Source organism: Papaver somniferum, chromosome 10 (genome assembly GCF_003573695.1).
Source record: "Papaver somniferum cultivar HN1 chromosome 10, ASM357369v1, whole genome shotgun sequence".
NCBI classification, from domain to species: domain Eukaryota; kingdom Viridiplantae; phylum Streptophyta; class Magnoliopsida; order Ranunculales; family Papaveraceae; genus Papaver; species Papaver somniferum.
Window position 1 is genome coordinate 102714801 of NC_039367.1, and position 72089 is coordinate 102786889.

The following is a 72089-nucleotide window of genomic DNA, read 5'->3' on the forward strand; positions in this document are numbered from 1 at the left end:
AAGTGTGTAGACTTTTTTAGTTAACATATATAAAATTCAACATTTTTATGAACACTTTCTTTTTGTGTTGGCTTTGTCTTTCTATCTGATTCAAGATAGATGAAATTTGTTAGGATTTGGATTAGTTCTGCTTGATCTTTTGTCCCTTTTCTATAGTGAAATATGACTTCCTTCATATATTCTTGAATCAACGTACATAGAAAAGCAATTTTTACTAGATGTACTGCCTTAGAACATATTTATTGTGATTACAATACATTTTTCAAACTTTTTCTGTTAAAGATGAGTTTAACTAGTTTACAATATAGTCTCAGAAATCGACTTCCGACTTATAACGAAGAGTGTAGACTTTTTTGAGTTAACGTATAAAAAATTCAACATTTTTATGAACTCTTTATTTTTGTCTTGGCTTTGTCTTTCAATTTGATTCATATAGATGAAATTTGCTAGAATTTGGATTAGTTCTTGCTGGTCTTTCATCCTTCTTCTATTGTGAAATTTGGCTTCCTTCATATTTTTTTGAATTAACGTACATAGAAATGCAATTTTTACCAGACGTAATTCGTTAGAACATATAATTTGTGATTAAAATACATTTTTTCAAAATTTTTCTGTTAAAGATGAGTTTATCTAGTTTACAATTTAGTCTCAGAAATCAATTTACGACTTATACCGAAGTTTGTAGACTTTTTTGAGTTAACGTATATAAAATTCAACATTTTTATGAACTCTTTCTTTTTGTGTTAACTTTGTCTTTCTATTTGATTCAAGATAGATGAACTTTGTTAGGATTTGGATTAGTTCTGCTTGGTCTTTCATCCCTCTTCTATTGTGAAATTTGACTTCCTTCATATATTCTTGAATCAACGTACATAGAAATGCAATTTTTACTCGACGTACTGCCTTAGAACATATTTATTGTGATTACAATATATTTTTCAAACTATTTCTATTAAAGATGAGTTTAACTAGTTTACAATTTAGTCTCAAAAATCGACTTCCGACTTATAACGAAGAGTGTAGACTTTTCTGAGTTAACGTATATAAAATTCAACATTTTTCTGAACTCTTTCTTTTTGTGTTGGCATTGTCTTTCTATTTGATTCAAGATAGATGAAATTTGTTAGGATTTGGATTAGTTCTGCTTGGTCTTTCATCCTTCTTCTATTGTGAAATTTGACTTCCTTCATATGTTCTTGAATCAACGTTCATAGAAATGCAATTTTTACTAGACGTACTTCCTTAGAACATATTTATTGTGATTACAATACATTTTTCAAACTTTTCCGTTAAAGTTGAGTTTAAATAGTTTACAATTTAGTCTCGGAAATCGACTTCCGACTTATAACGAAGCGTGTAGACTTTTTTGAGTTAACGTATAAAAAATTCAACATTTTTATGAACTCTTTATTTTTATCTTGGCTTTGTCTTTCAATTTGATTCAAATAGATGAAATTTGTTAGAATTTGGATTAATTCTGGCTGGTCTTTCATCCTTCTTATATTGTGAAATTTGACTTCCTTAATATTTTCTTGAATCAACGTACACAGAAATGCTATTTTCACTAGACGTAATGGCTTAGAACATATTAATTGTGATTACAATACATTTTTCTGTTAAAGATCAGTTTATCTAGTTTACAATTTAGTCTCAGAAATCAATTTCAGATGTATAACGAAGTGTGTAGACTTTTTTGAGCTAACGTATATAAAACTCAACATTTTTATGAACTCTTTCTTTTTGTGTTGGCTTTGTCTTTCTATTTGATTCAAGATAGATGAAATTTGTTAGGATTTGGATTAAATCTGCTTGGTCTTTTGTCCTTTTTCTATAGTGAAATTTGACTTCCTTCATATATTCTTGAATCAACGTACATACAAATGCAATTTTTACTAGATGTATTGCCTTAAAACATATTAATTGTAATTACAATAGATTTTTCAAACTTTTTCTGTTAAAGATGAGTTTATCTAGTTTGCAATATAGTCTCAGAAATCAATTACCGACTTATAACGAAGTGTATAGACTTTTTGAGTTAACGTATACAAAATTCAACATTTTTATGAATACTTTTTTTGTTTTGGCTTTGTCTTTCTATTTGATTCAAGATAGATGAATTTTGTTATGATTTGGATTAGTTCTGCTTGGTCTTTCGTCCTTCTTCTATAGTGAAATTTGACTTCCTTCATATATTTTTGAATCAACGTACATAGAAATGCAATTTTTACTAGCCGTACTACCTTAGAACATATTTATTGTGATTACAATACATTTTTCAAACTTTTTATGTTAAAGATGAGTTTAACTAGTTTACAATTTAGTCTCGGAAATCGACTTCCGACTTATAACGAAGAGTGTAGACTTTTTTGAGTTAACGTATAAAAAATTCAACATTTTTATGAACTCTTAATTTTTGTCTTGGCTTTGTCTTTTAATTTTATTCAAATAGATGAAATTTGTTAGAATTTGGATTAGTTCTGGCTGGTCTTTCATCCTTCTTATATTGTGAAATTTGACTTCATATTTTCTTTAATCAACGTACACAGAAATGCAATTTTTACCAGACGTAATGGCTTAGAACATATTAATTGTGATTACAATACATTTTTCAAACTTTTTCTGTTAACGATTAGTTTATCTTGTTTACAATTTAGTCTCAGAAATCAACTTCCGACTTATAACAAAGAGTGTAGATTTTTTTGAGTTAACGTATAAAAATTTCAACATTTTTATGAACTCTTTATTTTTGTATTGGCTTTGTCTTTCAATTTGATTCAAATAGATGAATTTTCTTACAATTTTGATTAGTTCTGGCTGGTCTTTCATCCTTCTTCTATTGTGCAATTTGGTTTCCTTCATATTTTCTTGAATTAACGTACATAGAAATGCAATTTTTACTAGAAGTAATTCTTAAGAACATATAATTTGTGATTAAAATACGTTTTTCAATCTTTTTCTGTTAAAGATGATTTTATCTAGTTTACAATTTAGTCTCAGAAATTAATTTTCGACTTATACCCAAGTTTGTAGACTTTTTTGAGTTAACGTATATAAAATTCAACATTTTTATGAACTCTTTCTTTTTGTGTTGGCTTTGTCTTTCTATTTGATTCAAGATAGATGAAATTTGTTAGGATTGGATTAGTTCTTCTTGGTCTTTCATCCTTCTTCTATTGTGAAATTTGACTTCCTTCATATTTTCTTGAATCAACGTACATAGAAATGCAATTTTTACTAGACGTATTGCCTTAAAACATACTAATTGTAATTACAATACATTTTTCAAACTTTTTCTGTTAAAGATGAGTTTATCTAGTTTACAATATAGTCTCAGAAATCAATTTCCGACTTATAACGAATTGTATAGATTTTTTGAGTTAACGTATAAAAAATTCAACATTTTTATGAATACTTTTTTTTGTGTTGGCTTTGTCTTTCTATTTGATTCAAGATAGATGAATTTTGTTATGATTTGGATTAGTTCTGCTTGGTCTTTCGTCCTTCTTATATTGTGAAATTTGACTTCCTTCATATTTTCTTGAATTAACGTACATAGAAATGCAACTTTTACTAGACGTAATTCCTAAGAACATATAATTTGTGATTAAAATACGTTTTTCAAACTTTTTCTGTTCAAGATGAGTTTATCTACTTTACAATTTAGTCTCAGAAATTAATTTTCGACTTATACCCAAGTTTGTAGACTTTTTTGAGTTAACGTATATAAAATTCAACATTTTTATGAACTCTTTCTTTTTGTGTTGGCTTTGTCTTTCTATTTGATTCAAGATAGATGAAATTTGTTAGGATTTGGATTAGTTCTGCTTGGTATTTCATCCTTCTTCTATTGTGAAATTAGACTTCCTTCATATATTCTTGAATCAACGTATATAGAAATGCAATTTTTACTAGACGTACTGCCTTAGAACATATTTATTATGATTACAATACATTTTTCAAACTTTTTCTGTTAAAGATGAGTTTAACTAGTTTACAATTTAGTCTCGGAAATCGACTTCCGACTTATAACGAAGAGTGTAGACTTTTTTGAGTTAACGTATAAAAAATACAACATTTTTATGAACTCTTTATTTTTGTCTTGGCTTTGTCTTTCAATTTGATTCAAATAGATGAAATTTGACTTCCTTCATATTTTCTTGAATCAACGTACACAGAAATGCTACTTTTACTAGACGTAATGGCTTAGAACATATTAATTGTGATTACAATACATTTTTCATACTTTTTCTGTTAAAGATGAGTTTATCTAGTTTTCAATTTAGTCTCAGAAATCAATTTCAGATGTATAACGAAGTGTGTAGACTTTTTTGAGTTAACGTATATAAAACTCAACATTTTTATGAACTCTTTCTTTTTGTGTTGGCTTTGTCTTTTTATGAACTCTTTCTTCTTCTTTTTTTTTTTTTTTTTTTGTGTGTTGGCTTTGTCTTTCTATTTGATTCAAGATAGATGAATTTTGTAATGATTTGGATTAGTTCTGCTTGGTCTTCTGTCCTTCTCTATAGTGAAATTTGACTTCCTTCATATATTCTTGAATCAACGTACATAGAAATGCAATTTTTACTAGACGTACTGCCTTAGAACATATTTATCGTGATTACAATACATTTTTCAAACTTTTTCTGTTAAAGATGAGTTTAACTAGTTTACAATTTAGTCTCGGAAATCGACCTCCGACTTATAACGAAGAGTGTAGACTTTTTGAGTTAACGTATAAAAAATTCAACATTTTTATGAACTCTTAATTTTTGTCTTGGCTTTGTCTTTCATTTTGATTCAAACAGATGAAATTTGTTAGAATTTGGATTAGTTCTGGCTGGTCTTTCATCCTTTTATATTGTGAAATTTGACTTCCTTCATATTTTCTTTAATCAACGTACACAGAAATGCAATTTTACTAGACGTAATGGCTTAGAACATATTAATTGTGATTACAATACATTTTTCAAACTTTTTCTGTTAATGATGAGTTTATCTTGTTTACAATTTAGTCTCAGAAATCAACTTCCGACTTATAACAAAGAGTGTAGATTTTTTTGAGTTAACGTATAAAAAATTCAACATTTTTATGAACTCTTTATTTTTGTATTGGCTTTGTCTTTCAATTTGATTCAAATAGATGAATTTTGTTACAATTTTCATTAGTTCTGGCTGGTCTTTCATCCTTCTTCTATTGTGAAATTTGACTTCCTTCATATTTTCTTGAATCAACGTACATAGAAATGCAATTTTTACTAGACGTATTGCCTTAAAACATATTAATTGTAATTACAATACATTTTTCAAACTTTTTCTGTTAAAGATGTGTTTATCTAGTTTACAATATAGTCTCATAAATCAATTTCCGACTTATAACGAAGTGTGTAGACTTTTTGAGTTAACGTATAAAAAATTGAACATTTTTATGAATACTTTTTTTTGTGTTGGCTATGTCTTTCTATTTGATTCAAGATAGATGAATTTTGTTATGATTTGGATTAGTTCTGCTTGGTCTTTCATCCTTCTTCTATTGTGAAATTTGACTTCCTTCATATTTTCTTGAACCAACGTACATAGAAATGCAATTTTTACTAGACGTATTGCCTTAAAACATATTAATTGTAATTACAATACATTTTTCAAACTTTTTCTGTTAAAGATGTGTTTATCTAGTTTACAATATAGTCTCATAAATCAATTTCCGACTTATAACGAAGTGTGTAGACTTTTTGAGTTAACGTATAAAAAATTCAACATTTTTATGAATACTTTTTTTTGTGTTGGCTTTGTCTTTCTATTTGATTCAAGATAGATGAATTTTGTTATGATTTGGATTAGTTCTGCTTGGTCTTTCATCCTTCTTCTATTGTGAAATTTGACTTCCTTCATATATTCTTGAATCAACGTACATAGAAATGCAATTTTTACTAGACGTACTGCCTTAGAACATATTTATTGTGATTACAATACATTTTTCAAACTTTTTCTGTTAAAGATGAGTTTAACTAGTTTACAATTTAGTCTCGGAAATCGACTTCCGACTTATAACGAAGAGTGTAGACTTTTTTGAGTTAACGTATAAAAAATTCAACATTTTTATGAACTCTTTATTTTTGTCTTGGCTTTGTCTTTCAATTTGATTCAAATAGATGAAATTTGACTTCCTTCATATTTTCTTGAATCAACGTACACATAAATGCTACTTTTACTAGACGTAATGGCTTAGAACATATTAATTGTGATTACAATACATTTTTCATACTTTTTCTGTTAAAGATGAGTTTATCTAGTTTTCAATTTAGTCTCAGAAATCAATTTCAAATGTATAACGAAGTGTGTAGACTTTTTTGAGTTAACGTATATAAAACTCAACATTTTTATGAACTCTTTCTTTTTGTGTTGGCTTTGTCTTTTTATGAACTCTTTCTTTCTTTTTTTTTTTTTTGTGTGTTGGCTTTGTCTTTCTGAATTCTGGAGTTTTTTAGTGTTCGGCATAGAAAGGTAAAGTTTACTGATCCCAAGGAGTGTTTTTGGTTTCCTCCTAATGATAATGAATTGCTTTTGTGCACGGATGGCGCCTCAAGAGGTAATCCTGGGGTGGCGGGAGCTGGTGTTGTTGCAAGGAATGCAAATTGTGAAGTGGTAGGTGCAATGTGTATTGGTTTGGGAGTTACTTCTAATTATTTGGCTGAATTGTATGGTATTATTCTGGGTATGGAGTGGGCAGTTCAGTGGGGATATGCTTGCATTGTTATTAGATCAGATTCTACAAGTGTGTTGAAGGCTTTGGAAGAAGATAACGTTCCTTGGTTTGCTAGGCAAAGATGGATGGAAGTTAAAGGTTTATATGGTTCAATTCGTTTTGAACATTCTTTTAGAGAGGAAAATTTTGCAGCTGATGCAATGGCAAAGCGTGGTTCTTTATTAGAGGATGGGGTTGGTTTTCACTTTGAAGGTCGACCAGTTTTTTTAAGTTCTATTGAGTTTCCAAATGTAATTTGTTATCGTTTTAAATAGGTTTTAGGAGTTTTTTAGGGGTTTCTCTGATCCCTTTTCTCCTTCACCTATCTTGTAAATATCTTTTTTATCAATATATTTTATTGACTTAGCAAAAAAAAATTTTTTCTTTCTATTTGATTCAAGATAGATGAAATTTGTTAGGATTTGGATTAGTTCTTCTTGGTCTTTCATCCTTCTTCTATTGTGAAATTTGACTTCCTTCATATTTTCTTGAATCAACGTACATAGAAATGCAATTTTTACTAGACGTATTGCCTTAAAACATATTAATTGTAATTACAATACATTTTTCAAACTTTGTCTGTTAAAGATGATTTTATCTAGTTTACAATATAGTCTCAGAAATCAATTTCCGACTTATAACGAAGTGTGTAGACTTTTTGAGTTAACGTATAAAAAATTCAACATTTTTATTAATACTTTTTTTTGTGTTGGCTTTGTCTTTCTATTTGATTCAAGATAGATGAATTTTGTAATGATTTGGATTAGTTCTGCTTGGTCTTTCATCCTTCTTCTATAGTGAAATTTGACTTCCTTCATATATTCTTGAATCAACGTACATAGAAATGCAATTTTTCCTAGACGTACTGCCTTAGAACATAATTATTGTGATTACAATACATTTTTCAAACTTTTTCTGTTAAAGATGAGTTTAACTAGTTTACAATTTAGTCTCGGAAATCGACCTCCGACTTATAACGAAGAGTGTAGACTTTTTTGAGTTAACGTATAAAAAATTCAACATTTTTATGAACTCTTAATTTTTGTCTTGGCTTTGTCTTTCATTTTGATTCAAACAGATGAAATTTGTTAGAATTTGGATTAGTTCTGGCTGGTCTTTCATCCTTCTTATATTGTGAAATTTGACTTCCTTCATATTTTCTTTAATCAACGTACACAGAAATGCAATTTTTACTAGACGTAATGGCTTAGAACATATTAATTGTGATTACAATACATTTTTCAAACTTTTTCTGTTAACGATGAGTTTATCTTGTTTACAATTTAGTCTCAGAAATCAACTTCCGACTTATAACAAAGAGTGTAGATTTTTTTGAGTTAACGTATAAAAAATTCAACATTTTTATGAACTCTTTATTTTTGTATTGGCTTTGTCTTTCAATTTGATTCAAATAGATGAATTTTGTTACAATTTTCATTAGTTCTGGCTGGTCTTTCATCCTTCTTCTATTGTGAAATTTGACTTCCTTCATATTTTCTTGAACCAACGTACATAGAAATGCAATTTTTACTAGACGTATTGCCTTAAAACATATTAATTGTAATTACAATACATTTTTCAAACTTTTTCTGTTAAAGATGTGTTTATCTAGTTTACAATATAGTCTCATAAATCAATTTCCGACTTATAACGAAGTGTGTAGACTTTTTGAGTTAACGTATAAAAAATTCAACATTTTTATGAATACTTTTTTTTGTGTTGGCTTTGTCTTTCTATTTGATTCAAGATAGATGAATTTTGTTATGATTTGGATTAGTTCTGCTTGGTCTTTCATCCTTCTTCTATTGTGAAATTTGACTTCCTTCATATATTCTTGAATCAACGTACATAGAAATGCAATTTTTACTAGACGTACTGCCTTAGAACATTTATTGTGATTACAATACATTTTCAAACTTTTTCTGTTAAAGATGAGTTTAACTAGTTTACATTTAGTCTCGGAAATCGACTTCCGACTTATAACGAAGAGTGTAGACTTTTTTGAGTTAACGTATAAAAAATTCAACATTTTTATGAACTCTTTATTTTTGTCTTGGCTTTGTCTTTCAATTTGATTCAAATAGATGAAATTTGACTTCCTTCATATTTTCTTGAATCAACGTACACATAAATGCTACTTTTACTAGACGTAATGGCTTAGAACATATTAATTGTGATTACAATACATTTTTCATACTTTTTCTGTTAAAGATGAGTTTATCTAGTTTTCAATTTAGTCTCAGAAATCAATTTCAAATGTATAACGAAGTGTGTAGACTTTTTTGAGTTAACGTATAAAAAATTCAACATTTTTATTAATACTTTTTTTTGTGTTGGCTTTGTCTTTCTATTTGATTCAAGATAGATGAATTTTGTAATGATTTGGATTAGTTCTGCTTGGTCTTTCGTCCTTCTTCTATAGTGAAATTTGACTTCCTTCATATATTCTTGAATCAACGTACATAGAAATGCAATTTTTCCTAGACGTACTGCCTTAGAACATATTTATTGTGATTACAATACATTTTTCAAACTTTTTCTGTTAAAGATGAGTTTAACTAGTTTACAATTTAGTCTCGGAAATCGACCTCCGACTTATAACGAAGAGTTTAGACTTTTTTGAGTTAACGTATAAAAAATTCAACATTTTTATGAACTCTTAATTTTTGTCTTGGCTTTGTCTTTCATTTTGATTCAAACAGATGAAATTTGTTAGAATTTGGATTAGTTCTGGCTGGTCTTTCATCCTTCTTATTGTGAAATTTGACTTCCTTATTTTCTTTAATCAACGTACACAGAAATGCAATTTTTACTAGACGTAATGGCTTAGAACATATTAATTGTGATTACAATACATTTTCAAACTTTTCTGTTAACGATGAGTTTATCTTGTTTACAATTTAGTCTCAGAAATCAACTTCCGACTTATAACAAAGAGTGTAGATTTTTTTGAGTTAACGTATAAAAAATTCAACATTTTTATGAACTCTTTATTTTTGTATTGGCTTTGTCTTTCAATTTGATTCAAATAGATGAATTTTGTTACAATTTTCATTAGTTCTGGCTGGTCTTTCATCCTTCTTCTATTGTGAAATTTGACTTCCTTCATATTTTCTTGAACCAACGTACATAGAAATGCAATTTTACTAGACGTATTGCCTTAAAACATATTAATTGTAATTACAATACATTTTTCAAACTTTTTCTGTTAAAGATGTGTTTATCTAGTTTACAATATAGTCTCATAAATCAATTCGACTTATAACGAAGTGTGTAGACTTTTTGAGTTAACGTATAAAAAATTCAACATTTTATGAATACTTTTTTTTGTGTTGGCTTTGTCTTTCTATTTGATTCAAGATAGATGATTTTGTTATGATTTGGATTAGTTCTGCTTGGTCTTTCATCCTTCTTCTATTGTGAAATTTGACTTCCTTCATATATTCTTGAATCAACGTACATAGAAATGCAATTTTTACTAGACGTACTGCCTTAGAACATATTTATTGTGATTACAATACATTTTCAAACTTTTTCTGTTAAAGATGAGTTTAACTAGTTTACAATTTAGTCTCGGAAATCGACTTCCGACTTATAACGAAGAGTGTAGACTTTTTTGAGTTAACGTATAAAAAATTCAACATTTTTATGAACTCTTTATTTTTGTCTTGGCTTTGTCTTTCAATTTGATTCAAATAGATGAAATTTGACTTCCTTCATATTTTCTTGAATCAACGTACACATAAATGCTACTTTTACTAGACGTAATGGCTTAGAACATATTAATTGTGATTACAATACATTTTTCATACTTTTTCTGTTAAGATGAGTTTATCTAGTTTTCAATTTAGTCTCAGAAATCAATTTCAAATGTATAACGAAGTGTGTAGACTTTTTTGAGTTAACGTATATAAAACTCAACATTTTATGAACTCTTTCTTTTTGTGTTGGCTTTGTCTTTTTATGAACTCTTTTCTTTCTTTTTTTTTTTTTGTTGTTGGCTTTGTCTTTCTGAATTCTGGAGTTTTTAGTTCGGCATAGAAAGGTAAAGTTTACTGACCAAGGGAGTGTTTTTTTGGTTTCCTCCTAATGATAATGAATTGCTTTTGTGCACGGATGGCGCCTCAAGAGGGTAATCCTGGTGGCGGGAGCTGGTGTTGTTGCAAGGAATGCAAATTGTGAAGTGGTAGGTGCAATGTGTATTGGTTTGGGAGTTACTTCTAATTATTTGGCTGAATTGTATGGTATTATTCGGGTATGGGAGTGGGCAGTTCAGTGGGATATGCCTTGCATTGTTAGTAGATCAGATTCTACAAGTGTGTTTGAAGGCTTTGGAAGAAGATAACGTTCCTTGTTGCTAGGCAAAGATGGATGGAAGTTAAAGGTTTATATGGTTCACTTCGTTTTGAACATTCTTTAGAGAGAAATTTTGCAGCTGATGCAATGGCAAAGCGTGGTCTTTATTAGAGGATGGGGTTGGTTTTCACTTTGAAGGTCGACCAGTTTTTTTAACTTTCTATTGAGTTTCCAAATGTAATTTGTTATCGTTTTAAATAGGTTTTAGGAGTTTTTTAGGGGTTTCTTGATCCCTTTTCTCCTTCACCTATCTTGTAAATATCTTTTGTTATCAATATATTTTATTGACTTAGCAAAAAATTTTTTTTCTTTCTATTTGATTCAAGATAGATAAATTTGTTAGGATTGGTTAGTTCTTTTGGTCTTTCATCCTTCTTCTATTGTGAAATTTGACTTCCTTCATATTTTCTTGAATCAACGTACATCGAAATGCAATTTTACTAGACGTATTGCCTTAAAACATATTAATTGTAATTACAATACATTTTTCAAACTTTGTTGTAAAGATGATTTTATCTAGTTTACAATATAGTCTCAGAATCAATTTCCGACTTATAACGAAGTGTGTAGACTTTTTGAGTTAACGTATAAAAAATTCAACATTTTATTAATACTTTTTTTTGTGTTGGCTTTGTCTTTCTATTTGATTCAAGATAGATGAATTTTTGTAATGATTTGGATTAGTTCTGCTGGCTTCATCTTCTTCTATAGTGAAATTTGACTTCCTTCATATATTCTTGAATCAACGTACATAGAAAGCAATTTTTCCTAGACGTACTGCCTTAGAACATATTATTGTGATTACAATACATTTTCAAACTTTTCTGTTAAAGATGAGTTTAAACTAGTTTACATTTAGTCTCGGAAATCGACTCCGACTTATAACGAAGAGTGTAGACTTTTTGAGTTAACGTATAAAAATTCAACATTTTATGAACTCTTACTTTTGTCTTGGCTTGTCTTCATTTTGATTCAAAACAGATGAAATTTGTTAGAATTTGGAGTAGTTCTGGCTGGTCTTTCATCCTTCTTATATTGTGAAATTTGACTTCCTTCATATTTTCTTTATCAACGTACACAGAAATGCATTTTTACTAGACGTAATGGCTTAGAACATATTAATTGTGATTACAATACATTTTTCAAACTTTTTCTGTTAACGATGAGTTTATCTTGTTTACAATTAGTCTCAGAAATCAACTTCCGACTTATAACAAAGAGTGTAGATTTTTTTTGAGTTAACGTATAAAAATTCAACTTTTTATGAACTCTTTGTATTGGCTTTGTCTTTCAATTTGATTCAAATAGATGAATTTTGTTACAATTTTCATTAGTTCTGGCTGGTCTTTCATCCTTTCTATTGTGAAATTTGACTTCTTCATATTTCTTGAACCAACGTACATAGAAATGCAATTTTTACTAGACGTATTGCCTTAAAAACATATTAATTGTAATTACATACATTTTTCAACTTTTCTGTTAAAGATGTGTTTATCTAGTTTACAATATAGTCTCATAATCAATTTCCGACTTATAACGAAGTGTAGACTTTTTGAGTTAACGTAAAAAAATTCAACATTTTTATGAATACTTTTTTTTGTGTTGGCTTTGTCTTTCTATTTGATTCAAGATAGATGTTGTTATGTTGGATTAGTTCTGCTTGGTCTTTCATCCTTCTTCTATTGTGAAATTTGACTTCCTTCATATATTCTTGAATCAACGTACATAGAAATGCAATTTTTACTAGACGTACTGCCTTAGAACATATTTATTGTGATTACAATACATTTTTCAAACTTTTTCTGTTAAAGATGAGTTTAACTAGTTTACAATTAGTCTCGGAAATCGACTTCCGACTTATAACGAAGAGTGTAGACTTTTTGAGTTAACGTATAAAAAATTCAACATTTTTATGAACTCTTTTTTTGTCTTGGCTTTGTCTTTCAATTGATTCAAATAGATGAAATTTGACTTCCTTCATTTTCTTGAATCAACGTACACATAAATGCTACTTTTACTAGACGTAATGGCTTAGAACATATTAATTGTGATTACAATACATTTTTCATACTTTTTCTGTTAAGATGAGTTTATCTAGTTTTCAATTTAGTCTCAGAAATCAATTTCAGATGTATAACGGAAGTGTGTAGACTTTTTGAGTTAACGTATATAAAACTCAACATTTTTATGAACTCTTTCTTTTGTGTTGGTTTGTCTTTTATGAACTCTTTCTTCTTTTTTTTTTTTGTGTGTTGGCTTTGTCTTTCTGAATTCTGGAGTTTTTAGGGTTCGGCATAGGTAAAGTTTACTGATCCCAAGGAGTGTTTTTGGTTTCCTCCTAATGATAATGAATTGCTTTGTGCACGGATGGCGCTCAAGAGGTAATCCTGGGGTGGCGGGAGCTGGTTTGTTGCAAGGAATGCAAATTGTGAAGTGGTAGGTGCAATGTGTATTGGTTTGGGAGTTACTTCTAATTATTTGGCTGAATTGTATGGTATTATTCTGGGTATGGAGTGGGCAGTTCAGTGGGGATATGCTTGCATTGTTATTAGATCAGATTCTACAAGTGTGTTGAAGGCTTTGGAAGAAGATAACGTTCCTTGGTTTGCTAGGCAAAGATGGATGGAAGTTAAAGGTTTATATGGTTCAATTCGTTTTGAACATTCTTTTAGAGAGGAAAATTTTGCAGCTGATGCAATGGCAAAGCGTGGTTCTTTATTAGAGGATGGGGTTGGTTTTCACTTTGAAGGTCGACCAGTTTTTTTAAGTTCTATTGAGTTTCCAAATGTAATTTGTTATCGTTTTAAATAGGTTTTAGGAGTTTTTTAGGGGTTTCTCTGATCCCTTTTCTCCTTCACCTATCTTGTAAATATCTTTTTTATCAATATATTTTATTGACTTAGCAAAAAAATTTTTTTTCTTTCTATTTGATTCAAGATAGATGAAATTTGTTAGGATTTGGATTAGTTCTTCTTGGTCTTTCATCCTTCTTCTATTGTGAAATTTGACTTCCTTCATATTTTCTTGAATCAACGTACATAGAAATGCAATTTTTACTAGACGTATTGCCTTAAAACATATTAATTGTAATTACAATACATTTTTCAAACTTTGTCTGTTAAAGATGATTTTATCTAGTTTACAATATAGTCTCAGAAATCAATTTCCGACTTATAACGAAGTGTGTAGACTTTTGAGTTAACGTATAAAAAATTCAACATTTTTATTAATACTTTTTTTTGTGTTGGCTTTCTTTCTATTTGATTCAAGATAGATGAATTTTGTAATGATTTGGATTAGTTCTGCTTGGTCTTTCATCCCTTCTATAGTGAAATTTGACTTCCTTCATATATTCTTGAATCAACGTACATAGAAATGCAATTTTTCCTAGACGTACTGCCTTAGAACATAATTATTGTGATTACAATACATTTTTCAAACTTTTTCTGTTAAAGATGAGTTTAACTAGTTTACAATTTAGTCTCGGAAATCGACCTCCGACTTATAACGAAGAGTGTAGACTTTTTTGAGTTAACGTATAAAAAATTCAACATTTTTATGAACTCTTAATTTTTGTCTTGGCTTTGTCTTTCATTTTGATTCAAACAGATGAAATTTGTTAGAATTTGGATTAGTTCTGGCTGGTCTTTCATCCTTCTTATATTGTGAAATTTGACTTCCTTCATATTTTCTTTAATCAACGTACACAGAAATGCAATTTTTACTAGACGTAATGGCTTAGAACATATTAATTGTGATTACAATACATTTTTCAAACTTTTCTGTTAACGATGAGTTTATCTTGTTTACAATTTAGTCTCAGAAATCAACTTCCGACTTATAACAAAGAGTGTAGATTTTTTGAGTTAACGTATAAAAAATTCAACATTTTTATGAACTCTTTATTTTTGTATTGGCTTTGTCTTTCAATTTGATTCAAATAGATGAATTTTGTTACAATTTTCATTAGTTCTGGCTGGTCTTTCATCCTTCTTCTATTGTGAAATTTGACTTCCTTCATATTTCTTGAACCAACGTACATAGAAATGCAATTTTTACTAGACGTATTGCCTTAAAAATATTAATTGTAATTACAATACATTTTTCAAACTTTTTCTGTTAAAGATGTGTTTATCTAGTTTACAATATAGTCTCATAAATCAATTTCCGACTTATAACGAAGTGTGTAGACTTTTGAGTTAACGTATAAAAAATTCAACATTTTTATGAATACTTTTTTTTGTGTTGGCTTTGTCTTTCTATTTGATTCAAGATAGATGAATTTTGTTATGATTTGGATTAGTTCTGCTTGGTCTTTCATCCTTCTTCTATTGTGAAATTTGACTTCCTTCATATATTCTTGAATCAACGTACATAGAAATGCAATTTTACTAGACGTACTGCCTTAGAACATATTTGTGATTACAATACATTTTTCAAACTTTTTCTGTTAAAGATGAGTTTAACTAGTTTACAATTTAGTCTCGGAAATCGACTTCCGACTTATAACGAAGAGTGTAGACTTTTTTGAGTTAACGTATAAAAAATTCAACATTTTTATGAACTCTTTATTTTTGTCTTGGCTTTGTCTTTCAATTTGATTCAAATAGATGAAATTTGACTTCCTTCATATTTTCTTGAATCAACGTACACAGAAATGCTACTTTTACTAGACGTAATGGCTTAGAACATATTAATTGTGATTACAATACATTTTTCATACTTTTTCTGTTAAAGATGAGTTTATCTAGTTTTCAATTTAGTCTCAGAAATCAATTTCAGATGTATAACGAAGTGTGTAGACTTTTTTGAGTTAACGTATATAAAACTCAACATTTTTATGAACTCTTTCTTTTTGTGTTGGCTTTGTCTTTTTATGAACTCTTTTTTTTTTTTTTTTTTTTTTTTTTTTTTTGTGTTGGCTTTGTCTTTCTGAATTCTGGAGTTTTTTAGGGTTCGGCATAAAAAAGGTAAAGTTTACTGATCCCAAGGAGTGTTTTTGGTTTCCTCCTAATGATAATGAATTGCTTTTGTGCACGGATGGCGCCTCAAGAGGTAATCCTGGGGTGGCGGGAGCTGGTGTTGTTGCAAGGAATGCAAATTGTGAAGTGGTAGGTGCAATGTGTATTGGTTTGGGAGTTACTTCTAATTATTTGGCTGAATTGTATGGTATTATTCTGGGTATGGAGTGGGCAGTCAGTGGGGATATGCTTGCATTGTTATTAGATCAGATTCTACAAGTGTGTTGAAGGCTTTGGAAGAAGATAACGTTCCTTGGTTTGCTAGGCAAAGATGGATGGAAGTTAAAGGTTTATATGGTTCAATTCTTTTTGAACATTCTTTTAAAGAGGAAAATTTTGCAGCTGATGCAATGGCAAAGCGTGGTTCTTTATTAGAGGATGGGGTTGGTTTTCACTTTGAAGGTCGACCAGTTTTTTTAAGTTCTATTGAGTTTCCAAATGTAATTTGTTATCGTTTTAAATAGGTTTTAGGAGTTTTTTAGGGGTTTCTCTGATCCCTTTTCTCCTTCACCTATCTTGTAAATATCTTTTTTATCAATATATTTTATTGACTTAGCAAAAAAAAATTTTTCTTTCTATTTGATTCAAAATAGATGAAATTTGTTAGGATTTGGATTAGTTCTTCTTGGTCTTTCATCCTTCTTCTATTGTGAAATTTGACTTCCTTCATATTTTCTTGAATCAACGTACATAGAAATGCAATTTTTACTAGACGTATTGCCTTAAAACATATTAATTGTAATTACAATACATTTTTCAAACTTTTTCTGTTAAAGATGATTTTATCTAGTTTACAATATAGTCTCAGAAATCAATTTCCGACTTATAACGAAGTGTGTAGACTTTTTGAGTTAACGTATAAAAAATTCAACATTTTTATTAATACTTTTTTTTGTGTTGGCTTTGTCTTTCTATTTGATTCAAAATAGATGAATTTTGTAATGATTTGGATTAGTTCTGCTTGGTCTTTCGTCCTTCTTCTATAGTGAAATTTGACTTCCTTCATATATTCTTGAATCAACGTACATAGAAATGCAATTTTTCCTAGACGTACTGCCTTAGAACATATTTATTGTGATTACAATACATTTTTCAAACTTTTTCTGTTAAAGATGAGTTTAACTAATTTACAATTTAGTCTCGGAAATCGACCTCCGACTTATAACGAAGAGTGTAGACTTTTTTGAGTTAACGTATAAAAAATTCAACATTTTTATGAACTCTTAATTTTTGTCTTGGCTTTGTCTTTCATTTTGATTCAAACAGATGAAATTTGTTAGAATTTGGATTAGTTCTGGCTGGTCTTTCATCCTTCTTATATTGTGAAATTTGACTTCCTTCATATTTTCTTTAATCAACGTACACAGAAATGCAATTTTTACTAGACGTAATGGCTTAGAACATATTAATTGTGATTACAATACATTTTTCAAACTATTCTGTTAGCGATGAGTTTATCTTGTTTACAATTTAGTCTCAGAAATCAACTTCCGACTTATAACAAAGAGTGTAGATTTTTTTGAGTCAACGTATAAAAAATTCAACATTTTATGAACTCTTTATTTTTGTATTGGCTTTGTCTTTCAATTTGATTCAAATAGATGAATTTTGTTACAATTTTCATTAGTTCTGGCTGGTCTTTCATCCTTCTTCTATTGTGAAATTTGACTTCCTTCATATTTTCTTGAATCAACGTACATAGAAATGTAATTTTTACTAGACGTATTGCCTTAAAACATATTAATTGTAATTACAATACATTTTTCAAACTTTTTCTGTTAAAGATGTGTTTATCTAGTTTACAATATAGTCTCATAAATCAATTTCCGACTTATAACGAAGTGTGTAGACTTTTTGAGTTAACGTATAAAAAATTCAACATTTTTATGAATACTTTTTTTTGTGTTGGCTTTGTCTTTCTATTTGATTCAAGATAGATGAATTTTGTTATGATTTGGATTAGTTCTGCTTGGTCTTTCATCCTTCTTCTATTGTGAAATTTGACTTCCTTCATATATTCTTGAATCAACGTACATAGAAATGCAATTTTTACTAGACGTACTGCCTTAGAACATATTTATTGTGATTACAATACATTTTTCAAACTTTTTCTGTTAAAGATGAGTTTAACTAGTTTACAATTTAGTCTCGGAAATCGACTTCCGACTTATAATGAAGAGTGTAGACTTTTTTGAGTTAACGTATAAAAAATTCAACATTTTTATGAACTCTTTATTTTTGTCTTGGCTTTGTCTTTCAATTTGATTCAAACAGATGAAATTTTACTTCCTTCATATTTTCTTGAATCAACGTACACAGAAATGCTATTTTTACTAGACGTAATGGCTTAGAACATATTAATTGTGATTACAATACATTTTTCATACTTTTTCTTTTAAAGATGAGTTTATCTAGTTTACAATTTAGTCTCAGAAATCAATTTCTGATGTATAACGAAGTGTGTTGACTTTTTTGAGTTAACGTATATAAAACTCAACATTTTTATGAACTCTTTCTTTTTGTGTTGGCTTTGTCTTTCTATTTGATTCAAGATAGATGAAATTTGTTAGGATTTGGATTAGTTCTTCTTGGTATTTCATCCTTCTTCTATTGTGAAATTTGACTTCTTTCATATATTCTTGAATCAACGTACATAGAAATGCAATTTTTACTAGACGTACTGCCTTAGAACATATTTTTTGTGATTACAATACATTTTTCAAACTTTTTCTGTTAAAGATGAGTTTAACTAGTTTACAATTTAGTCTCGGAAATCGACTTTTGACTTATAACGAAGAGTGTAGACTTTTTTGAGTTAACGTATAAAAAATTCAACATTTTTATGAACTCTTTATTTTTGTCTTGGCTTTGTCTTTCAATTTGATTCAAATAGAATAAATTTGACTTCCTTCATATTTTGTTGAATCAACGTACACAAAAATGATATTTTTACCAGACGTAATGGCTTAGAACATATTAATAGTGATTACAATACATTTTTCATACTTTTTCTGTTAAAGATGAGTTTATCTAGTTTACAATTTAGTCTCAGAAATCAATTTCAGATGTATAACGAAGTGTGTAGACTTTTTTGAGTTAACGTATATAAAACTCAACATTTTTATGAGCTCTTTCTTTTTGTGTTGGCTTTGTCTTTCTATTTGATTCAAGATAGATGAAATTTGTTAGGATTTGGATTAGTTTTTCTTGGTCTTCCATCCTTCTTCTATTGTGAAATTTGACTTCCTTCATATTTTCTTGAATCAACGTACATAGAAATGCAATTTTTACTAGACGTATTGCCTTAAAACATATTCTGTGATAGTCCCACATCTGACAAGGTCATATTGCACCACGTCCCAACAATGCCTATAAAAACAATCAGAGAAACCATCCGGCCCTGGCGCACTATCCGCACCCAAATCAAAAACAGCATTCTTAATCTCCTCCATAGAAGGAATTTCATCCATTCTCTGACTATCCTCCACCGAGATGATGTTATGATCATAATTAAAAATCTCCTCATCAATAGGCAACTCATCACCATTAAACTTTGACTCAAAAAAAGAAACCGTATAGTCTCTAATTTGATCACAATCAGTAATAACAGCCCCATTATCATCCACCAACTCCGAAATCATATTACTACTCCTGCGCATTCTGATATTAGCATGAAAGAAAGAAGTATTACTAGCTCCCTCCAAAAGCCATTTATTACGTGATTTTTTCTTTAGCATAGTAACATGATGAGAATGAATTTCCTGAAGAATAACGGAAGCCTCCTTGGCCGAATTCAGCTTAGTTATATCCTCTGGATCCTCATCCGAAATACGAAGAGCCACTTCCATAGTCAATTCAGCTTGTTTTAGCTTAGCAAAAATATTGCCAAAAACATGTAAATTCCAATCCTTCATAACAGCTTTTAACCTCTTGAGCTTGAAAGGATAAATAAAAGCAGGAGATCCTGTAACCGGTGCATTCCAACAATCACTTACCATTCTCATGAAATCAGAATGAGCAAACCACATCTTCTGAACTCTAAAAGGAGCTCGTTTCGGTCTAGTATTAACAAAAGGAAATCCAATAAGAGTAGAATGGTCGGAAACTTCACGGGGAAGAGCTTTACACCTCCAATTCTCATACTTAATAAGCCATGCCTCATTAATCAAAGCTCTATCCAGCTTACAAAGGATTCTATGAACACCAGATTGCCTATTAGACCAAGTGAATTTAGAACCCAAAAAATCAGCTTCAAAAAGATTATTATCATCCATCCAATCACTAAAATCATTGATGACTGAAGTACGTGGTTGATTGCCTCCTTTTTTCTCCTCATTACGAAGAACACAATTAAAATCACCCATAACCAACCAAGGAGTATTAATATCAACTGAGGAAAGTTGTTGCCACAAACTTCTTCTCGTCACTTGAAAACAGCTAGCATGAACAAAGGAAACCAACACCCCCTCTGTTGCAATGGTAATAGCTTGTCTACTAGTATTCATAACTACAGGCGTAGCTATGTCAATGGACCAAAAAATCCATATGTTACCTTTAGACGAATCAACAGCATTATGAATAACTTCCTTCTTATAACCAGCTACATATAATTTGTGTAAGAAACGCAAGGTACAATGCACCTTAGGTTCAGCTAGACAGAAAATATTTGGCTTAAACTCAAGAATTAACTCTCTTAACTTATTTTTGGCTGCATCCCGTGCAATGCCATTAATGTTCCAATAGAGAACACGCATTAAAAACCAGATTTAGAGGCCTTACCAACTACCGAAGCAACGCCAGAGTTCACTCCTGGTGAACTTCCTTGTTCAACACCAACACGGACATTAGAGTCCTGAAGAGAAGCGGATTCAGAAATTTGTTCTAAAGAAGTATTCCTCCCAGCTGTAGTATTCACAATTTTATGCATGGATAGCATGCGTATTCTCTTTACTTCTTGTTCAGCCCTAAACTTTGCATCAGCTGTGCTTTCCTCCACATCTTGCATAGAATTAAGAGCACTATATTTATTGTTATTCAATATAAACTCCCCAGCCGTGAGCTGATCACAAAGAGGAGTTGGAGTTGAAGTCACAACCCTAACAGGTTTAGGAATCCTAGTTCCAACCAAACTTGTCATATTTGAAGGATTAGTTTCACCCACTTTTCCATTCAATAATACGGCTGATTTTGAAGCCTGTGCTTGTTTAGTTCTCGCCAATTCAACATAGACAGATTCAAAATCAGCTTTGGCTTGTGACATAACAGCCTCCAACTGCTTAGCTTTCACCAGCTTAGCAGCAAACTCCTCATCAACTACATCCCCAACAAAAACTTCTTCATCATCATGAATAACCTCCAAGCTGTTTGTATCCTTCTTTTTTCCTTTTTTCTTACGCCTAGCAACTTGCCATTCACCACCAACCTTGTTATTCATCACAAGTTGCGCTTCACCAGTTTCGTGAGATTGATTGGTAACCAAAGGTTGACGCTCAGAAGTTTCCTTGGATTGTTTTCTACACTCCTTATCAGTATGACCAATTAGCTTGCACTTGGAACAATATTTTGGAATTTTTTGGATCGCAACAGCTTGCCAAAAATCCAAACCCCCCACCGTGATATGTATAGCATCAGTAGCCGCTTCAGAAAAATCAATATCCACCAAAACTGAAGCAAAGTGACCATATTCATGTTCAAGAGTTCTTCTATCAACCACAATAGGAGTTCCTAACGATTTTGCAAGAGACAATAACGTTTTTTCTGTCCAAAACTCCAATGGTAACCCTGGAAAAGTAACCCACACCGAAGCATGAGATGTGCGTTGCTTCACAGCATCAAAACCAGGAAACCATTCAATTAGGTTTAACTTTTGGTTTCTAAAAAACCAAGCTTCAGCATTCAAAATCGTATCTTTGGCTGATTGCGTGCGTAACTTGATGGTAAAGAAACCTCTACTCATAGGAATTAATTGAACAACATCTTGGCTTAACTTCCATTGATTTAACAAATCGTTTTTCACCTCTTGAAAAGTGATCCCTTTAAGATCTAAACGGCCTATGAGACTGAATTTCCAAATATCACAACCTTCTAAATAAAATTCCTCAGGAAAAACAACAGCAGGCTTTCCTTCTTTTGACGTTGGTGTTGGCAAGGTTTTGAGATCAATAGAAGTTGTTGGAAGTTGTTGTTTTCCTTTCAACTGATCAGCATAAGAGCGAGACCTATTAGTAGATGATTGGGGTGGAGCCCCATCTCAAATCACCTAAAGATGATTGAGAGGAAGAATGAAAAAAGTTTGAAAGTTTGTAAAACCCTAAGGAAAAATCGCCTCAGAGCATAGGAGAGAGAAAAAAGTTTTTTTCTTGGCTTTTCTTTCAATTTGATTCAAATAGATGAAATTTGTTAGAATTATGATTAGTTCTGGATGGTCTTTCATGCTTCTTATATTGTGAAATTTGACTTCCTTCATATTTTCTTTAATCAACGTACTTTACTAGACATAATGACTTAGAACATATTTATTGTGATTACAATACATTTTTCAAACTTTTTCTGTTAAAGATGAGTTTATCTTGTTTACAATTTAGTCTCTGAAATCAACTTCCGACTTATAACAAAGAGTGTAGACTTTTTTGAGTTAACGTATAAAAAATTCAACATTTTTATGAATTCTTTATTTTTGTATTGGCTTTGTCTTTCAATTTGATTCAAATAGATGAATTTTGTTACAATCTAGATTAGTTCTTGCTGGTCTTTCATCCTTCTTCTATTGTGAAATTTGGATTCCATCATATTTTCTTGAATTAACGTACATACAAATGCAATTTTTACTAGACGTAATTCCTTAGAACATATAATTTGTGATTAAAATACGTTTTTAAAACATTTTCTGTTAAAGATGAGTTTATCTTGTTTACAATTTAGTCTCAGAAATCAACTTCCGACTTATAACAAAGAGTGTGGACTTTTTTAGTTAATGTATAAAAAATTCAAAATTTTTATGAACTCTTTATTTTTGTATTGGCTTTGTCTTTAAATTTGATTCAAATATATGAATTTTGTTACAATTTGGATTAGTTCTGGCTGGTCTTTCATCCTTCTTCTATTATGAAATTTGGCTTCTTTCATATTTTCTTGAATTAACGTACATGGAAATGCAATATTTACTAGACGTAATTCCTAAGAACATATAATTTGTGATTAAAATACATTTTTCAAACTTTTTCTGTTAAAGATGAGTTTATCTAGTTTACAATTTAGTCTTAGAAATCAATTTTCGACTTATACCGAAGTTTGTAGACTTTTTTGAGTTAACCTATATAAAATTCAACATTTTTATGAACTCTTTCTTTTTATGTTGGCTTTGTCTTTCTATTTGATTCAAGATAGATGAAATTTGTTAGGATTTGGTTTAGTTCTGCTTGGTCTTTCGTCCTTTTTCTATAGTGAAATTTGTCTTCCTTCATATATTTTTGAATCAACGTACATAGAAATGCAATTTTTACTAGACATACTGCCTTAGAACATATTTATTGTGATTACAATACATTTTTCAAACTTTTTCTGTTAAAGATGAGTTTAACTAGTTTACAATTTAGTCTCGGAAATTGACTTCCGACTTATAACGAAGAGTGTAGAATATGGATTAGTTCTGGCTGGTCTTTCATCCTTCTTATATTGTGAAATTTCATTACGTTGATTCTTATATTGGGCATTTGGTCTAGTGGTATGATTCTCGTTTTTTGGATTATCAGAATCAATACGTTGATTCATGATGATTCATTCTTCAGTTAATATTCCTAGTAGCTCAAATCAGAATCATGATAAACCAGTTTCTTTTGCTGAAAAAGTTAGGGAACGTAAAACCCTAAACCCAACTTCAGTTGATATTTCTTTGTTACCAAACCCTACTCTTGTTGAAGGTGAGCCAGCTCTTGTCATTCCTAATGATTATTATCAGGAAGGGTGCAAACCATTTCAATATAGCTTCATAGCTAGGCTGGATGCTACAGGTTTAAAGTTTGTTGAGGTTCAAAAAATCCTTGAAAATCAATGGAAACTTAAGAATAGGTGTAAGTTTATACCTATGAGCAAAGGATTCTTTGTTATTATGTTATCTTCAGAATTGGACAAGGAGAAGATTCGTGCTGAAAAGTGGTTTGTCAATCAACAAATTCTGAGGTTGATTGATTGGTACCCAGGTTTTAATCCTGATAAACAAAGAACGTCCCATGCAGCTGTTTGGGTACGTTTTCTTGGTCTCCCTATTGAGATATGGACTGAGAGATCATTACTCTCTATTGGGAAAATCCTTGGAACACCCATTGTGGTGGATCAAAGAACCCTAAATCTGGAATATGGTCACTTCGCAGCTGTTTTGGTAGATATAGACTTTGCAAAGCATATTCCTGAGCGCATCTCTATCACTGCTGGAGGTAAAAAAATTTGGCAATATGTTGATATACCAAATTCACCTAAATTCTGTTTATCTTGCAATATTATTGGGCATGTTGATGGTGAATGCAAAAGGAAGAACAACATGAAGACTGCTGGTAAGGAAAAACAGATTGTTCATAAACCTACAATCCAAGTTTGGCAAGCAAAATTAGCTAAACCTAATGCGGAGGAGGAGAAGTCTTTGAATCAGGTTAATATGGAGGATAATATGGTTGTTGTACGTTCACAATCTGCTCATGCAGAACATGCAAAAACGCAAGGGGCAACAAATACTCAATTTCAGTCCGACCAAAACTCTAAAGTTCAGTCCGTGTCTGAGTTGGAAACCCAGACAAGAGTCTTGAACAAACCAAACTCTGTGGCTGAATCTGGAATACAATCCGTGAGCAAACCAAATCCTATTGAAACTGTTGGGTCTCGTGAAACTGAAGATAATGCACGTACAGCTGCTCGTGAAACTGTTGGTGTCCAGTCCGTGTTAAAAAGCACCCCTACTGACGTTATTGATGAAGAAAATCAATTGGAAAAGGAGCTTGCTCAATCTTCTGTTGAGTTGCGTGAGGCTCAGATGAAGTTTATTCATTGTAAAAATAATATTGCAGCTAAGAAAGATAGAGCTTTACGTAAAAATCATGAAGACATGGATGCACAGAGTTTTTCTAAAGAAGAATGGACTGAAGTGAAAGGAAAGAAATCCCCTAACAAAGGTACTTTCTCTTTTACTCCTTTTGAGAATGATTATACTCCTTTTTCGGATGAGTTGATGCAAACTGAAGTTGTGGTTGAAAATAAATTTGGCGTTCTAGCATCTGAGTTAGGCCTTGATAAGGTTATTATTGAGGAGGAGGAGGAGGAACAAGTGGAATCTAGTGACTCAGATGTTAGTATGGGCTCTAAAAGTTGGGGTGAGGTTGATGCTGACATTTTAGCAAGGAAAAAAGCTAGGAAAGTTGCCAAACAGGCTGCTAAGATTATAGCAAAGCGTTCTTTACAACCTGATTCAAGTTTGGAATCTTCCCCTAGCAAGTCTATTGAGGAGTCTCTGAGCTCTAACACGGAAATTCAAGCGGGGTTGGTAGAAAAGAGGGAGCAAATGGAAAGAAAATCTCCTAGTAAGTTATCTCCTATTAAGCTTGTCCCTGGTAACTTTGCATCTGAGGATGAAGAAGGAGAGTTTTATGAGGATGAAGATGAGGATGTCTTGGGTAATTATGCTTTTGATACGGATATTATGGATGGAATTTTTTCTAAGAGCAAATCGTATAGAGTTGGTAGCAGCAGAAGTAAATTGAAAGGAGTTGGCTATAGATATAGGTAGCTTCTTTTAGTTTTTCTTTTTTTGTGGTTATGGCTTTTGTTATTTCTTAATCGTTATTTAGTCCCCTTTGGTTTATGGGGGTATGGAGAAGTGTGCTCCAAATTTGTAATTCTTGTAATTACGTTTTTTTGCTTAATAAACCTTTTTGACCTAGCAAAAAAAGTGAAATTTCATTTCCTTCATATTTTCTTGAATCAACGTACACTAAGGCTGCACAGGAACCGAACCAGAACCGGTGAACCGCACCAGAACCGGAAAAAAAGAACCGGTACCGGCCCAGAACCGGCAAAGGAGGAACAGGGAACGTTTCTAATTTTAAGAACCGGTGTCGATTGAGTACAGGGACCGGGTTCTACTAGATTCCCGGTGTGTACCTGACCGAAATTCCCGAATAATGTTGTCCTTTAGATTTCCGTGGATCCTAGACGTTTATGCTAGGTATATACAAATTAGTTCTTCTTCTTTCCTTGTTTTTCTTCTGTTCTTCTGAACCAAATTAGTTCTTCTTCTTCGTCGTCCTTAATCAGCCACCTGCAATTGATTCACACACAACACCAGACAGATTTCATTTGTCTTCTATATCTCCTGCAACAACCACCAACAACAGCTCTAAATCGTACACATCAACCACCACCAATTCCTGTAGCAGAAACCCTAATCCCCTTCTGAATCTCATCAATTTCCCCATCAAATTTCCACCAATATCGAATTCATCTCAAACCCTAACTTAATTTCATGGGTTTCATCATATTCTCGTGTTAGCTGCATCATCTTCATCTCAAACCCATCTCTTGATTCTTTGAAACCCTAACTGAATCTCCACCATTTTTAAAAGCTTCATGAATCGATTCCTTCTTCATCTCAATCACATCTACTAGTAATTAAAATCCATCGTTTCAAAAGAATGGTGTTTGCGGAAACAAGAGGTTCGGGTTTCTAATGGTGTAGCAAGGGTATAGCAAGTCAGTCTTCCAATTTGTGCAATTTGTGTAGCAATGAGCCTGAATTTGTTGAACAGTTTCTCGATCCTCCCAATTTGTGCAATTTGTGTAGCAACTGAGAAGTTCAGAAGAAATGGGAAGATGGTGGTGACTGTTATGACTAGAGTTTAAGAAGATCATGTAAGGGTTGTTGTTAGAAGGATTTGATTCAATGTTGATGTTAAGAAGTCAGGGAAGGTTGAGCTGTTGTTATAGTCTTGAGATGCAGAGAATGGAGATGAAACTGATGCAGAGAATGGAGAATGTTTATCTGAAGAACATAATGTAGTTAATGTATTAAGAACACGCTGTTTTTCCTTTGTTTATCTGAGGTTGTGTTTGTTGTGTTGTAAGTATTGTTTTCAGGTAAAAACCCGGTACCGCTCTTGTACCGGATCGGTCTTACAGGTACAGGTACAACTCCAGGTACAGGTACAGGTACCGTTCCTCAAAATGAGGTACCATTCAACTCCAAGTACAAGTACCGGGTTCATAAGAAACCCGGACTGTACCGGCTCATGTGCAGCTCTAACGTACACAGAAATGCAATTTTTACTAGAAGTAATGGCTTATAACATATTTATTGTGATTACAATACATTTTTCAAACTTTTTCTGTTAAAGATGAGTTTATCTTGTTTACAATTTAGTCTCAGAAATCAACTTCCGACTTATAACAAAGAGTGTAGACTTTTTTGAGTTAACGTATAAAAAATTCAACATTTTTATGAACTCTTTATTTTTGTATTGGCTTTGTCTTCCAAATTGATTCAAATAGATGAATTTTTTTACAATTTTGATTAGTTCTGGCTGGTCTTTCATCCTTCTTCTATTGTGAAATTTGGCTTCCTTCATATTTTCTTGAATTAACGTACATAGAAATGCAATTTTTACTAGACGTAATTCCTAAGAACATATAATTTGTGATCAAAATACGTTTTTCAAACTTTTCGGTTAAAGATGAGTTTATCTAGTTTACAATTTAGTCTCAGAAATAAAATTTTCGACTTATACCGAAGTTTGTAGACTTTTTTGAGTTAACGTATATAAAATTCAACATTTTTATGAACTCTTTCTTTTTGTGTTGGCTTTGTCTTTCTATTTGATTCAAGATAGATGAATTTTTTTAGGATTTGGATTAGTTCTGCTTGGTCTTTCATCCTTCTTCTATTGTGAAATTTGACTTCCTTCATATATTCTTGAATCAACGTACATAGAAATGCAATTTTTACTAGACGTACTGCCTTAGAACATATTAATTGTGATTACAATACATTTTCCAAACTTTTTCTGTTAAAGATGAGTTTAACTAGTTTACAATTTAGTCTCGGAAATCGACTTCCGACTTATAACGAAGTGTGTAGACTTTTTTGAGTTAACGTATAAAAAATTCAACATTTTTATGAATACTTTTTTTTGTGTTGGCTTTGTCTTTCTATTTGATTCAATATAGATGAGATTTGTTAGGATTTGGATTATCTATGCTTGATTTTTTGTCCTTCTTCTATAGTGAAGTTTGACTTCCTTCATATATTCTTGAATCGAAATACATAGAAATGCAATTTTTACTAGACGTACTTCCTTAGAACATATTAATTGTGATTAAAATACATTTTTCTAACATTTTTTTTTAAAGATGAGTTTATTTAGTTTACAATTTAGTCTCAGAAATCAACATCCGACTTATAACGAAGAGTGTAACTTTTTTGAGTTAACGTATAAAAAATTCAACATTTTTATGAACTCTTTATTTTTGTCTTGGCTTGTCTTTCAATTTGATTCAAATAGATGAAATTTGTTAGAATTTTTATTAGTTCTTGCTGGTCTTTCATCCTTCTTATATTGTGAAATTTGACTTCCTTCATATTTTCTTTAATCAACGTACACATAAATGCAATTTTTACTAGACGTAATGGCTTAGAACATATTAATTGTGATTACAATACATTTTTCAAACTTTTTCTGTTAAAGATGAGTTTATCTTGTTTACAATTTAGTCTCAGATATCAACTTCCGACTTATAACAAAGAGTGTAGACTTATTTGAGTTAACGTATAAGAATTCAACATTTTTATGAACTCTTTATTTTTGTATTGGCTTTATCATTCAATCTGATTCAAATAGATGAAATTTGTTACAATTTGGTATAGTTCTGGCTGGTCTTTCATCCTTCTTTTATTGTGAAATTTCGCTTCCTTCATATTTACTTGAACTAACGTACATAGAAATGCAATTATTACTAGACGTAATTCCTTAGAACATATAATTTGTGATTAAAATACATTTTTCAAACTTTTTCTGTTAAAGATTAGTTTATCTAGTTTACAATTTAGTCTCAGAAATCAATTTCCAACTTATACCGAAGTTTGTAGACTTATTTGAGTTAACGTATATAAAATTCAACATTTTTATGAACTCTTTCTTTTTGTGTTGGCTTTGTCTTTCTATTTAATTCAAGATAGATGAAATTTGTTAGGATTTGGATTAGTTCTGCTTGGTCTTTCATCCTTCTTCTATTGTGAAATTTGACTTCCTTCATATATTCTTGAATCAACGTACATAGAAATGCAATTTTTACTAGACGTACTGCCTTAGAACATATTAATTGTGAGTACAATACATTTTTCAAACTTTTTCTGTTAAAGATGAGTTTAACTAGTTTACAATTTTGTCTCGGAAATCGACTTCCGACTTATAACGAAGAGTGTAACTTTTTTGAGTTAACGTATAAAAAATTCAACATTTTTATGAACTCTTTATTTTTGTCTTGGCTTGTCTTTCAATTTGTTTCAAATAGATGAAATTTGTTAGAATTATGATTAGTTCTGGATGGTCTTTCATCCTTCTTATATTGTGAAATTTGACTTCCTTCATATTTTCTTTAATCAACGTACACAGAAATGCAATTTTTACTAGACGTAATGGCTTAGAACATACATTTTTCAAACTTTTTCTGCTAAAGATGAGTTTATCTAGTTTACAATTTAGTCTCAGAAACAACTTCCGACTTATAACGAAGTGTGTGGACTTTTTTGAGTTTTTTTTTTTGCTAAATCCATGTTGTATTAATGAATAACCAATATGTACAAAGTGTTCATAAGAAAAGAGGTCAGAAGACCCCAAAAACTTACAAACTACTTGAATCTGAAATAAATAACATTAGGAAATTCTAAAGACAAAAGGAAATCAGACCTTTCATCATAATTTAAACCTTCACCATTACGAAGATAACATCCCCTTTTAGCCATCTTGTCTGCTGCAAAATTAGCCTCACGATAAGTATGAACAAAACGAATAGAGTCATAATTGTTTTGTATTCTTCTCCATCTGTGCTTGACAAACCAAGGAAGATTTGTACCCGTCAATGTCTTAACTGTTCCCATTGAATCAGAACGTACAACCACTCTTTTAACATTCCACTTCATAGCCCACTCCAAACCAACAATAATACCATAAAGTTCAGCTAAGAAATTAGTAGTAGAACCCAAACCAATACTCATAGCACCCAAAAAATTACAATCAGCATCACGAACAACAACACCAGCTCCAGCTATACCCGGATTTCCTTTGGCTGCTCCATCACAACATAATAAAATTTCATCCCTATTTGGCGGACTCCAAAAGCACTCAATTGGCTGAACCTGCTTAACCTTCCTATGCATCACACGGAAAAAGTTCAAAAGATCCAAGTCCGTTGTAGTATTATGCATGAAACCCTTCAAACGACCAGCGTATTCACTAATCAAATAGAACACTCTCTTCTTAAAAAAATGAATGCTAACAGAAGAATTCTGAAAACATGCCATATTTCTTGTTTGCCATAATTCCGAGCGAATCACCAAAATAGCTAAAAGCCATAAATCTTTGACAATTCTACTTCTACCCTTTGCTGATTTATATGAATTCACAATATCATAATAAGGTGTTAGATTAAACAAACCTGAACACCACTGCCAAATTTGAGTTGCAAACGTACAACTCCAAATAATATGCTCCAAAGATTCTTCCTCCATGTTGCACAAGTAACATTTGTTGGCCATTTCAACTTTGAATCTACTCCTGATCTTGTCTTGAGTTGCACAAACCTCACGACATATCTTCCAATTCTGAGCAGCCAATTTGGGATGAATTCTTTCCTCCACAAAAGACCATAAATTGCTGATTTTGGATACGCCCTTCTAATGATATTCTTTGCTGAAGAGACTGAAAAGTGGCCATTCATCTCCGGCATCCAAACTCTACAATCATTCCCTCCTTGTAACAAGGCAAATTTGAAGATCCACACCCGCACGGACCAAATTCTGAATATGATCTCCCTGCATCATCCAAGCATTATTAACAATAATATCACTGACCTTGACATTTCTGTCCAAGTCAGTTTCATTAAGCATATCAGCAATACACTCATTACCATACCAAACATCAAAATAAAGAGATGTAGACCTCCCGTCCCCAATTAGAACCTTGGTATTCTTGTCAACAATAGAATGAATCAGTTTCATGCCCGGCAAAATAGAAGAATTCACCCCATAAAGCTTTATACTACCCTGCTTAGTAGTAAATTTCGCCCATAAGAAACGAGCCCATTTCTTGTTAGAAGAACGAATACTCCACCATAGCTTCATTAGAAGAGCCTTATTAGTAACAACCATGCTGGTTATACCAAGACCCCCTTCCTTCAACGGACAACAAACCTTTGGATATCCAACAACAAATTTCCTTGCAACTCAGCATCACCCGACCAAAGAAAATTACGAATAACTCTTTCAGCCTGTTGAACAAATTTTCTAGGCCATTTGTACACCGCCATGTTGTGAATAGCATAACTCGCTATCACTGAATTGATAAGAACAACTCTATCTTGAAAAGAAAGTAACTTACCTTTCCAAACCGAAAGTTGTTCTTAATTTTCTCTATCACATTACAAATGTGACGATACTTAACTGCTCCAGGCATAATTTGAACTCCCAAATACCTGTCCGGAAAAGTAACTTCCATACCCAGTAAATTAGTGATAGTCCCACAGCGACTCAAAGAACCACCACCATAATAAATCTTACTCTTTTGACGACAGACAGTTTGGCCCGAGGCACTTTGGTATTTACCAAGCAAAGCAAGAAGGTTATGCAGACTCTTCATATTGCCTTTACAAAAAATCATAATGTCATCAGCAAAGAAAAGATGTGTGGGAGAAATACCTCTTTTGGAAAGCATAGGCGTCATCATCTTCTCAGCAAACAACTTTGTAAGATTTCTACTAAGAACATCTTCAATCAGAACAAAAATAAGAGGAGATAAAGGATCACCTTGCCGAAGACCTCTATTGATTTTGAAGAATCCCTCTGGACTTCCATTAAGAAGAATAGAAATCCTTGCTGAGTTAAGAATAGCCAAAATCCAAGAACACCAATTTTGAGAGAAACCATACCTTCGAAAAACCTCTAAAACAAATGACCAACTAACCGTGTCAAAAGCTTGAGTAATATCCAGTTTCAACCCCAAATTGCCATCCTTACGTTTGGTTTTCAGATCATTGATCATCTCCGACGCCACAGTAATGTTTTCATGAATGTTCCTCCCCTTCATGAAAGCAACTTGTTCTTCTGAAACCAAATTATCAAGAACACTCCCTAGTCTTGTAGCTAATCTTAGTAAAAATTTTAAAGAAAAAATTACTAAGACCAATAGGCCGAAAGTTTCGAAGAGTGTTGGCTCCTCTAACCTTGGCAAGAAGAATAATAAGACTAGAATTAGCACCATGAGGAATGATTTGCCGTGCCAACAGTACGTGATAGCTCTGACAAGGTCATATTGCACCACGTCCCAACAATGCCTATAAAAACAACCAGAGAAACCATCCGGCCCTGGCGCACTATCCGCACCCAAATCAAAAACATTCTTAATCTCCTCCATAGTAGGAATTTCATCCATTCTCTGACTATCCTCCACCGAGATGATGTTATGATCATAATTAAAAAGCTCCTCATCAATAGGCAACTCATCACCATTAAACTTTGACTCAAAAAAAGAAACGTATAGTCTCTAATTTGATCACAATCAGTAATAACAGCCCCATTATCATCCACCAACTCCGAAATCATATTACTACTCCTGCGCATTCTGATATTAGCATGAAAGAAAGAAGTATTACTAGCTCCCTCCAAAAGCCATTTATTACGTGATTTTGCTTTAGCATAGTAACATGATGAGAACGAATTTCCTGAAGAATAACTGAAGCCTCCTTGGCAGAATTCAGCTTAGTTATATCCTCTGGATCCTCATCCGAAATACGAAGAGCCACTTCCATAGTCAATTCAGCTTGTTTTAGCTTAGCAAAAATATTGCCAAAACATGTAAATTCCAATCCTTCATAGCAACTTTTAACCTCTTGAGCTTGAAAGGAAAAATAAAGCAGGAGATCCTGTAACCGGTGCATTCCAACAATCACTTACCATTCTCATGAAATCAGAATGAGCAAACCACATCTTCTGAACTCTAAAAGGAGCTCGTTTCGGTCTAGTATTAACAAAAGGAAAGCCAATAAGAGTAGAATGGTCGGAAACTTCACGGGGAAGAGCTTTACACCTCCAATTCTCATACTTAATAGCCATGCCTCATTAATCAAAGCTCTATCCAGCTTACAAAGGATTCTATGAACACCATATTGCCTATTAGACCAGTGAATTTAGAACCCAAAAAATCAGCTTCAAAAAGATTATTATCATCCATCCAATCACTAAAATCATTGATGACTGAAGTACGTGGTTGATTGCCTCCTTTTTTCTCCTCATTACGAAGAACACAATTAAAATCACCCATAACCAACCAAGGAGTATTAATATCAACTGAGGAAAGTTGTTGCCACAAACTTCTTCTCGTGACTTGAAAACAGCTAGCATGAACAAAGGACACCAACACCCCCTCTGTTGCAATGGTAATAGCTTGTCTACTAGTATTCATAACTACAGGCGTAGCTATGTCAATGGACCAAAAAATCCATATGTTACCTTTAGACGAATCAACAGCATTATGAATAACTTCCTTCTTATAACCAGCTACATATAATTTGTGTAAGAAACGCAAGGTACAATGCACCTTAGGTTCAGCTAGACAGAAAATATCTGGCTTAAAATCAAGAATTAACTCTCTTAACTTATTTTTGGCTGCATCCCGTGCAATGCCATTAATGTTCCAATAGAGAACACGCATTAAAAACCAGATTTAGAGACCTTACCAACTATAGAAGCAACGCCAGAGTTCACTCCTGGTGAACTTCCTTGTTCAACACCAACACGGACATTAGAGTCCTGAAGAGAAGCGGATTCAGAAATTGTTCTAAAGAAGTATTCCTACCAGCTGTAGTATTCACAATTTTATGCATGGATAGCATGCGTATTCTCTTTACTTCTTGTTCAGCCCTAAACTTTGCATCAGCTGTGCTTTCCTCCACATCTTGCATAGAATTAAGAGCACTATATTTATTGTTATTCAATATAAACTCCCCAGCCGTGAGCTGATCACAAAGAGGAGTTGGAGTTGAAGTCACAATCCTAACAGGTTTAGGAATCCTAGTTCCAACCAAACTTGTCATATTTGAAGGATTAGTTTCACCCACTTTTCCATTCAATAATACGGCTGATTTTGAAGCCTGTGCTTGTTTAGTTCTCGCCAATTCAACATAGACAGATTCAAAATCAGCTTTGGCTTGTGACATAACAGCCTCCAACTGCTTAGCTTTCACCAGCTTAGCAGCAAACTCCTCATCAACCACGTCCCCAACAAAAGTTCTTCATCATCATGAATAACCTCCAAGCTGTTTGTATCCTTCTTTTTTCCTTTTTTCTTACGCCTAGCAACTTGCCATTCACCACCAACCTTGTTATTCATCACAGGTTGCGCTTCACCAGTTTCGTGAGATTGATTGGTAACCAAAGGTTGACGCTCAGAAGTTTCCTTGGATTGTTTTCTACACTCCTTATCATTATGACCAATTAACTTGCACTTGGAACAATATTTTGGAATTTTTTGGATCGCAACAGCTTGCCAAAAATCCAAACCCCCCACCGTGATATGTATAGCATCAGTAGCCGCTTCAGAAAAATCAATATCCACCAAAACTGAAGCAAAGTGCCATATTCATGTTCAAGAGTTCTTCTATCAACCACAATAGGAGGTCCTAACGATTTTGCAAGAGACAATAACGTTTTTTCTGTCCAAAACTCCAATGGTAACCCTGGAAAAGTAACCCACACCGAAGCATGAGATGTGCGTTGCTTCTCAGCATCAAAACCAGGAAACCATTCAATTAGGTTTAACTTTTGGTTTCTAAAAAACCAAGCTTCAGCATTCAAAATCGTATCTTTGGCTGATTGCGTGCGTAACTTGATGGTAAAGAAACCTCTACTCATAGGAATTAATTGAACAACATCTTGGCTTAACTTCCATTGATTTAACAAATCGTTTTTCACCTCTTGAAAAGTGATCCCTTTAAGATCTAAACGGCCTATGAGACTGAATTTCCAAATATCGCAACCTTCTAAATAAAACTCCTCAGGCAAAACAACATCAGTCTTTCCTTCTTTTGATGTTGGTGTTGGCAAGGTTTTGAGATCAATAGAAGTTGTTGGAAGTTGTTGCTTTCCTTTCAACTGATCAGCATAAAAGCGAGACCTATTAGTAGATGATTGAGGTGGATCCCCCATCTCAAATCACCTAAAGATGATTGAGAGGAAGAATGAAAAAAGTTGAAAGTTTGTAAAACCCTAAGGAAAAATCGCCTCAGAGCATAGGAGAGAGAAAAAAAGTTTAAAAATTTCTTCCGTAAAGCTCTATCTTTCTTCAAACATATAAAAAATTCTAACATTTTTATGAACTCTTTATTTTTGTGTTGGCTTTCTCTTTCAATTTGATTCAAATAGATGAAATTTGTTGGAATTTGGATTAGTTCTGCCTGGGCTTTTATCCTTCTTCAATTGTGAAATTTGACTTCCTTTATATTTTCTTGAATCAACGTAAATTTTTACTTGACGTAATGCCTTAGAACATATTATTTGTGATTACAATACATTTTTCAAACTTTTTCTGTTAAAGATGAGTTTATCTAGTTTACAATTTAGTCTCAAAAATCAATTTCAGATGTATAACGAAGTGTGTAGACTTTATTGAGTTAACGTACATAAAATTCAACATTTTTATGAACTCTTTCTTTTTGTGGTTGCTTTGTCTTTCTATTTGATTCAAGATAGATGAAATTTGTTAGGATTTGGATTAGTTCTTCTTGGTCTTTCATCCTTCTTCTAATGCGATATTTGACTTCCTTCATATTTTCTTGAATCAACGTACTGCCTCAGAACATATTAATTATGATTACAATACATTTTTCAGAAACTTTCTGTTAAAGATGAGTTTATCTAGTTTACGATTTAGTCTCAGAAATAAAATTTTCGACTAATACCGAAGTTTGTAGACTTTTTTGAGTTAACGTATATAAAACTCAACATTTTTATGAACTCTCTCTTTCTGTGTTGGCTTTGTCTTTCTATTTGATTCAAGATAGATGAAATATGTTAGGATTTGGATTAGTTCTGCTTGGTCTTTCATCCTTCTTCTATTGTGAAATTTGACTTCCTTCATATATTCTTGAATCAACGTACATAGAAATGCAATTTTTACTAGACGTACTGCCTTAGAACATATTAATTGTGAGTACAATACATTTTTCAAACTTTTTCTGTTAAAGATGAGTTTAACTAGTTTACAATTTTGTCTCGGAAATCGACTTCCGACTTATAACGAAGAGTGTAACTTTTTTGAGTTAACGTATAAAAAATTCAACATTTTTATGAACTCTTTATTTTTGTCTTGGCTTGTCTTTCAATTTGATTCAAATAGATGAAATTTGTTAGAATTATGATTAGTTCTGGCTGGTCTTTCATCCTTCTTATATTGTGAAATTTGACTTCCTTCATATTTTCTTTAATCAACGTACACAGAAATGCAATTTTTACTAGACGTAATGGCTTAGAACATATTTATTGTGATTACAATACATTTTTCAAACTTTTTCTGTTAAAGATGAGTTTATCTTGTTTACAATTTAGTCTCAGAAATCAACTTCCGACTTATAACAAAGAGTGTAGACTATTTTGAGTTAACGTATAAAAAATTCAACATTTTTATGAATTCTTTATTTTTGTATTGGATTTGTCTTTCAATTTGATTCAAATAGATGAATTTTGTTACAATCTGGACTAGTTCTGGCTGGTCTTTCATCCTTCTTCTATTGTGAAATTTGGCTTCCATTATATTTTCTTGAATTAACGTACATACAAATGCAATTTTTACTAGACGTAATTCCTTAGAACATATAATTTGTGATTAAAATACGCTTTTCAAACTTTTTCTGTTAAAAATGAGTTTATCTTGTTTACAATTTAGTCTCAGAAATCAACTTCCGACTTATAACAAAGAGTGTAGAATTTTTTGAGTTAACGTATAAAAAATTCAACATTTTTATGAACTCTTTATTTTTGTATTGGCTTTGTCTTTCAATTTGATTCAAATAGATGAATTTTGTTACAATTTTTATTAGTTCTGGCTGGTCTTTCATCCTTCTTCTATTATTCATATTTTCTTGAATTAACGTACATAGAAATGCAATTTTTACTAGACGTAATTCCTAAGAACATATAATTTGTGATTAAAATACGTTTTTCAAACTTTTCTGTTAAATATGAGTTTATCTAGTTTACAATTTAGTCTCAGAAATAAAATTTTCGACTTATACCGAAGTTTGTAGACTTTTTTGAGTTAACGTATATAAAATTCAACATTTTTATGAACTCTTTCTTTTTGTGTTGGCGTTGTCTTTCTATTTGATTCAAGATAGATGAAATTTTTTAGGATTTGCTTTAGTTCTTCTTGGTGTTTCATCCTTCTTCTATTGTGAAATTTGACTTCCTTCATATATTCTTGAATCAACGTACATAGAAATGCAATTTTTACTAGACGTACTGCCTTAGAACATATTAATTGTGATTATAATACATTTTTCAAACTTTTTCTGTTAAAGATGAGTTTAACTAGTTTACAATTTAGTCTCGAAAATCGACTTCCGACTTATAACGAAGTGTGTAGACTTTTTTGAGTTAACGTATAAAAAATTCAACATTTTTATGAATACTTTTTTTTGTGTTGGCTTTGTCTTTCTATTTGATTAATTATAGATGAAATTTGTTAGGATTTGGATTAGCTATGCTTGATCTTTCGTCCTTCTTCTATAGTGAAATTTGACTTCCTTCATATATTCTTGAATCGAAGTACATAGAAATGCAATTTTTACTAGACGTACTTCCTTAGAACATATTAATTGTGATTAAAATACATTTTTCTAACATTTTTTTTAAAGATGAGTTTATCTAGTTTACAATTTAGTCTCAGAAATCAACTTCCGACTTATAACGAAGAGTGTAACTTTTTTGAGTTAACGTATAAAAAATTCAACATTTTTATGAACTCTTTATTTTTGTCTTGGCTTGTCTTTCAATTTGATTCAAATTGATGAAATTTGTTAGAACTTGGATTAGGTCTTGCTGGTCTTTGATCCTTCTTATATTGTGAAATTTGACTTCCTTCATATTTTCTTTAATCAACGTACACATAAATGCAATTTTTACTAGACGGAATGGCTTAGAACATATTAATTGTGATTACAATACATTTTTCAAACTTTTTCGGTTAAAGATGAGTTTATCTTGTTTACAATTTAGTCTCAGATATCAACTTCGGACTTATAACAAAGAGTGTAGACTTATTTGAGTTAACGTATAAAAATTCAACATTTTTATGAACTCTTTATTTTTGTATTGGCTTTGTCATTCAATTTGATTCAAATAGATGAAATTTGTTACAATTTGGTATAGTTCTGGCTGGTCTTTCATCCTTCTTCTATTGTGAAATTTCGCTTCCTTCATATTTACTGAATTAACGTACATAGAAATGCAATTATTACTAGACGTATTCCTTAGAACATATAATTTGTGATTAAAATACATTTTTCAAACTTTTTCTGTTAAAGATTAGTTTATCTAGTAGTTTACAATTTAGTCTCAGAATCAATTCCGACTTATACCGAAGTTTGTAGACTTTTTTGAGTTAACGTATATAAAATTCAACATTTTTATGAACTCTTTCTTTTGTGTTGGCTTTGTCTTTCTATTTAATTCAAGATAGATGAAATTTGTTAGGATTTGGATTAGTTCTGCTTGGCCTTTCATCCTTCTTCTATTGTGAAATTTGACTTCCTTTATATATTCTTGAATCAACCTACATAGAAATGCAATTTTTACTAGACGTATTGTTTTTTTTTTTGTTAAGACCAAAGTTTATTAATTGTGATAACAATACATTTTTCAAACTAGACGTACTGCCTTAGAACATATTAATTGTGATAACAATACAATTTTCAAACTTTTTCTGCTAAAGATGAGTTTATCTAGTTTACAATTTAGTCTCAGAAACAACTTCCGACTTATAACGAAGTGTGTAGACTTTTTTGAGTTAACGTATAAAAAATTCTAACATTTTTATGAACTCTTTATTTTTGTGTTGGCTTTCTCTTTCAATTTGATTCAAATAGATGAAATTTGTTGGAATTTGGATTAGTTCTGCCTGGGCTTTTATCCTTCTTTTATTGTGAAATTTGACTTCCTTCATATTTTCTTGAATCAACATAAATTTTTACTCGACGTAATGCCTTAGAACATATTATTTGTGATTACAATACATTTTTCAAACTTTTTCTGTTAAATATGAGTTTATCTAGTTTACAATTTAGTCTCAGAAATCAATTTCAGATGTATAACGAAGTGTGTAGACTTTTTTGAGTTAACGTACATAAAATTCAACATTTTTATGAACTCTTTCTTTTTGTGTTGGCTTTGTCTTTCTATTTGATTCAAGATAGATGAAATTTGTTAGGATTTGGATTAGTTCTTCTTGGTCTTTCATCCTTCTTCTAATGCGAAATTTGACTTCCTTCATATTTTCTTGAGTCAACGTACTGCCTTAGAACATATTAATTGTGATTGCAATACATTTTTCAGAAACTTTCTGTTAAAGATGAGTTTATCTAGTTTACAATTTAGTCTCAGAAATAAACTTTTCGACTTATACCGAAGTTTGTAGACTTTTTTGAGTTAACGTATATAAAATTCAACATTTTTATGAACTCTTTCTTTTTGTGTTGGCTTTGTCTTTCTATTTGATTCAAGATAGATGAAATTTGTTAGGATTTGGATTAGTTCTGCTTGGTCTTTCATCCTTCTTCTATTGTGAAATTTGACTTCCTTCATATATTCTTGAATCAACGTACATAGAAATGCAATTTTTACTAGACGTACTGCCTTAGAACATATAATTTGTGAGTACAATACATTTTTGAAACTTTTTCTGTTAAAGATGAGTTTAACTAGTTTACAATTTTGTCTCGGAAATTGACTTCCGACTTATAACGAAGAGTGTAACTTTTTTGAGTTAACGTATAAAGAATTCAACATTTTTATGAACTCTTTATTTTTGTCTTGGCTTGTCTTTCAATTTGATTCAAATAGATGAAATTTGTTAGAATTATGATTAGTTCTGGCTGGTCTTTCATCCTTCTTATATTGTGAAATTTGACTTCCTTCATATTTTCTTTAATCAACGTACACAGAAATGCAATTTTTACTAGACGTAATGGCTTAGAACATATTTATTGTGATTACAATACATTTTTCAAACTTTTTCTGTTAAAGATGAGTTTATCTTGTTTACAATTTAGTCTCAGAAATCAACTTCCGACTTATAACAAAGAGTGTAGACTATTTTGAGTTAACGTATAAAAAATTCAATATTTTTATGAATTCTTTATTTTTTTATTGGCTTTGTCTTTCAATTTGATTCAAATAGATGAATTTTGTTACAATCTGGACTAGTTCTGGCTGGTCTTTCATCCCTTTTCTATTGTGAAATTTGGCTTCCATCATATTTTCTTGAATTAACGTACATACAAATGCAATTTTTACCAGACGTAATTCCTTAGAACATATAATTTGTGATTAAAATACGCTTTTCAAACTTTTTCTGTTAAAGATGAGTTTATCTTGTTTACAATTTAGTCTCAGAAATCAACTTCCGACTTATAACAAAGAGTGTGGACTTTTTTGAGTTAACGTATAAAAAATTCAACATTTTTATGAACTCTTTATTTTTGTATTGGCTTTGTCTTTCAATTTGATTAAAATAGATGAAATTTATTAGAATTTGGATTAGTTCTTCTTGGTCTTTCATCCTTCTTCTATTGTGAAATTTGACTTCCTTCATATATTCTTGAATCAACGTACATAGAAATGCAATTTTTACTAGACGTATTGCCTTAGAACATATTAATTGTAATTACAATTCATTTTTCAAACTTTTTCTGTTAAAGATGAGTTTATCTAGTTTACAATATAGTCTCAGAAATCAATTTCCGACTTATAACGAAGTGTGTAGACTTTTTGATTTAATGTATAAAAAATTCAACATTTTTATGAATACTTTTTTTTTGTGTTGGCTTTGTCTTTCTATTTGATTCAAGATAGATGAAATTTGTTAGGATTTGGATTAGTTCTGCTTGGTCTTTCGTCCTTCTTCTATATTTAAATTTGACTTCCTTCATATATTCTTGAATGTACATAGAAATGCAATTTTTACTAGACGTACTTCCTTATAACATATTAATTGTGATTACAATACATTTTTCAAACTTTTTTGGTTAAAGATGAGTTTATCTAGTTTACAATTTAGTCTTAGAAATCAACTTCCGACTTATAACGAAGAGTGTAACTTTTTGGAGTTAACGTATAAAAAATTCAACATTTTTATGATCTCTTAAATTTTGTCTAGGCTTTGTCTTTCAATTTGGTTCAAATAGATGAAATTTGTTAGAATTTGGAAAACTAAATGAGATCGAATATTAAGGTCATGAAAACTAAATTCAAATATCCCATAAACATATATAGCAATAAGATAAAGCATTCAAGCACAGGCTATGTAAACGAAAACTATCACAAGAAAAATTATAAAATAATAACTTTATTCATAAATAAGATAGATTTATTCATAAATAGACCTTATACAATTATTGAAAGAAATCAAAAACTGATGTCTATTTTCTTTGCAACTCAATCCTTCATATCAGTGCTAAAGGAAGGCAGATTATTACTTTCAGTCTTCAGCTTGTAAATTTCTTCAAGTAGATAACCTTGTTGGTTGACCAGAATTTCTTGCAGCTGAGAAATTTTTGTGAAGGATTCTGCAAGAGCATGTAATTTTGTCTTTGATTAAACACAGAAGTGTGCCAATGCTTCAATACCTCTCTTTCCTTCTTGCTAAGCTAATCTCTCTTTTTTATTTTACTCTTAATATCAAGAGAAGTTGCAGACTTATTCTTAAGTTGATCTTTCTGATCTAGCATCTTATCAAGATAAGATGTTGGATCCAGACTCATGGTTCGGACAAGGAATGACAAAGAATGAGAATGATCTTTTTATAATTTTCATACTTCAGAAAATATAATATTCCTATAAATACGAATATCTCAAATATTTTCAATTACTAGATTTCATTCCCATAATCTACATATAAGTGCCTTGACTTTTCTTCTCCCTCACTTAAAGATTTGGCACACGTGGTGAGGAAAGAATTCTAATACCGATCAGTTGGTATTAATATGAGATTTTCTCTCAATATGGAATTTTGTACAACCAGAGTGTTCTTGATCTAGTATAGTATGAAAGGATCTCCTTTTGTTACCTTGAACTAACGAAGTATCTTGAGATTGACAGGAGTTGCGTATGCAACATTTAGCAATTCTGTTTTTTAGACAATTTTTGCATCTTGTCTTATTTTTCCCCTAACCATTAGATGATTTAATAACATCGAAATACATGTCCATTTTTAAAATGGGTAAATCACTAATGGAGGAGGAGGAAATAAGATTGAAAACTAATGCAAAATTAATTAGCTGTTTCCTCTTCTTCAGAATCATATGAATCATAACTCTCATCTAGAGTTACATCCAGAGCCTTGCTTCCAGTGTATTTCTTAAGATTGGGACAGTCTTTAGCAATATGACCAAACCCTTTACACTTAAAGCACTGCGGCTGATCATCATGTTCTTCATGATCCTTTTTGACAGGAACTCGATCATGTGGACGAGAAGATCGATGAGTATCTTTTATGAACCTCTTATTTCTTTTCTTTAAGAGATCTCGAAACTATCTAGTAATCAATGATAATGATTGTTTAATTTCATCATCAGAACTTTCTGCAATTTGTTCATCTGAATCATCCATCTGTCTATTCCTCTCTGTTGGAGCTTTCAGAACTTTTGCAGCTTTAAAAACGGTTCATTTTATTTGAATAGATTGTGATTCATGATCAAAGATCTTTAACTTTCCAACGAGTGTGCTTCATGAGAGTGTTGAAAGGTCATTTGCTTCTATGATTGCATGCTTCTTAGAATCGTATCTAATGGCAACGATCTGAGAATTTTGCACATTATATCCTTTTCAGAAATAGTCTTTCCAAGAGAGAAAGAAGCATTAATTATCTCAGAGAGTTTAATGTGAAACTCTTCAAAAGTTTCGTTGTCATCCATTCGAAGGTTTTCCCAATCGTATGTAAGAGTTTGAACTCTAGCTTGTTTCTCTGATGTGTTTCCTTCGAAAACGATCTGAAGGTTATCCCAAGCTTCTTTCGAATTTTGACATGTTGACACATGATGTTGTAGATCATGACTTACAACATGTATTATAGCATTCAAACCATCTGAATTGTGCTTTGCAAGAGCCTTTTTTTCGTTTGAAAAATTTACTAAGCGTTTAAACTCAAATTCCGAATTTTCTATCTTTGGATGAATATAACCATCGACGACTAGTAGCCATGTATTAAGGTCTCATGATTGAAGAAAATATCTCATAGCACATTTCCACCATAGATAGTTTGTTCCGTCAAATCTTGGTGGTACATTAATTGAAGTCGATTCATAAGAACTCGAGTTCATTCTTATAGGTTGGATCGCACCAAACACGGATTGTTAGATATTTTCGTGTTTGCCTTATCTGATACCAATTGAAAAGACGAGGGTACCCAAATATACCTCAATCTAAAACTTTTCCACCTATAAGTCCTTTCTCCGAAAGTGATTGTCTATGGACTGAGTCGAGACAATACAACCAATCGGTTCACACTTCGTGTGATCGTCTATGGATACGAGATCGAGACAATACGACAACAAGATAACTTGTGTGATTGAATATGGATACAAGATCGATACAATACAACAACGAAGTATGTTTAGTTGATAAAAAGGTTCAGACTTAACCAAACACAATATGATTGCTATCAAGTAAATGGGAATTAACGTTTGTGTATTTTACTTCTAATTATAATAAAACAATTATAATTGCGGAAATAGAAAAGTAAAAGACTCAGCAATATTTTGTTAACGAGGAAACCGTAAATGCAGAAAAACCCCGGGACCTTGTCCAGAATTGAATACTCTCAGGATTAAGCCGCTATAAAAAATCTAAACCAACTTCATATAGTTGAGACCAAGCAACTAAACCTATAGTTCACCTAGTTCCGTTTGTATCCCTGCGCCTCCAACTTGCAATAAGTCACGCACTTGGAACAATTCCTTTGGTTCGTATTCCAAACAGTAAAGGAACAACAAATATGTTCGGTAACAACTCTTTTCAACCAAGTGATATGAGTTTGACAAAAGGATCTTCCGTTTATCCCAATAAACTCCTTTATCAGGTCCTTGGATCTATCCAATAACAATTACCAAAGTAATTGTCAAGATTTTGCAATCAATACTTTGAATCACAAAGAATTGTATTGATGCTGATCTACTCAACTAATCAATCAAATCTATCACAAAGATAAACCGATTATAGTTGGATCCTTTTCCAGACGAAACAAGTTTTGTGCACACCAAAGATTATGAACCCAAATATCTTCTTTGTCTTCAAATCTTCTTTGATCTTCAATAAACATCTGCACACGATCAACTTGAATCTATTGTGATCAATCACACTCAGAACGGAGTCTGTTAACAATGGATTATCACGAGACGTCTTTAGAACTACAAACAGTCTAAAGATCCCCGTCGAAACTTCGATCTAGTTTGAGTGAATCTTATATCATAAGAGAAGATTCTCAAGCATAAACAAACCAGGTGCAATCAAAGTTCAACAACCGTTAGTCAATCAAATCAATCGAAAACTAATAATAAACTGCAATTATCTAGTTTCCCACCAACGGTACTAATAGAGCTTCTCAATCCCAAAGAAGTCTTTAAACCGAGCGGTCGTAAGAGATTTCGCCTAATTAGGTTACTTTCCTCTCCGAATAGGAGGCTCCACCAGTAACAACACAACTAGGTAGTTTTGGTGGCTCTGAGGATTAGTTTGCTTGAAATGAAAACTTCAATATTTATAAACCAAGGAAGTTTGGACACCAAGGAATTTCCAAAACCGAATATTCTCAAAGATATGCAATAAACACAAAATCGGTTTTCATAATTCCTCTCTGTCCAATTAATGACCGAAAGCTCAGTAGAAAATCTCCAACTAGTAAATGCACATTACTAATTTTAATTTTCTAAAGATATGCATTTTAATTGCTGGAAATTAAAAGCATATAAAACTAAAAACTTTAATTAAAATATTCTCAATTTATTTCGATCCGGGATTCTCCTTTAGCTGTTACGGAATATCTTTGAACAATAAATGGTAAGAGTTACTGCACATGTTCAAAGTATGTCGACATCTTTACTTTGTAAATCCCTTTTCATATTTACAATCTTGGAATCGATTTTCCACACTTCCAAACAAGTTTAGAATTGGTTCGTCTGACTTCCAAGAACTATGTGATTGATTATCCTATCAAATCACAAATCATGGGTTTCACAGTTCTACCAAACCAAGTTTCGGTTCTACCTGCATGTGGGTACTAAAAATTCTAAGCTGGTCTTTCATCCTTCTTATATTGTGAAATTTGACTTCCTTCATATTTTCTTGAATCAACGTACAAAGAAATGCATTTTTTACTAGACGTAATGACTTAGAACATATTAATTATGATTACAATACATTTTTCAAACCTTTTCTGTTAAAGATGAGTTTATCTTGTTTACAATTTAATCTCAGAAATCAACTTCCGAATTATAACAAAGAGTGTAGATTTTTTTGAGTTAACGTATAAAAAATTTAACATTTTTATGAACTCTTTATTTTTGTATTGGCTTTGTCTTTCAATTTGATTCAAATAGATGAAATTTGTTAGGATTTGGATTAGTTCTGTCTGGTCTTTCATCCTTCTTCTATTGTGAAATTTGGCTTCCTTCATATTTTCTTGAATTAACGTACATAGAAATGCAATTTTTACTAGACCCTACTTCCTTAGAACATATTAATTGTGATTATTATACATTTTTCTAACTTTTTTTGTTAAAGATGAGTTTATCTAGTTTACAAGTTAGTCTCAGAAATAACCTTCCGACTTATAACGAAGAGTGTAACTTTTTTGAGTTAACGTATAAAAAATTCAACATTTTTATGAACCCTTTATTTTTGTCTTGGCTTGTCTTTCAATTTGATTCAAATAGATGAAATTTGTTAGAATTTGTATTAGTTCTGGCTGGTCTTTCATCCTTCTTATATTTTGAAATTTGGCTTCCTACATATTTTCTTGAATTAACGTACACAGAAATGCAATTTTTACTAGAGGTAATAGCTTAGAACATATTAATTGTGATTACAATACATTTTTCAAACTTTTTCTGTTAAAGATGAGTTTATCTTGTTTACAATTTAGTCTCAGAAATCAACTTCCGACTTATAACAAAGAGTGTATACTTTTTTGAGTTAACGTATAAAAAATTTAACATTTTTATGAACTCTTTATTTTTGTATTGGCTTTGTCTTTCAATTTGATTAAAATAGATGAAATTTGTTAGGATTTGGATTAGTTTTGTCTGGTCTTTCATCCTTCTTCTATTCTGAAATTTGGCTTCTTTCATATTTTCTTGAATTAACGTACATAGAAATGCAATTTTAACTAGACGTACTTCCTTAGAACATATTAATTGTGATTATTATACATTTTTCTAACTTTTTTTTGTTAAAGATGAGTTTATCTAGTTTACAAGTTAGTCTCAGAAATCAACTTCCGACTTATAACGAAGAGTGTAACTTTTTTGAGTTAACGTATAAAAAATTCAACATTTTTATGAACTCTTTATTTTTTTCTTGGCTTGTCTTTCAATTTGATTCAAATAGATGAAATTTGTTAGAATTTGTATTAGTTCTGGCTGGTCTTTCATCCTTCTTATATTTTGAAATTTGACTTCCTTCATAGACAGAAATGCAATTTTTACTAGAGGTAATGGCTTAGAACATATTAATTGTGATTACAATACATTTTTCAAACTTTTTCTGTTAAAGATGAGTTTATCTTGTTTACAATTTAGTCTCAGAAATCAACTTCCGACTTATAACAAAGAGTGTAGACTTTTTTGAGTTAACGTATAAACAATTCAACATTTTTATGAACTCTTTATTTTTGTATTGGCTTTCTCTTTCAATTTGATTCAAATAGATGAAATTTGTTAGGATTTGGATTAGTTCTGGCTGGTCTTTCATCCTTCTTCTATTGTGAAATTGGGCTTCCTTCATATTTTCTTGAATTAACGTACATAGAAATGCAATTTTACAAGACGTAATTCCTAAGAACATATAATTTGTGATTAAAATACGTTTTTCAAACTTTTTCTGTTAAATATGAGTTTATCTAGTTTACAATTTAGTCTCAGAAATAAATTTTCGACTTATACCGAAGTTTGTAGACTTTTTTGAGTTAACGTATATAAAATTCAACATTTCTAGGAACTCTTTCTTTTTGTGTTGGCTTTGTCTTTCTATTTGATTCAAGATAGATGAAATTTGTTAGGATTTGGATTAGTTCTGCTTGGTCTTTCATCCTTCTTCTATTGTGAAATTTGACTTCCTTCATATGTTCTTGAATCAACGTACATAGAAATGCAATTTTTACTAGACGTACTGCCTTAGAACATATTTATTGTGATTACAATACATTTTTCAAACTTTTTATGTTAAAGATGAGTTTAACTAGTTTACAATTTAGTCTCGGAAATCGACTTCCGACTTATAACGAAGAGTGTAGACTTTTTTGAGTTAACGTACAAAAAATTCAACATTTTTATGAACTCTTAATTTTTGTCTTGGCTTTGTCTTTCAATTTGATTCAAATAGATGAAATTTGTTAGAATTTGGATTAGTTCTGGCTGGTCTTTCATCCTTCTTCTATTGTGAAATTTGGCTTCCTTCATATTTTCTTGAATTAACGTACATAGAAATGCAATTTTACAAGACGTAATTCCTAGGAACATATAATTTGTGATTAAAATACGTTTTTCAAACTTTTTCTGTTAAATATGAGTTTATCTAGTTTACAATTTAGTCTCAGAAATAAAATTTTCGACTTATACCGAAGTTTGTAGACTTTTTTAAGTTAACGTATATAAAATTCAACATTTTTATGAACTCTTTCTTTTTGTGTTGGCTTTGTCTTTCTATTTGATTCAAGATAGATGAAATTTGTTAGGATTTGGATTAGTTCTGCTTGGTCTTTCATCCTTCTTCTATTGTGAAATTTGACTTCCTTCATATGTTCTTGAATCAACGTACATAGAAATGCAATTTTTACTAGACGTACTGCCTTAGAACATATTTATTGTGATTACAATACATTTTTTCAAATTTTCCGTTAAAGATGAGTTTAACTAGTTTACAATTTAGTCTCGGAAATCGACTTCCGACTTATAACGAAGAGTGTAGACTTTTTTGAGTTAAAGTACAAAAAATTCAACATTTTTATGAACTCTTTATTTTTGTCTTGTCTTTGTCTTTCAATTTGATTTAAATAGATGAAATTTGTTAGAATTTGGATTAGTTCTGGCTGGTCTTTCATCCTTCTTATATTGTGAAATTTGACTTCCTTCATATTTTCTTGAATCAACGTACACAGAAATGCAATTTGTACTAGACGTAATGGCTTAGAACATATTAATTGTGATTACAATACATTTTTCAAATTTTTTCTGTTAAAGATGAGTTTATCTTGTTTACAATTTAGTCTCAGAAATCAACTTCCGAATTACAACAAAGAGTGTAGACTTTTTTGAGTTAACGTATAAAAAATTCAACATTTTTATGAACTCTTTATTTTTGTATTGGCTTTGTCTTTCAATTTGATTCAAATAGATGAAATTTGTTAGGATTTGGATTAGTTATGTCTGGTCTTTCATCCTTCTTCTACTGTGAAATTTGGCTTCCTTCATATTTTCTTTAATTAACGTACATAGAAATGCAATTTTTACTAGACGTACTTCCTTAGACATATTAATTGTGATTATTATACATTTTTCTAATTTTTTTTGTTAAAGATGAGTTTATCTAGTTTACAAGTTAGTCTCAGAAATAAACTTCCGACTTATAACGAAGAGTGTAACTTTTTTGAGTTAACGTATAAAAAATTCAATATTTTTATGAACTCTTTATTTTTGTCTTGGCTTTTCTTTCAATTTGATTCAAATAGATGAAATTTGTTAGAATTTGGATTAGTTCTGGCTGGTATTTCATCCTTCTTATATTTTGAAATTTGACTTCCTTCATATTTTCTTGAATCAACGTACACAGAAATGCAATTTTTACTAGAGGTAATGGCTTAGAACATATTAATTGTGATTACAATACATTTTTCAAACTTTTTCTGTTAAAGATGAGTTTATCTTGTTTACAATTTAGTCTCAAAAATCAACTTCCGACTTATAACAAAGAGTGTAGACTTTTTTGAGTTAACGTATAAACAATTCAACATTTTTATGAACTCTTTATTTTTGTATTGGCTTTGTCTTTCAATTTGATTCAAATAGATGAAATTTGTTAGGATTTGGATTAGTTCTGGCTGGTCTTTCATCCTTCTTCTATTGTGAAATTTGGCTTCCTTCATATTTTCTTGAATTAACGTACATAGAAATGCAATTTTACAAGACGTAATTCCTAGGAACATATAATTTGTGATTAAAATATGTTTTTCAAACTTTTTCTGTTAAATATGAGTTTATCTAGTTTACAATTTAGTCTCAGAAATCAATTTTCGACTTATACCGAAGTTTGTAGACTTTTTTGAGTTAACGTATATAAAATTCAACATTTTTATGAACTCTTTCTTTTTGTGTTGGCTTTGTCTTTCTATTTGATTCAAGATAGATGAAATTTGTTAGGATTTGGATTAGTTCTGCTTGGTCTTTTGTCCTTTTTCTATAGTGAAATTTGACTTCCTTCATATGTTCTTGAATCAACGTACATAGAAATGCAATTTTTACTAGACGTATTGCCTTAAAACATATTAATTGTAATTAAAATACATTTTTCAAACTTTTTCTGTTAAAGATGAGTTTATCTAGTTTACAATATAGTCTCAGAAATCAATTTCCGACTTATAACGAAGTGTGTAGACTTTTTGAGTTAACGTATTAAAAATTCAACATTTTTATGAATACTTTTTTTTGTGTTGGATTTGTTTTTCTATTTGATTCAAGATAGATGAATTTTGTTATTATTTGGATTAGTTATGCTTGGTCTTTCGTCCTTCTTCTATAGTGAAATTTGACTTCCTTCATATATTCTTGAATCAACGTACATAGAAATGCAATTTTTACTAGACGTACTGCCTTAGAACATATTTATTGTGATTAAAATATATTTTTCAAACTTTTACTGTTAAAGATGAGTTTAGCTAGTTTACAATTTAGTCTCAGAAATCGACTTCCGACTTATAACGAAGAGTGTAGACTTTTTTGAGTTAACGTATAAAAAATTCAACATTTTTATGAACTCTTAATTTTTGTCTTGGCTTTATCTTTCAATTTGATTCAAATAGATGAAATTTGTTAGAATTTGGATTAGTTCTGGCTGGTCTTCCATCCTTCTTATATTGTGAAATTTGACTTCCTTCATATTTTCTTTAATCAACGTACACAGAAATGCAATTTTTACTAGACGTAATGGCTTAGAACATATTAATTGTGATTACAATACATTTTTCATACTTTTTCTGTTAAAGATGAGTTTATCTAATTTACAATTTAGTCTCAGAAATCAATTTCAGATGTATAACGAAGTGCGTAGACTTTTTTGAGTTAACGTATATAAAACTCACCATTTTTATAAACTCTTTCTTTTTGTGTTGGCTTTGTATTTCTATTTGATTCAAGATAGATGAAATTTGTTAGGATTTGGATTAGTTCTTCTTGGTCTTTCAATATTCTTCTATTGTGAAATTTGACTTCCTTCATATTTTCTTGAATCAACGTACATAGAAATGCAATTTTTACTAGAGGTAATGGCTTAGAACATATTAATTGTGATTACAATACATTTTTCAAACTTTTTCTGTTAAAGATGAGTTTATCTTGTTTACAATTTAGTCTCAGAAATCAACTTCCGACTTATAACAAAGAGTGTAGACTTTTTTGAGTTAACGTATAAACAATTCAACATTTTTATGAACTCTTTATTTTTGTATTGGCTTTCTCTTTCAATTTGATTCAAATAGATGAAATTTGTTAGGATTTGGATTAGTTCTGGCTGGTCTTTCATCCTTCTTCTATTGTGAAATTGGGCTTCCTTCATATTTTCTTGAATTAACGTACATAGAAATGCAATTTTACAAGACGTAATTCCTAAGAACATATAATTTGTGATTAAAATACGTTTTTCAAACTTTTTCTGTTAAATATGAGTTTATCTAGTTTACAATTTAGTCTCAGAAATAAATTTTCGACTTATACCGAAGTTTGTAGACTTTTTTGAGTTAACGTATATAAAATTCAACATTTCTAGGAACTCTTTCTTTTTGTGTTGGCTTTGTCTTTCTATTTGATTCAAGATAGATGAAATTTGTTAGGATTTGGATTAGTTCTGCTTGGTCTTTCATCCTTCTTCTATTGTGAAATTTGACTTCCTTCATATGTTCTTGAATCAACGTACATAGAAATGCAATTTTTACTAGACGTACTGCCTTAGAACATATTTATTGTGATTACAATACATTTTTCAAACTTTTTATGTTAAAGATGAGTTTAACTAGTTTACAATTTAGTCTCGGAAATCGACTTCCGACTTATAACGAAGAGTGTAGACTTTTTTGAGTTAACGTACAAAAAATTCAACATTTTTATGAACTCTTAATTTTTGTCTTGGCTTTGTCTTTCAATTTGATTCAAATAGATGAAATTTGTTAGAATTTAGATTAGTTCTGGCTGGTCTTTCATCCTTCTTATATTGTGAAATTTGACTTCCTTCATATTTTCTTTAATCAACGTACACAGAAATGCAATTTTTACTAGACGTAATGGCTTAGAACATATTAATTGTGATTACAATACATTTTTCAAACTTTTTCTGTTAACGATGAGTTTATCTTGTTTACAATTTAGTCTCAGAAATCAACTTCCGACTTATAACAAAGAGTGTAGATTTTTTTGAGTTAACGTATAAAAAATTCAACATTTTTATGAACTCTTTATTTTTGTATTCGCTTTGTCTTTCAATTTGATTCAAATAGATGAATTTTGTTACAATTTTGATTAGTTCTGGCTGGTCTTTCGTCCTTCTTCTATTGTGCAATTCGGCTTCCTTCATATTTTCTTGAATTAACGTACATAGAAATGCAATTTTTACTAGACGTAATTCCTAAGAACATATAATTTGTGATTACAATACATTTTTCAAACTTTTTTGGTTAAAGATGAGTTTATCTAGTTTACAATTTAGTCTTAGAAATCAATTCCGACTTATAACGAAGAGTGTAACTTTTTTGAGTTAACGTATAAAAAATTCAACATTTTTATGAACTCTTAATTTTTTTCTTGGCTTTGTCTTTCAATTTGGTTCAAATAGATGAAATTTGTTAGAATTTGGATTAGTTCTGGCTGGTCTTTCATCCTTCTTATATGTTGTGAAATTTGACTTCCTTCATATTTCCTTGAATCAATGTACACAGAAATGCAATTTTTACTAGACGTAATGGCTTAGAACATATTAATTGTGATTACAATACATTTTTCAAACTTTTTCTGTTAAAGATGAGTTTATCTTGTTTACAATTTAGTCTCAGAAATCAACTTCCGAATTATAACAAAAAGTGTAGACTTTTTTGAGTTAACGTATAAACAATTCAACATTTTTATGAACTCTTTATTTTTGTATTGGCTTTGTCTTTCAATTTGATTCAAATAGATGAAATTTGTTAGGATTTGGATTAGTTCTGGCTGGTCTTTCATCCTTCTTCTATTGTGAAATTTGGCTTCCTTCATATTTTCTTGAATTAACGTACATAGAAATGCAATTTTACAAGACGTAATTCCTAGGAACATATAATTTGTGATTAAAATACGTTTTTCAAACTTTTTCTGTTAAATATGAGTTTATCTAGTTTACAATTTAGTCTCAGAAATAAAATTTTCGACTTATACCGAAGTTTGTAGACTTTTTTAAGTTAACGTATATAAAATTCAACATTTTTATGAACTCTTTCTTTTTGTGTTGGCTTTGTCTTTCTATTTGATTCAAGATAGATGAAATTTGTTAGGATTTGGATTAGTTCTGCTTGGTCTTTCATCCTTCTTCTATTGTGAAATTTGACTTCCTTCATATGTTCTTGAATCAACGTACATAGAAATGCAATTTTTACTAGACGTACTGCCTTAGAACATATTTATTGTGATTACAATACATTTTTTCAAATTTTCCGTTAAAGATGAGTTTAACTAGTTTACAATTTAGTCTCGGAAATCGACTTCCGACTTATAACGAAGAGTGTAGACTTTTTTGAGTTAAAGTACAAAAAATTCAACATTTTTATGAACTCTTTATTTTTGTCTTGTCTTTGTCTTTCAATTTGATTTAAATAGATGAAATTTGTTAGAATTTGGATTAGTTCTGGCTGGTCTTTCATCCTTCTTATATTGTGAAATTTGACTTCCTTCATATTTTCTTGAATCAACGTACACAGAAATGCAATTTGTACTAGACGTAATGGCTTAGAACATATTAATTGTGATTACAATACATTTTTCAAATTTTTTCTGTTAAAGATGAGTTTATCTTGTTTACAATTTAGTCTCAGAAATCAACTTCCGAATTACAACAAAGAGTGTAGACTTTTTTGAGTTAACGTATAAAAAATTCAACATTTTTATGAACTCTTTATTTTTGTATTGGCTTTGTCTTTCAATTTGATTCAAATAGATGAAATTTGTTAGGATTTGGATTAGTTATGTCTGGTCTTTCATCCTTCTTCTACTGTGAAATTTGGCTTCCTTCATATTTTCTTTAATTAACGTACATAGAAATGCAATTTTTACTAGACGTACTTCCTTAGACATATTAATTGTGATTATTATACATTTTTCTAATTTTTTTTGTTAAAGATGAGTTTATCTAGTTTACAAGTTAGTCTCAGAAATAAACTTCCGACTTATAACGAAGAGTGTAACTTTTTTGAGTTAACGTATAAAAAATTCAATATTTTTATGAACTCTTTATTTTTGTCTTGGCTTTTCTTTCAATTTGATTCAAATAGATGAAATTTGTTAGAATTTGGATTAGTTCTGGCTGGTATTTCATCCTTCTTATATTTTGAAATTTGACTTCCTTCATATTTTCTTGAATCAACGTACACAGAAATGCAATTTTTACTAGAGGTAATGGCTTAGAACATATTAATTGTGATTACAATACATTTTTCAAACTTTTTCTGTTAAAGATGAGTTTATCTTGTTTACAATTTAGTCTCAAAAATCAACTTCCGACTTATAACAAAGAGTGTAGACTTTTTTGAGTTAACGTATAAACAATTCAACATTTTTATGAACTCTTTATTTTTGTATTGGCTTTGTCTTTCAATTTGATTCAAATAGATGAAATTTGTTAGGATTTGGATTAGTTCTGGCTGGTCTTTCATCCTTCTTCTATTGTGAAATTTGGCTTCCTTCATATTTTCTTGAATTAACGTACATAGAAATGCAATTTTACAAGACGTAATTCCTAGGAACATATAATTTGTGATTAAAATATGTTTTTCAAACTTTTTCTGTTAAATATGAGTTTATCTAGTTTACAATTTAGTCTCAGAAATCAATTTTCGACTTATACCGAAGTTTGTAGACTTTTTTGAGTTAACGTATATAAAATTCAACATTTTTATGAACTCTTTCTTTTTGTGTTGGCTTTGTCTTTCTATTTGATTCAAGATAGATGAAATTTGTTAGGATTTGGATTAGTTCTGCTTGGTCTTTTGTCCTTTTTCTATAGTGAAATTTGACTTCCTTCATATGTTCTTGAATCAACGTACATAGAAATGCAATTTTTACTAGACGTATTGCCTTAAAACATATTAATTGTAATTAAAATACATTTTTCAAACTTTTTCTGTTAAAGATGAGTTTATCTAGTTTACAATATAGTCTCAGAAATCAATTTCCGACTTATAACGAAGTGTGTAGACTTTTTGAGTTAACGTATTAAAAATTCAACATTTTTATGAATACTTTTTTTTGTGTTGGATTTGTTTTTCTATTTGATTCAAGATAGATGAATTTTGTTATTATTTGGATTAGTTATGCTTGGTCTTTCGTCCTTCTTCTATAGTGAAATTTGACTTCCTTCATATATTCTTGAATCAACGTACATAGAAATGCAATTTTTACTAGACGTACTGCCTTAGAACATATTTATTGTGATTAAAATATATTTTTCAAACTTTTACTGTTAAAGATGAGTTTAGCTAGTTTACAATTTAGTCTCAGAAATCGACTTCCGACTTATAACGAAGAGTGTAGACTTTTTTGAGTTAACGTATAAAAAATTCAACATTTTTATGAACTCTTAATTTTTGTCTTGGCTTTATCTTTCAATTTGATTCAAATAGATGAAATTTGTTAGAATTTGGATTAGTTCTGGCTGGTCTTCCATCCTTCTTATATTGTGAAATTTGACTTCCTTCATATTTTCTTTAATCAACGTACACAGAAATGCAATTTTTACTAGACGTAATGGCTTAGAACATATTAATTGTGATTACAATACATTTTTCATACTTTTTCTGTTAAAGATGAGTTTATCTAATTTACAATTTAGTCTCAGAAATCAATTTCAGATGTATAACGAAGTGCGTAGACTTTTTTGAGTTAACGTATATAAAACTCACCATTTTTATAAACTCTTTCTTTTTGTGTTGGCTTTGTATTTCTATTTGATTCAAGATAGATGAAATTTGTTAGGATTTGGATTAGTTCTTCTTGGTCTTTCAATATTCTTCTATTGTGAAATTTGACTTCCTTCATATTTTCTTGAATCAACGTACATAGAAATGCAATTTTTACTAGACGTATTGCCTTAAAACATATAATTTGTGATTAAAATACGTTTTTCAAACTTTTTCTGTTAAAGATGAGTTTATCTAGTTTACAATTTAGTCTCAGAAATTAATTTCCGACTTATACCGAAGTTTGTAGACTATTTTGAGTTAACGTATAAACAATTCAACATTTTTATGAACTCTTTATTTTTGTATTGGCTTTCTCTTTCAATTTGATTCAAATAGATGAAATTTGTTAGGATTTGGATTAGTTCTGGCTGGTCTTTCATCCTTCTTCTATTGTGAAATTGGGCTTCCTTCATATTTTCTAGAATTAACGTACATAGAAATGCAATTTTACAAGACGTAATTCCTAAGAACATATAATTTGTGATTAAAATACGTTTTTCAAACTTTTTCTGTTAAATATGAGTTTATCTAGTTTACAATTTAGTCTCAGAAATAAATTTTCGACTTATACCGAAGTTTGTAGACTTTTTTGAGTTAACGTATATAAAATTCAACATTTCTAGGAACTCTTTCTTTTTGTGTTGGCTTTGTCTTTCTATTTGATTCAAGATAGATGAAATTTGTTAGGATTTGGATTAGTTCTGCTTGGTCTTTCATCCTTCTTCTATTGTGAAATTTGACTTCCTTCATATGTTCTTGAATCAACGTACATAGAAATGCAATTTTTACTAGACGTACTGCCTTAGAACATATTTATTGTGATTACAATACATTTTTCAAACTTTTTATGTTAAAGATGAGTTTAACTAGTTTACAATTTAGTCTCGGAAATCGACTTCCGACTTATAACGAAGAGTGTAGACTTTTTTGAGTTAACGTACAAAAAATTCAACATTTTTATGAACTCTTAATTTTTGTCTTGGCTTTGTCTTTCAATTTGATTCAAATAGATGAAATTTGTTAGAATTTAGATTAGTTCTGGCTTGTCTTTCATCCTTCTTATATTGTGAAATTTGACTTCCTTCATATTTTCTTTAATCAACGTACACAGAAATGCAATTTTTACTAGACGTAATGGCTTAGAACATATTAATTGTGATTACAATACATTTTTCAAACTTTTTCTGTTAACGATGAGTTTATCTTGTTTACAATTTAGTCTCAGAAATCAACTTCCGACTTATAACAAAGAGTGTAGATTTTTTTGAGTTAACGTATAAAAAATTCAACATTTTTATGAACTCTTTATTTTTGTATTCGCTTTGTCTTTCAATTTGATTCAAATAGATGAATTTTGTTACAATTTTGATTAGTTCTGGCTGGTCTTTCGTCCTTCTTCTATTGTGCAATTCGGCTTCCTTCATATTTTCTTGAATTAACGTACATAGAAATGCAATTTTTACTAGACGTAATTCCTAAGAACATATAATTTGTGATTACAATACATTTTTCAAACTTTTTTGGTTAAAGATGAGTTTATCTAGTTTACAATTTAGTCTTAGAAATCAATTCCGACTTATAACGAAGAGTGTAACTTTTTTGAGTTAACGTATAAAAAATTCAACATTTTTATGAACTCTTAATTTTTTTCTTGGCTTTGTCTTTCAATTTGGTTCAAATAGATGAAATTTGTTAGAATTTGGATTAGTTCTGGCTGGTCTTTCATCCTTCTTATATGTTGTGAAATTTGACTTCCTTCATATTTCCTTGAATCAATGTACACAGAAATGCAATTTTTACTAGACGTAATGGCTTAGAACATATTAATTGTGATTACAATACATTTTTCAAACTTTTTCTGTTAAAGATGAGTTTATCTTGTTTACAATTTAGTCTCAGAAATCAACTTCCGAATTATAACAAAAAGTGTAGACTTTTTTGAGTTAACGTATAAACAATTCAACATTTTTATGAACTCTTTATTTTTGTATTGGCTTTGTCTTTCAATTTGATTCAAATAGATGAAATTTGTTAGGATTTGGATTAGTTCTGGCTGGTCTTTCATCCTTCTTCTATTGTGAAATTTGGCTTCCTTCATATTTTCTTGAATTAACGTACATAGAAATGCAATTTTACAAGACGTAATTCCTAGGAACATATAATTTGTGATTAAAATACGTTTTTCAAACTTTTTCTGTTAAATATGAGTTTATCTAGTTTACAATTTAGTCTCAGAAATAAAATTTTCGACTTATACCGAAGTTTGTAGACTTTTTTAAGTTAACGTATATAAAATTCAACATTTTTATGAACTCTTTCTTTTTGTGTTGGCTTTGTCTTTCTATTTGATTCAAGATAGATGAAATTTGTTAGGATTTGGATTAGTTCTGCTTGGTCTTTCATCCTTCTTCTATTGTGAAATTTGACTTCCTTCATATGTTCTTGAATCAACGTACATAGAAATGCAATTTTTACTAGACGTACTGCCTTAGAACATATTTATTGTGATTACAATACATTTTTTCAAACTTTTCCGTTAAAGATGAGTTTAACTAGTTTACAATTTAGTCTCGGAAATCGACTTCCGACTTATAACGAAGAGTGTAGATTTTTTTGAGTTAAAGTACAAAAAATTCAACATTTTTGTGAACTCTTTATTTTTGTCTTGTCTTTGTCTTTCAATTTGATTTAAATAGATGAAATTTGTTAGAATTTGGATTAGTTCTGGCTGGTCTTTCATCCTTCTTATATTGTGAAATTTGACTTCCTTCATATTTTCTTGAATCAACGTACACAGAAATGCCATTTGTACTAGACGTAATGGCTTAGAACATATTAATTGTGATTACAATACATTTTTCAAATTTTTTCTGTTAAAGATGAGTTTATCTTGTTTACAATTTAGTCTCAGAAATCAACTTCCGAATTACAACAAAGAGTGTAGACTTTTTTGAGTTAACGTATAAAAAATTCAACATTTTTATGAACTCTTTATTTTTGTATTGGCTTTGTCTTTCAATTTGATTCAAATAGATGAAATTTGTTAGGATTTGGATTAGTTATGTCTGGTCTTTCATCCTTCTTCTACTGTGAAATTTGGCTTCCTTCATATTTTCTTTAATTAACGTACATAGAAATGCAATTTTTACTAGACGTACTTCCTTAGACATATTAATTGTGATTATTATACATTTTTCTAATTTTTTTTGTTAAAGATGAGTTTATCTAGTTTACAAGTTAGTCTCAGAAATAAACTTCCGACTTATAACGAAGAGTGTAACTTTTTTGAGTTAACGTATAAAAAATTCAATATTTTTATGAACTCTTTATTTTTGTCTTGGCTTTTCTTTCAATTTGATTCAAATAGATGAAATTTGTTAGAATTTGGATTAGTTCTGGCTGGTATTTCATCCTTCTTATATTTTGAAATTTGACTTCCTTCATATTTTCTTGAATCAACGTACACAGAAATGCAATTTTTACTAGAGGTAATGGCTTAGAACATATTAATTGTGATTACAATACATTTTTCAAACTTTTTCTGTTAAAGATGAGTTTATCTTGTTTACAATTTAGTCTCAAAAATCAACTTCCGACTTATAACAAAGAGTGTAGACTTTTTTGAGTTAACGTATAAACAATTCAACATTTTTATGAACTCTTTATTTTTGTATTGGCTTTGTCTTTCAATTTGATTCAAATAGATGAAATTTGTTAGGATTTGGATTAGTTCTGGCTGGTCTTTCATCCTTCTTCTATTGTGAAATTTGGCTTCCTTCATATTTTCTTGAATTAACGTACATAGAAATGCAATTTTACAAGACGTAATTCCTAGGAACATATAATTTGTGATTAAAATATGTTTTTCAAACTTTTTCTGTTAAATATGAGTTTATCTAGTTTACAATTTAGTCTCAGAAATCAATTTTCGACTTATACCGAAGTTTGTAGACTTTTTTGAGTTAACGTATATAAAATTCAACATTTTTATGAACTCTTTCTTTTTGTGTTGGCTTTGTCTTTCTATTTGATTCAAGATAGATGAAATTTGTTAGGATTTGGATTAGTTCTGCTTGGTCTTTTGTCCTTTTTCTATAGTGAAATTTGACTTCCTTCATATGTTCTTGAATCAACGTACATAGAAATGCAATTTTTACTAGACGTATTGCCTTAAAACATATTAATTGTAATTAAAATACATTTTTCAAACTTTTTCTGTTAAAGATGAGTTTATCTAGTTTACAATATAGTCTCAGAAATCAATTTCCGACTTATAACGAAGTGTGTAGACTTTTTGAGTTAACGTATTAAAAATTCAACATTTTTATGAATACTTTTTTTTGTGTTGGATTTGTTTTTCTATTTGATTCAAGATAGATGAATTTTGTTATTATTTGGATTAGTTATGCTTGGTCTTTCGTCCTTCTTCTATAGTGAAATTTGACTTCCTTCATATATTCTTGAATCAACGTACATAGAAATGCAATTTTTACTAGACGTACTGCCTTAGAACATATTTATTGTGATTAAAATATATTTTTCAAACTTTTACTGTTAAAGATGAGTTTAGCTAGTTTACAATTTAGTCTCAGAAATCGACTTCCGACTTATAACGAAGAGTGTAGACTTTTTTGAGTTAACGTATAAAAAATTCAACATTTTTATGAACTCTTAATTTTTGTCTTGGCTTTATCTTTCAATTTGATTCAAATAGATGAAATTTGTTAGAATTTGGATTAGTTCTGGCTGGTCTTCCATCCTTCTTATATTGTGAAATTTGACTTCCTTCATATTTTCTTTAATCAACGTACACAGAAATGCAATTTTTACTAGACGTAATGGCTTAGAACATATTAATTGTGATTACAATACATTTTTCATACTTTTTCTGTTAAAGATGAGTTTATCTAATTTACAATTTAGTCTCAGAAATCAATTTCAGATGTATAACGAAGTGCGTAGACTTTTTTGAGTTAACGTATATAAAACTCACCATTTTTATAAACTCTTTCTTTTTGTGTTGGCTTTGTCTTTCTATTTGATTCAAGATAGATGAAATTTGTTAGGATTTGGATTAGTTCTTCTTGGTCTTTCAATATTCTTCTATTGTGAAATTTGACTTCCTTCATATTTTCTTGAATCAACGTACATAGAAATGCAATTTTTACTAGACGTATTGCCTTAAAACATATAATTTGTGATTAAAATACGTTTTTCAAACTTTTTCTGTTAAAGATGAGTTTATCTAGTTTACAATTTAGTCTCAGAAATTAATTTCCGACTTATACCGAAGTTTGTAGACTTTTTTGAGTTAACGTATATAAAATTCAACATTTTTATGAACTCTTTCTTTTTGTGTTGGCTTTGTCTTTCTATTTGATTCAAGATAGATGAAATTTGTTAGGATTTGGATTAGTTCTGCTTGGTCTTTCATCCTTCTTCTATTGTGAAATTTGACTTCCTTCATATATTCTTGAATCAACGTACATAGAAATGCAATTTTTATTAGACGTACTGCCTTAGAACATATTTATTGTGATTACAATACATTTTTCAAACTTTTTCTGTTAAAGATGAGTTTAACTAGTTTACAATTTAGTCTCGGAAATCGACTTCGGACTTATAACGAAGAGTGTAGACTTTTTTGAGTTAACGTATAAAAAATTCGACATTTTTATGAACTCTTTATTTTTTTTCTTGGCTTTGTCTTTCATTTTTTTTGCTAAATCCAGATTGTATTAATGAATAGCCAATATGTACAAAGAGTTCACAAGAAAAGAGGTCCTAAGACCCCAAAAACTTACAAACTATTTAAATCTGAAATAAGAAACATAAGGAAATTCTAAATGCCTAAGAAAATCCGTCCTGTCATCAAAACTTAACCCTTCACCATTTCTAAGATAACATCCCCTTTTTGCCATACAATCAGCTGCAAAATTTGCCTCACGAAAAGTATGAACAAAACGAATAGAATCATAACTTTCATTAATTCTTCTCCACCTGTGCTTAAGAAACCAAGGAAGATTTGCACCCGTCAAGGAAGCAATCGCTCCCATTGAATCTGAACGCACAAGAACCTTTCTCATATTTCACTTCAAAGCCCATTCTAAACCAACAATAACACCATAAAGTTCTGCCAAGAAATTATTAGTAATTCCCATCCCAATGCTCATAGCCCCTACAAAGTTACAATCCGCATCACGCACCACAACACCAGACCCTGCAACACCTGGGTTTCCTTTGGCCGCACCATCACAACATAATAAAATCTCATCCCTATTAGGAGGATGCCAAAAAACTTCAATTGGTTCTACCTGATGTACCTGCCTATGAGCCACACGGAAGTGGTTCAAAATCTCCAAATCTGCTGAAGTATTATGCATAGAACTCTTCAGCCTAACAGAATATTCATGAACCAAAAAGAAAACCCTCTTCTTGAAGAAGTTAATGTTAGCTGCCAAATTTTGAAAACAAGCTAAATTTCTAGTCTGCCACAAATCCGAGCGAATCACTAAGTTAGCAAGAAGCCATAAATCCTTAATAATACGACTCCTACCTTTTGCTGATTTATATGAAGTCACAACATCATAATAAGGTCTTAAATTAAACAAACCTGAACACCACTGCCAGATTTGCGTAGCAAACGGACAACTCCATATAATGTGCTCCAAAGATTCCTCATCAGCCTTGCATAAGTAACATTTGTTGGCTAATTCAATTTTAAATCTACTCCTAATCTTGTCTTGAGTAGCACAAACCTCTCTACAAATCTTCCAATTCTGGGCAGCAAGTTTTGGATGAATTTCTTTCTTCCACAAAAGACCATACACCGCTGAAGTTGAATACTCCCTTCTAATTAGGTTCTTAGCTGATGAAACAGAAAAACGTCCATTCATCTCTGGCATCCAAATTCTAACATCCTTCCCTCCTTGCAACAAAGGCAAATCATCCAAGACTACCCCAGCACGCACCAAATTCTGAAGATGACTACCCTGCAACTGCCAAGTATTATTATCAATAATATCACTAACCTTAACATTTCTGTCTAGATCAGTTTCATTAAGCATATCAGCAATGCTCTCATTCCCATACCAAACATCAAAATAAAGAGATGTAGCCCTCCCATCACCAATAAGAACCTTAGAATGCTTGTCCACAATAGAATGAATCAATTTAATGCCCGGCAAAATTGAAGAATTCACACCATAACGTTTGATACCACCATTTCTAGTAGTAAACTTTGCCCATAAAAAACGAGCCCATTTCTTGTCTGAAGAACGAATACTCCACCACAGCTTCATGAGGAGAGATTTATTAATAACAACCATGCTGGTTATACCAAGACCACCTTCCTTCAGAGGACAACAAACTTTAGGATACCCAACAACAAATTTCCTAGTAACATCAGCATCACCAGACCAAAGAAAATTACGAATGGCTCTTTCCGCCTGTTGAACAAACTTTCTAAGCCACTTGTACACCGCCATGTTGTGAATGGCATAGCTTGCTATCAATGAATTAATAAGAACAACTCTATCTTGAAAAGAAAGTAATCTTCCCTTCCAAACCGAAAGTTGATTCTTTATTTTCTCTATCACATTGCTAATGTGACGATATCTAACAGCCCCAGGCATGATCTGAACTCCCAAATACCTGTCCGGAAAATTGGAAACTTCCATACCAAGTAAATTAGTGATTGTTCCACAGCGACTCAAGGAACCACCACCATAATAAACCTTACTCTTTTGACGACAAACAGATTGCCCAGAGGCACTTTGATATTTACCAAGCAAAGCTAGAAGATTACGCAAACTCTTCATATTGCCTTTAGAAAAAATCATAATGTCATCAGCAAAGAAAAGATGAGTGGGAGAAATACCTTTCTTCGAGAGCATTGGCGTCATCTTCTTTTCCACAAACAACTTCGTGAGATTTCTACTCAGAACATCTTCAATAAGAACAAAAATAAGGGGAGATAAAGGATCACCTTGCCTCAGACCTCTATTGATTGTGAAGAAACCCTCAGGACTTCCATTAAGAAGAATAGAAATCCTTGCTGAATTAAGGATTGACCAGATCCAAGAACACCATGTATGAGAGAAACCATATTTTCGAAAAACCTCTAAGACAAAGGACCAGCTAACAGTGTCAAAAGCTTGAGTAATATCTAGCTTCAACCCCAAATTACCATCCCTCCGCTTAGTTTTTAAATCATTGATCATCTCCGACGCCACACTAATGTTCTCATGAATATTTCTCCCCTTCATAAAAGCAACTTGCTCTTCTGAAACCAAATTATCAAGAACACTCCCCAGTCTTGTAGCTAAAATCTTAGTAAAAATCTTAAAGAAAAAATTACTAAGACCAATAGGCCTGAAGTTTCGAAGAGAATTGGCCCCTCTAAACTTGGCAAGTAAAATAATAAGACTAGAATTAGTACCTTGAGGAATCATCTGCCGACGCCAGCAATACGTGACAGCATTGAAAAGGTCTTGCTGAATCACATCCCAGCAATGCCTATAGAAACAACCAGAGAAACCATCCGGCCCAGGGGCACTATCAGTGCCAAGATCAAAAACATCATTCTTAATCTCTTCAATAGTAGGAATCTCATCCATTCTCTGACTATCTTCCGCGGAAATAATGTTATGATCATATTGAAACAAAGCATCATCAATAGGCAACTCAGCACCATTAAATTTATCCTCAAAATAGGCCACGGTGTGGTCTTTAATTTGGTCACAATCAGTTATAACAACCCCATTATCATCCACCAACTCCGAAATCATGTTACTACTCCTTCTAGTCCTAATATTGGCATGAAAAAAAGAAGTATTACTAGCACCTTCCTGAAGCCATTTATTTCTTGACTTTTCCTTCAACATAGTAGCTTGTTGTGCACGAATTTCCTGAAATGTAACTGAAGCCTCTTTGGCATAATTCAGCTTAGTTACATCCTCTGGATCCTCATCTGAAATTGTAAGCGCCACTTCCATAGTCAACTGCGCTTGCTTGAGCTTAGCATACACATTGCCAAAGACACGTAAATTCCACTCTTTCATGATAACCTTTAACCTTTTAAGTTTGGAAGGAAAAATAAAAGCAGGCGTACCAGTAATAGGGGCGTTCCAACTCTCACTCACCATGCGCATGAAGTCTGAATGAGAAAACCACATTTTATGAACTCTAAAAGGAGCTCGTTTCGGTATAGTATTAACAAAAGGAAAGCCAATAAGAGTGGAATGGTCAGAAACTTCACGAGGAAGAGCTTTACACCTCCAATTCTCAAACTTAATAATCCACGCCTCATTGATCAAAGCTCTATCTAGCTTACAAAGAATTCTACGAACACCAGATTGGCCATTAGCCCAAGTGAACTTAGAACCCAAAAAATCAGCTTCAAAAAGATCATTATCCTCCATCCAATCACTAAAATCATTGATGACTGAAGTACGTGGTTGTCTACCTCCTCTCTTCTCCTCATTGCGAAGAACACAATTAAAATCACCCATAACCAACCATGGAGTATTATTATCAACTGAAGAAAGTTGCTGCCATAAACTTCTTCTCGTGACACGTAAACAACTAGCATGAACAAAGGAAATCAAAACCCCCTCTACTTCAATAGTAATAGCTTGCCTACTAGAATTCATAACTACAGGCGTAGCTATGCAGCTGGACCAAAAAATCCATATGTTTCCTTTAGACGAACCAACAGAATTATGAATAACTTCTTTCTTATAGCCATCCACATATAAAGTTTGCAAGAAATTTAAAGTACAATGTACCTTTGGCTCTGCAATACATAAAATATCCGGCTTGAAATCATGAAATAACTCACGCAACTTATTCTTAGCAGCATCACGTCCAATGCCATTTATGTTCCAATATAAAACACGCATTAAAAACCAGATTTGGAGTTAGTATCAATCTGAGAAGTTGTACCAGAATTAATTCTTGGTAAACTTCCTTTTTCAGCACAAATTCTCAAATTCGAGTCCTGAAGAGACTCGGAATCAGAAGCATTCCTACCCTCAGTAGTATTCACTACCTTATGCATGGATTGCATGCGAACACGCCTAGCTTCTTGATCATCCCTAAACTTTGCATCAGCTGAACTCTCCTCCACATCTTGAATTGTTTCAATAGCATTATATCTGTTTTTATTCAAAAGAAACTCCCCAGCCGTAAGCTGATCACAAAGAGGAGTAGGAGTTGCGGTCACAATCCTAACAGGTTTGGGAATCCTAGTTCCAACCAAACTTGTTAGAGTTGATGGATTAGTTTCACCCACTTTTCCATTCTTAACTAAAACTGATTTTGAAGCCTGCGCTTGTTTAGTTCTCGCCAATTCAACATAGACAGATTCAAAATCAGCTTTGGCTTGTGCCATAACAACCTCCAACTGCTGAGCCTTCACCAGCTTAGCAGCAAATTCCACATCAGCTTCTTCACCAGCAATATTATCAACAACATCACGAACATCTACATTGACGTTGTGAGATTTTTTCTTACCCTTCTTCTTACGCCTAGCCACTTGCCATTCCCCACCAGCAGGTTTAGGAATATTGCTCACGCCAGGTTGAGAATCATCAACGCTAACTTGTTTGCTTACCACAAGTTGTCGCTCAGTATTTTCCTTGTGCTGCTTTCTACATTCATGATAGTATGCCCAATCAACTTGCACTTGGAACAATATTTTGGAACTTTTTGAATCTCAACAGATTGCCAAAAATCTAAACCCCCAACCGTAATATGAATAACATCAGTAGCTGCTTCAGCAAAATTAATATCCACCAAAACTGATGCAAAGTGACCATATTCATGAGCAAGAGTACGTCTATCAACCACAATTGGAGTTCCTAATGATTTAGCCAAGGACAATAGCGTTTTTTCTGTCCAGAATTCTAATGGAAGCCCTGGAAAAGAAACCCACACGGAAGCATGAGATGATCTTTGTTTTTCAGCATCAAAACCAGGAAACCATTCAATTAGGGTTAGCTTTTGATGCCTAAAAAACCAAGCTTCAGCATTCAAAAGATTGTCTTTTGCTGTTTGGGATGGTAACTTGATGGTGAAGAAACCTCTACTCATAGGAATTAGCTGAACCGCACCTTGACCTAGCTGCCATTGATGTTCCAAATCATCCTTCACCTCTTGGAAAGTAATTCCTTTGAAATCTAAACGTCCAATAAGACTGAATTTCCAAATATCACAACCTTCCAAATAGAAAGATTCTAGTAAAACAATCGTTGGTTTGCCTTCTTTTAACGTTGGCAATGGTAAAGAACTAAGATCAATAGATGTAGTTGGAAGCTGTTGCTTCCCCTTCACCTAATCAGCATAAGTACGAGACCTAACATGAGACGCATGAGAAGCATCTCCCATCTCAAATCACCCGTAGATGATTGAGGAGAACCAAAAAAATTGAAAAGTTTGAAAACCCAAAACCCTAAGGAAAAATCGCCTCAGAGCCAAGAGAGAGAAAAAAAAGAAAAATTACGAAAAAATTAGGAGTATTTTGGCTTTGTCTTTCAATTTGATTCAAATAGATGAAATTTGACTTCCTTCATATTTTCTTGAATCAACGTACACAGAAATGCTATTTTTATTAGACGTAATGGCTTAGAACATATTAATTGTGATTACAATACATTTTTCATACTTTTGCTGTTAAAGATGAGTTTATCTAGTTTACAATTTAGTCTCAGAAATCAATTTCAGATGTATAACGAAGTGTGTAGACTTTTTTGAGTTAATGTATATAAAACTCAACATTTTTATGAACTCTTTCTTTTTGTGTTGGCTTTGTCTTTCTATTTGATTCAAGATAGATGAAATTTGTTAGGATTGGATTAGTTCTTCTTGGTCTTTCATCCTTCTCCTATTGTGAAATTTGACTTCCTTCATATTTTCTTGAATCAACGTACACATAAATGCAATTTTTACTAGACGTAATGGCTTAGAACATATTAATTGTGATTACAATACATTTTTCAAACTTTTTCTGTTAAAGATGAGTTTATCTTTTTTACAATTTAGTCTCAGATATCAACTTCCGACTTATAACAAAGAGTGTAGACTTATTTGAGTTAACGTATAAAAATTCAACATTTTTATGAACTCTTTATTTTTTTATTGGCTTTGTCATTCAATTTGATTCAAATAGATGAAATTTGTTACAATTTGGTAAAGTTCTGGCTGGTCTTTCATCCTTCTTCTATTGTGAAATTTCGCTTCCTTCATATTTACTTGAATTAACGTACATAGAAATGCAATTATTACTAGACGTAATTCCTTAGAACATATAATTTGTGATTAAAATACATTTTTCAAACTTTTTCTGTTAAAGATTAGTTCATCTAGTTTACAATTTAGTCTCAGAAATCAATTTTCGACTTATACCGAAGTTTGTAGACTTTTTTGAGTTAACGTATATAAAATTCAACATTTTTATGAACTCTTTCTTTTTGTGTTGGCTTTGTCTTTCTATTTGATTCAAGATAAATGAAATTTGTTAGGATTTGGATTAGTTCTGCTTGGCCTTTCATCCTTCTTCTATTGTGAAATTTGACTTCCTTCATATATTCTTGAATCAACGTACATAGAAATGCAATTTTTACTAGACGTACTGTTTTTTTTTTTGTTAAGACCAAAGTTTATTAATTGTGATAACAATACATTTTTCAAACTAGACGTACTGCCTTAGAACATATTAATTGTGATAACAATGCATTTTTCAAACTTTTTCTGCTAAAGATGAGTTTATCTAGTTTACAATTTAGTCTCAGAAACAGCTTCCGACTTATAACGAAGTGTGTAGACTTTTTTGAGTTAACGTATAAAAAATTCTAACATTTTTATGAACTCTTTATTTTTGTGTTGGCTTTGTCTTTCAATTTGATTCAAATAGATGAAATTTGTTGGAATTTGGATTAGTTCTGCCTGGGCTTTTATCCTTCTTCTATTGTGAAATTTGACTTCCTTCATATTTTCTTGAATCAACGTAAATATTTACTCGACGTAATGCCTTAGAACATATTATTTGTGATTACAATACATTTTTCAAACTTTTTCTGTTAAAGATGAGTTTATCTAGTTTACAATTTAGTCTCAGAAATAAATTTCAGATGTATAACGAAGTGTGTAGAATTTTTTGAGTTAACGTACATAAAATTCAACATTTTTATGAACTCTTTCTTTTTGTGTTGGCTTTGTCTTTCTATTTGATTCAAGATAGATGAAATTTGTTAGGATTTGGATTAGTTCTTCTTTGTCTTTCATCCTTCTTCTATTGTGAAATTTGACTTCCTTCATATTTTCTTGAATCAACGTACTGCCTTAGAACATATTAATTGTGATTACAATACATTTTTCAGAAGCTTTCTGTTAAAGATGAGTTTATCTAGTTTACAATTTAGTCTCAGAAATAATATTTTCGACTTATACCGAAGTTTGTAGTCTTTTTTGAGTTAACGTATATAAAATTCAACATTTTTATGAACTCTTTCTTTTTGTGTTGGCTTTGTCTTTCTATTTGATTCAAGATAGATGAAACTTGTTAGGATTTGGATTAGTTCTGCTTGGTATTTCATCCTTCTTCTATTGTGAAATTTGACTTCCTTCATATATTCTTGAATCAACGTACATAGAAATGCAATTTTTACTAGACGTACTGCCTTAGAACATATTAATTGTGATTACAATACATTTTTCAAACTTATTCTGTTAAAGATGAGTTTAACTAGTTTACAATTTAGTCTCGGAAATCGACTTCCGACTTATAACGAAGAGTGTAACTTTTTTGAGTTAACGTATAAAAAATTTAACATTTTTATGAACTCTTTATTTTTGTCTTGGCTTGTCTTTCAATTTGATTCAAATAGATGAAATTTGTTAGAATTATGATTAGTTCTGGCTGGTCTTTCATCCTTCTTATATTGTGAAATTTGACTTCCTTCATATATTCTTGAATCGAAGTACATAGAAATGCAATTTTGATTAGACGTACTTCCTTAGAACATATTAATTGTGATTAAAATACATTTTTCTAACTTTTTTTTTTAAAGATGAGTTTATCTAGTTTACAATTTAGTCTCAGAAATCAACTTCCGACTTATAACAAAGAGTGTAACTTTTTTGAGTTAACGTATAAAAAATTCAACATTTTTATGAACTCTTTATTTTTGTCTTGGCTTGTCTTTCAATTTGATTCAAATATATGAAATTTGTTAGAATTTGGATTAGTTCTTGCTGGTCTTTCATCCTTCTTATATTGTGAAATTTGACTTCCTTCATATTTTCTTTAATCAACGTACACATAAATGCAATTTTTACTTGACGTAATGGCTTAGAACATTTTTAATTGTGATTACAATACATTTTTCAAACTTTTTCTGTTAAAGATGAGTTTATCTTGTTTACAATTTAGTCTCAGATATCAGCTTCCGACTTATAACAAAGAGTGTAGACTTATTTGAGTTAACGTATAAAAATTCAACATTTTTATGAACTCTTTATTTTTGTATTGGCTTTGTCATTCAATTTGATTCAAATAGATGAAATTTGTTACAATTTGGATTAGTTCTGGCTGGTCTTTCATCCTTCTTCTATTTTGAAATTTCGCTTCCTTCATATTTACTTGAATTAACGTACATAGAAATGCAATTATTACTAGACGTAATTTCTTAGAACATATAATTTGTGATTAAAATACATTTTTCAAACTTTTTCTGTTAAAGATTAGTTTATCTAGTTTACAATTTAGTCTCAGAAATCTATTTCCGATTTATACCGAAGTTTGTAAACTTTTTTGAGTTAACGTATATAAAATTCAACATTTTTATGAACTCTTTCTTTTTGTGTTGGCTTTGTCTTTCTATTTGATTCAAGATAGATGAAATTTGTTAGGATTTGGATTAGTTCTGCTTGGCCTTTCATCCTTCTTCTATTGTGATTCCTTCATATATTCTTGAATCAACATACATAGAAATGCAATTTTTACTAGACGTACTGTTTTTTTTTTTGTTAAGACTAAAGTTTATTAATTGTGATAACAATACATTTTTCAAACTAGACGTACTGCCTTAGAACATATTAATTGTGATAACAATAGATTTTTCAAACGATGAGTTTATCTAGTTTACAATTTAGTCTCAGAAACACCTTCCGACTTATAACGAAGTGTGTAGACTTAAAACATATTTATCTATTCATAACATGGCTGTGTACAAATGGCCGGTAAAATTCACACTTCAGTGTGAGCGTGTGATTCGTAATTTTCTGTGGTCGGGTGATTCTACTCTTTCTAGAGCTTTTGTAGTTGGTTTTGATAAGATTTGTAGTCCTTTAAAGGAAGGTGGTCTTGGGATCACTAGCCTAAGGACTATGAATAAAGCTTTGCTGATGAAATTGTGGTGGGCTATAAAATCTTCTCGTAAGAGGTGGGCGAGGTTTTTGGAAGCCAAATTCACTTGTAGGGATGGTCGTATTAAGATGGCAGGGGTGAAATCTTCGATTCTTCCAGGTCTTCGTTGGGTTCATAAGGAGATGGTGAACAACACGAAATGTTTTATTGGTGACGGTAGGGATACTTCTTTATTCTTTGATATATGGTATGGAAATACAACCTTAGCTAGTGTTTTAAATCGCATGGATTTAGACAGATCAGCTCGTGTGAGTGATATTATTGTGCAAGGTGATTGGCAGATTCATGGAGTTCATTCACAACTCCTTTTAGGTGCTGGTGTGTTGCAACAGGATTTACCAAAAATT